General features: G+C 48.5%; 4 protein-coding genes across 9 annotated transcripts in view; 1 reads left to right on the top strand and 3 right to left on the bottom strand.

Moving 5' to 3' along the window:
* arhgef37 (Rho guanine nucleotide exchange factor (GEF) 37) overlaps window positions 1–20,903 on the bottom strand; it is a 53,574-nt gene extending 32,671 nt beyond the window's left edge. The window contains exons 1-15 of one of the 3 annotated variants that reach the window (XM_076048081.1): window positions 20,710–20,903; window positions 20,307–20,365; window positions 17,852–18,246; window positions 16,363–16,492; window positions 15,413–15,560; window positions 15,108–15,307; window positions 14,896–15,026; window positions 13,933–14,037; window positions 13,271–13,384; window positions 12,763–12,932; window positions 12,515–12,662; window positions 12,037–12,165; window positions 11,503–11,698; window positions 10,712–10,881; window positions 7,937–9,644 (exon numbers count right to left, since the gene is read on the bottom strand). In XM_076048081.1, coding sequence (XP_075904196.1) covers window positions 9,432–9,644; window positions 10,712–10,881; window positions 11,503–11,698; window positions 12,037–12,165; window positions 12,515–12,662; window positions 12,763–12,932; window positions 13,271–13,384; window positions 13,933–14,037; window positions 14,896–15,026; window positions 15,108–15,307; window positions 15,413–15,560; window positions 16,363–16,492; window positions 17,852–18,235 — 2,238 coding nt within the window. In that variant the 5' untranslated portion in view covers window positions 18,236–18,246; window positions 20,307–20,365; window positions 20,710–20,903 and the 3' untranslated portion in view covers window positions 7,937–9,431. The remainder of the gene's footprint in view (window positions 1–7,936; window positions 9,645–10,711; window positions 10,882–11,502; window positions 11,699–12,036; window positions 12,166–12,514; window positions 12,663–12,762; window positions 12,933–13,270; window positions 13,385–13,932; window positions 14,038–14,895; window positions 15,027–15,107; window positions 15,308–15,412; window positions 15,561–16,362; window positions 16,493–17,851; window positions 18,247–20,306; window positions 20,366–20,709) is intronic. The other 2 variants (XM_076048082.1, XM_076048083.1) reach the window with 2 other exon arrangements.
* A 3,916-nt stretch (window positions 20,904–24,819) lies between these two features.
* elp1 (elongator acetyltransferase complex subunit 1) lies at window positions 24,820–35,257 on the top strand. Of its 3 annotated transcripts, XM_076048051.1 has the most exons (37): window positions 24,820–24,945; window positions 25,316–25,510; window positions 25,881–26,033; window positions 26,111–26,192; window positions 26,273–26,353; window positions 26,672–26,757; window positions 26,853–27,043; window positions 27,163–27,286; window positions 27,418–27,511; window positions 27,713–27,943; window positions 28,066–28,236; window positions 28,332–28,410; window positions 28,514–28,669; window positions 28,837–28,943; window positions 29,052–29,155; window positions 29,350–29,403; window positions 29,524–29,629; window positions 29,855–29,970; window positions 30,140–30,213; window positions 30,381–30,459; window positions 30,690–30,769; window positions 30,871–31,011; window positions 31,421–31,506; window positions 31,588–31,736; window positions 32,081–32,204; window positions 32,286–32,380; window positions 32,542–32,571; window positions 32,608–32,743; window positions 32,836–32,897; window positions 32,990–33,052; window positions 33,398–33,458; window positions 33,556–33,669; window positions 33,940–34,039; window positions 34,133–34,260; window positions 34,537–34,688; window positions 34,775–34,856; window positions 35,118–35,257. In XM_076048051.1, exons 2-37 carry the CDS (start codon window positions 25,361–25,363, stop codon window positions 35,183–35,185), a joined length of 3,909 nt encoding a protein of 1,302 aa, XP_075904166.1. In that variant the 5' UTR covers window positions 24,820–24,945; window positions 25,316–25,360; the 3' UTR covers window positions 35,186–35,257. The 3 variants fall into 3 exon arrangements, with proteins under 3 accessions (XP_075904166.1, XP_075904164.1, XP_075904165.1); XM_076048049.1 differs by having other exon boundaries at window positions 32,542–32,743; XM_076048050.1 differs by having other exon boundaries at window positions 24,852–24,941; window positions 32,542–32,743.
* Window positions 35,085–44,731, bottom strand: LOC142902713 (putative carboxypeptidase X1). Of its 2 annotated transcripts, XR_012929134.1 has the most exons (15): window positions 44,433–44,731; window positions 41,244–41,353; window positions 41,029–41,168; window positions 40,595–40,679; window positions 40,360–40,519; window positions 40,172–40,260; window positions 39,263–39,386; window positions 37,747–37,943; window positions 37,472–37,651; window positions 37,142–37,339; window positions 36,806–36,902; window positions 36,559–36,698; window positions 36,355–36,457; window positions 35,412–35,880; window positions 35,085–35,379 (listed from the first exon to the last, which is right to left on the bottom strand). XR_012929134.1 is itself a non-coding variant. In XM_076048052.1 (14 exons), exons 1-14 carry the CDS (start codon window positions 44,710–44,712, stop codon window positions 35,561–35,563), a joined length of 2,223 nt encoding a protein of 740 aa, XP_075904167.1. In that variant the 5' UTR covers window positions 44,713–44,731; the 3' UTR covers window positions 35,407–35,560. The 2 variants fall into 2 exon arrangements, 1 of the variants encoding a protein (XP_075904167.1); XM_076048052.1 differs by lacking the exon at window positions 35,085–35,379 and having other exon boundaries at window positions 35,407–35,880.
* Window positions 44,732–46,161: 1,430 nt separating this feature from the next.
* Window positions 46,162–50,929, bottom strand: smu1a (SMU1 DNA replication regulator and spliceosomal factor a). The gene is made up of 12 exons (XM_076048151.1): window positions 50,790–50,929; window positions 49,884–50,094; window positions 49,590–49,742; window positions 49,147–49,257; window positions 48,941–49,069; window positions 48,369–48,488; window positions 48,168–48,284; window positions 47,794–47,921; window positions 47,558–47,684; window positions 47,077–47,244; window positions 46,838–46,990; window positions 46,162–46,298 (listed from the first exon to the last, which is right to left on the bottom strand). The coding sequence occupies exons 1-12, from the start codon at window positions 50,813–50,815 to the stop codon at window positions 46,200–46,202; spliced, it is 1,542 nt and encodes a 513-aa protein (XP_075904266.1). The 5' UTR covers window positions 50,816–50,929; the 3' UTR covers window positions 46,162–46,199.
* Between the last annotated feature and the right edge of the window lie 11,208 nt (window positions 50,930–62,137).

Below are 62,137 nucleotides of genomic sequence, written 5' to 3'. Positions count from 1 at the left end.
ACCCAGCGGTCTCTAAATGGTCGGGTAAAACCAACAGCTAAGGTCCAAACAGGAGCTTCCTACTTTGATTACCTGAAGTGAAACAAAAAAACTCCTTAAAAAGAAGTAAATTCTTCATTTTTAGTGTCCAAAGTGTTGAAACAACAGATCCACAAACTGACTTTTAAGCCCTATTTACACAAAGACAACATTTTTTTTTCTTTTTTTTTCAAACTGGAATTTTTTTGAAATGTTTTGAAAAGGAAAGCCGTCTCAAAAAATCTGCATGTTTATGTGAAAAGCAGCAAAATGTGAGAGAAAATGATTTAAAGATATCTTGCTGAAAGGAGACGTTGCCGTTCCATTCAGAAGCAAACTTGAATTTAAAAAAAGCTAACTGGTCAGTCTGTTCTTTTTTGTCGTTATTTTCCTACGATTTATAAAGTCTCGGTCCGGTTTCGATCTCGATGCTCTCCAGTCTCGATAAGGTCTTGGTCTCGGTTGGCGCCGTCTTGACGGCAACACTACTTGGCACTCGGTCAGGAATCTCCGATGTGTCGAAGCTCAGACTGTGTTTACCTTCCATCATATTGCGACCCGAATGCCGGTCGCCCTCGGGTGTCCGGTGTCAGTCAGCCGGACGGCTAATGAGGAGTGGCAGCCAGGGCTGGAAGACGAGCGAGATCAGTGAAGGCAGGGGGGCGTCCGAGGAGGGCGGAGCTACAGCGTCTGTGTGTCAGGCAGCCCAGGCCCCGCGACTCGCAGCAACAACCACCTGATACGGGTGGGAGCTCCAGAGTCTCAGGACTAATTATAAACCCAACGTCATCGTCTCCGTCATGTACGTCATCTCCATCATCTGGGCCTTACTGGTTTTCACTCCGAGTTATGCGCAAAGCCCCTCCGATCGTTTTGCCGGCTGGAAGCGTGTCAGCGTGCATGTTTGGGCTCAAACGATTTAAGTGCGGTGCGAATCCAACGTTTCCATCGAGGAAAGAACTCTTGAAACCGTCCAGACATCGTGATTGGATCAACTTTCTTCACTATCAGCCGAGCCTGTTGGTAGCAGCTGTTGACAGCGTCTCAAATGCACCTGGTATGCAGGTCCATCTCAGAGAAGCAGAATATCTTGTAGTGAGTTCAATATTTTTTGTCAGTCAACACCTCCTGAAATCACCATGTGGACCATCTGAGAAGCTGGTGTTGGTCCACATTGATGCCTGACACTTGTGTTTAAAAAAAATAATAATAACAGTAATAACAGTCTTATGTGATATTCTAATTTTCTGAGGCATTGAATTTGAGGTTTCCATTATCTGTGAGCCGTAATCCTCAAAATTAAACAAAATAAAAGCTTGAAAGATTTCTCTCTTTGTGACGAGAATTCTATATAAAACTTTCTGAGCTTTCTAAAAAAGCATTGAACTTTTCCACGGTATTCAATTTTCTTTTTTGAGATGCACCTGTATTGTGCATCCATCTGGTAAACGAGCCCCTAGAAAACATTTTCGAGACCAGAGGTGATGTTGGCCAGAGTGTAACGATGTCCAAAGCAGATTTTCTCTACTGATGAGGAAACCTTGCGCAGTTGTGCTCAAACTGCAGCATCCATGCTGACACAGACACTGGTCAAGTTAGTTTCAGTGAGCCACAGTCTGTGAAATCCAGGACTGTAGCTCCGCCTCTTTCTCTGTTTTTGTTCCACCGAGCTCAGACCAGCTGGACGCTGACACTGGCAATCCCTCGTTTACACTCATTGGTCGGACAACAAACCGAGTATTGACGACTATCGCCCTAAAAAAAAAAAAAAAACCTGCATTGTCCCTTTAACGTCCTCTGTTCTTCAGTTTCTTCACATTTTAAATGGATTCATCGAGGGAGGCGGGAACTCTTCTTTTTTCCTTCCTTATCTGTTTTTACAGCCAGTGGCCTGTTTTTACTTGTGCCTGCAGTGTTTTCCGAGCTCCTCCGACCCTCAGAGGTGAAACCCAAAGAGGGGGGGCGAAGGCGGATCGATGCGGACGCATTGATTTGCAGGTACCTGCTCCTCCGCAGGAAGACACCGCCCTGCACAGGAGGAGCGATCGATGGTCGGGGGATAAACCCACCCTGTGGCTCCGTCACCTGCTGCTCGTGATCTGCATCAGCCGGCGCTCGCACGTGGAAATCCTGCTGCGGGAAGCTTCCGCACAAACGCGACCGGCCGTCAGGAATGACTGGGGGGGGGGAACTTCCAGTTTTTGATTCTTCAGTGAACGCAACAGAATGAACAGCCATTGAAAAATATGTGTTTAATCCAATCTAAGATAATGTACAGAAGTTCCTGGACAAGACATATGGTTAATGAATCTGTATAAGAGTATTTGGGGGGGGGGGGGGCTGTTTTAAATGTGGCACCACAGACTCATTAATTCACTCTTTTCGGGAATGTAATAAAACTCATGAGATTTTGTGCGATATAGAACAGCGGTTATTAAAAGTATCAGGGGGCAAATTTTCATTTTAGTCCATCAATTTGCATATTTCAAGGCAACGTCACGAGATACAGCGAGGTACCAACAGGAACGGATGATTTCTTTTCTCATCCACGGCGTTGAAAACACTCACGGTAAGGTATGAGAACTGCTTGTAAATCTGTCCAGGCTGCTTCTTCTGTCCTTGCAATCAAACTCAACCTCCGACAGCGGCCGCGCTCAGAGGTGGGTCCGTTGCGGTGAGACTGCCTCGCAACAACTGCGCCAACTAGTGGTGAAAACACAGCAACGCGTGGAGGTCTGAGGCCCGTAAATGCCGCTTAAATAGCCACTTCCAGGAGCCCTGTGATCGTTAACACTCAACACTGCCCCTTCAGTTCCCGGCGGTATTGCAACATTTTTTTTTTTTTTTTTTTTTTTTTTTCTTCCATACCAACAAGATTCAAAGGAGGCTGACAGGAAATACAGACGTCGGTTCCAAAATCAAAGCGTCGCGACTGATTGTTCAGTCTGGAGCTTGAAGGCTTCTGAATTGGTAACTTGAATCAGAGCCAGGAGCACACGCGCTCGCACACACACACGCACACACACGCACACACACACACACACAACCTGGCTGATTTAAAAATAGCTGTGGTGTTGCTGCCAAATGTCAGAGATGGCGAGAGAGAAGAAGCTGAAGGCTGAGGAGATTTTTACTTAGAGATTCAGCTGAGCAGGAATAGTTTCTGGGTCTGGTTGTTTGCGCAAGTGCACACCCACATGCGCGCACAAACACGCACACACAGGATACATAAGAGGGCAACTGGCCTCGTTTAACTCACATATATGTTTTGGTGATGTCACCCTCCATCGTGACAGGAAGCCCAGCAGGCCAAAGCAGCAGCAGCAGCTGCAGCAGCTGCGGAGCCGCAATGGAAAGAAGTTTCAGCTTTTGAACCTGGATCAAATATTGTGTGAGCAACCAGCATGAGTCGGATTGCTGCAGAATTGCAGCCGGTTAATTAGTCGAGCGGCAATCAAGACGTCGATCTCAAAGTGAAGGCAGAGAGCCACTCATCGCCATCGCACCCTCTTTATCCCCGGAAGAAGCTGGCGACGGAATCCACAGACAGCTCAGACTGACAGAAAAATGCCGTCGACCGGAGTTCAACCAGACGGATGAGGCAGAGTTGAAATGTGACACGAGGTCGACAAAATGCGTCGCCTCGAAACCACGTGAACATCTTTGCGCCGCATGACAGTGTTTTGTATTTTCACAGTGACGTCGGCGCCGAAAGCGTTGGAACGTTTTCGCACAATCACACACACACACGCACACACACGCGCACGCACACACACACCAGTGTGAAGCGTTTATTTCCCCCTCTGGCTGATGGAGCAGCGAGTGTGACGCCATGATTAAAATGCTGCAAGATGCTGATGCACTTTTAATTCTCAGTGACAAGGATGTGTAAGGAAGGAGATTAGTGTGTGTGTGTGTGTGTGTGTGTGTGTGTGTGTGTGTGTGTGTGTGTGTGCGTGTGTGTGTGTGTGTGGTCTGCTCAGCCCGGCACCTCAGCGGCTCCTCAGGGAAGTTTGACTTTGACTGTCCCTAATTTCAGACATCAGCTGTCTCCTCCCACACACACACACACACACACACACACACACACACACACACACACACACACACACACACACACACTCCTGTGTTTGTGATCCTGGTTAGTGTGTGTGTGTGTGTTACTTTTAGCTAGAAATTAATGATGTTCCCCTGTAACTAAGACAGTGATGGCAGACACACACACGCACACACACACGGTTGTTGCATGCAGAGGCACAGATGGCCTGCTCTCAGCCTGCGGCTGCCATTAGCTACATGAAGGCAACGCTGAACACGCAACTTACACACACACACACACACACACACACACACACACAGGGTGAGAGAATCACCAGACCTCCTACAATATTATGATGATATTTATTAATGACACAGTATCATTGCGACATGCTGATGTTGTGCGACAGATGTTGGACACTTGCCGCCACCTGGTGGATGGTAAAAATAAAAAATAAAAAGTCTGTTCATTTTATCGTGTTAAAGCACAAAAAGCCGTGATTTATTTAGAACGAATAATTTAGATACAATAAAATATAAAAGTCTTGTTTTCCTTCATCTCTGTGCATAATAGTCCAAAAAAAATGTGCCAGTGTCGGGAGCTCCGGGCCGCTGCAACTCTGTGCCATCTTTTATTGAATAATTCTATATTATAATTATTTTTGAGGGATTGCAGAAGGATCACCGTTTACTAATCACGGTATGATTAGTTAGAACACAGCTTGTAATGACCCCGGTTTAAACCCACTGGGATCAGTTTATCTCTTATCATTATTATTATTATTATTATTATTATTATTATTATTATTATTATTATTATTATTATCATTATTATTATTATTACTATTATTATTATTACAATTATTATTATTATTCCTCAAAAGGCCGCCACAGACGCCTGTCCTCCTCCTTTCCTCCAGGGGGCAGTGTGAGCAGAGCGTCTATTTTTAGCTGCGCCTCGGTTATCGGGTAAACTATTTATAGCCTGAGATCTGCTCGCTGTCACGCTGCTGAAGCTCCACTAAACACACACACACACACACACACACACACACACACACACACACACACACCTTGCCTCTAACGTGCACCCAGGCAGAGAGTCTCTTGCACGCTGAGACTGATTTGAAGAGACACACACACACAGTCATGAGGTCAATCAGAGGGTATCAAGTGCCTAGAGGTTGTTACTCTGCATCAAACTGCAGCAGGAAGAGAAAAAAAACTGATGTAAGCATTAATGAGAAACACACACACACACACACACACACACACAGGCACTGACATCACAGACAGATGTTCAATGATGATGACGACAGCAGGAAATTCACAGAGGAAATCCACAAATATACAGAATCATTGAATATTGATGCATACATATGTCCCATTTTTAACCTCACACACACACACACACACACACACACACACACACACACACACACGACAGGCATTTGTAAGTGCATCTCTAAAAGCCCCCAGAACAGCTCCTCGCTTCACACTCCAGTGACCGCCGCAGTCGGCTAATGCTCCCTGCTGAGACACACACACACACACACAGAGAGGCTCATCTGCTCGTGATCATACAGACAAAACAGAGGCGAGCAGAGACGATGCTGCAGCTGCAGTCATTGTTGCTGCAGCTGCAGTCAGTGTTGCTGCAGCGCTCCCTGGGCGTGAGTGAGGAGGTCGCAGCTCTCCACCTTCACGCAGGTGGAGATGAGAGATGAGCCATGAGGAAATGTCTAAAGAACGGTCGATCTGCCAAGTTTAAAAATAATGGTTTATGGGCAAAGAGGAGATCAAACGAGGAGCAGCGACCGTGAAAATAAAACCTGAAAGCGGTCGGACGGCTGAGATTTCCAGGCCGCCTGGCCACACATCCATCTTGAAAAGCTCCAATTGGAATTTAATTTCATCAGGTTGGAACGTGACTGGTGGGAAACTGTGTTTTATGATGAGTGGACTTCTTTCACTTCTGGAGAGTTGACCGACAGCATGGAGGCACTGAGCAAATTCATGGTAAAAATCGGAGGAAGCAAATGAATTCGATGATGAATCAGGTTTAAAAAGCGTTGATTCTAAAATGTAGAATTTCTTGACTCGTCTTCGTTCTCAGCCGAGTTCCTTTCCTGTCTTTATTAGTTGTAACGTCCACGATGAAGTTGGCGGTGTCCTCATTGTGGCCCCGCCCCGTTCCTCTCAGAGGATGCTGATTGGTCAGGTCACGCTCTGACCTGCTGAAAACAACTCAGACTGGAGGGGTTTCACCGCGGCTCCGCGAGGTTCTTTGACCTTGGTACAGAAGTGACCCGGCGACACACAAAACAGCTTTTTCTGCTTCACTTTATTCAAGAGCCACACAGTCGAACCCTGACAGACACAAGCGATGCACTGCAGTGGGAATGTGTGTGTGTGTGTGTGTTTGTGTGTGTGCAACACAAAACTTTGGCAACGCTTCCGAGCGCCGGAGACTCGTGATGGATCTCAGGTCACGCAGGCCTGCAGCAGCAGCAGCAGCAGCAGCAGCGGCGGCTCAATAAGTTAAAAACAACATCCACGACAGCATCATGAGTCAAAGCTGCTGGAAAACAAATAAATACTGTACAGACAGTGACACCCCGCCATGCCATGCACAGTGTATGGATCACAAACACAGGAAGCAACATTTACAGTCGCGTGTAAACAAACGATAGCAAACGAATGTACAGAAAGTGGGTTCGGGAGCTCAGTCGAGCAGCAAATACTGACAAAAGTAACACGATAATAATACGCATGCTGTGAAATACACTTCCACAACGAGCACATCTTGTCCTCTTCCGCCCTCATGTGGCGACTCAAAGAATTACATGTTTCCTTCCAGGGATTTTTTTTTTTTCTCCCCCCCCCCCCCCCAGAAAATATTCAAGTCAATTTCATAGTCATACACTCCCAGTCAGAAGTCTATGGACTTAATGTCTTTTCTTTCATTCTCATGACGTATTGAAGTTTCCCACTGAAGGCATCAAAAGTACGCATGAACACACATGGAACTAAGTCGGAAACAATAACTGTAAAAAAAAAAACAAACTCAAAACAGAAATATTGAAATTATTCAAAATAGCTACCGTTAATAAAAAAATCATATGTTGAGTCATTGAGCGTGTTTTTCTTGCTCATGTATTTGATGTCTTCAGTATTTATCTGCAGTGTAGAAAGTTGAAAAGATCAAAAATAAATAAAAAAATAATTGCATGAGACCTTTGACTGGTAGTGCACATATTTTTGATGCATGAACTGGTCTGATTGTCTGGCAACTGGCCATATTATGAACTGCTTTAAGCAGCACGATTCAACAATAAACCAACTGGGGGGAGAATCCAGGGACCTTTGAAGAGGAGGAGGACGCAGTTGAGACGCCAGCTGTCGTCTTGTTCCCTCCTTCCTCCCGCTGACCTCTGGGACATTTTGGTATTTCGGTGTGTCAGTAACACCCCCCAACCTCTGTCTTCACACTCTCTCACTCTCTCACTCTCCCCCTGCTGCTCGGCTCAGGCAGAGCAGCTCCGCTTCTGTTCGAGGTTTCAGGTGTGCGGGGGGGTGGGGGGATAAAATTCTGCTCCGACGTGGGAACATCAGGGTCTGACGATGATGAACTTTTGCTGCTGTGAAAATTGAACATTTTCATTTTTGCTCGCACGAGCAGCGGTGAGACGCATTTGCAAAAATAAAGGCAGGTTTTAGTAGCAGACGGACGTCCTCGTCAGTCAAAGGCTCTTATTGCTTTGATACGTTTGCAAGGTTGAAATAGTTTTTAGGGATTTTTGCCACGAGTTGGAGCAGAACGAGAAGCCGTGATTCAACTGGGAATAAAATATATAATTTTTTTTTTTAAATCTCCCACCGCCGCCGCCGCCAAAGCGTTCTGTCAGGCGCCCGCTGAGCTTTCTGCGTTGATTTGAGCCGTTTCCACGGCAACGGGTGTCGTTTAGGTGAAGGCTATCAAGCGTGCCCCTTTACTTTTAGTCTCATCTTATCATCATCTTAACATTCACAATCAAAATCACAGAGAGGAATCACAATTCATTGGTTTTTATTTCTGGCCCCGCCCCCATTGTTCTTAATTTTGGTTGCTGCCGAGGACATTGCGATACGCATCGACGATCACATTTATTTCAATTCACACCCGCCGCCCTGAGGCTGCGTCAGATCTGGGGGCGGGAATCGCTAGGTACGCGACGACTCGCTTCGATTCCGATTCAGACGGCCACGATTCAATTCATCGCGATTAATCGAGAATCGCGATTAATCAGAATCCAGTACGCGATACGCAGATCCCTGGCAATAAAAGTCCCGATGGACTTCGCAATGAGATAGACTTTCTAAATGTGTGAATGAATTCATAATTGGAAATCTCATCAATCGTGATTAATCTAAGAATCAATTTTTTTTTTCCCAACCCCAACTTCAGATCTCAGTGCAATAAAAAGACTCCACGTCGGACCTCCTTCATGTTTTCCAGTTTTTTTTTCGCGGAGTGGAGAAAATTTTCCCGCCTACCGCCCAAGCAGGAAGCGAGCCGGGCCGACTGTCTCAGCTGTGGGAGCTTTCGCGAGACGCTCGCTGTAGAGATGTCCTTCTGCATCTCGAATACACTTCCTGTTTGTCGTCTTCTTTTATTAACCGCATCAATAAGACGGTAAATTGCGTGTCAGGATAAATTGCGTGTCAGGAAGGCGCGCCAACACGTCCGACATTCGGTTTGGTACATTTGGACGTGTTTCGGGAGCGGACGCAGTTCATTACTGCAGATTTGTCAGTGTCAACACGCAATCACGCACTCACAAATATGACGTGTTTCGTACCTCAGTGAGTCATTTCACTTCAGTGTCCGGTTGCATAAAGTGCCAAACACAGCAAGCCTGACGGAAAGAGGGATTCCATTCTTCCAACTTGAATTAGCTCACTTAGCTCCATTAGCTCGCCCACTTCATTCTGCGAGAGCGCGACAGACAACAGTCACTCTGATCACAGGGGGAACTGCAGTGAGTGGTGATGAGCTACTGAGCTCTAAAGAGCAGCGTTGCTTAGAAACCCCCCCCCGGCAGCCAGGGTCACTTTACAGGTTTGTCGTCCGTCATGACGACAAGATGAACAAACCCTGTCCTGTTTTTAAGCTTTTTGTTCTGCCCTCTAGCACCCCCTGGCTGCTGCAGGGTCCCGTGACTTTTTCACCGTTTCGAGCTACAATCACTCCCGGGTCGACGCTTCGTGCTGCCGGTTCGACGAGGAGCTCGACTCCTCTTCAGTCTCAAAGCACTTTTCAGGAAGCCGCAACTCTTATTCTGACACTCCAGGTCAAAATAACTCTTCATCATCCCTCCTTCCTTCCCTCCTGGTCAATAGGGCGGATATCCCGCTGGCCCCGCCCCCACCGGCACTAGAGTCAGGTAGTTGGAGGGCACGTAGCCCCTCTGCCCACCTCTGGCCTCCACCAGGCTCCACTCCGGGTTGCCTCGCTTGTCGTGGGGCTCCAGGACGCGGACCGGCTCGCCGGCCCGAACCGAGACCTCGTGGTTCCCTCTCGCCGTGAAGCCGTAGGCGGCAAACACCTGGAGGGGAGGAGAGAGGACGCAGAGTCAGCAGACAGCGGGAGAGTAGCCAGAGAGGCTAGCGGCTAAACTGGAATTCTGAAGACTGAATTAGGTCTGAAAAGTCTGAAACAAAAGTCTGAACATCTGAAAAGTTTAAGGAAATAGTTTTGGAAAAAAAAAAAATAAAAAAAAAAGTGAGTTTTTACCACAAGGTGCTGAAGCCTAAAGGAACAATTAGCCTTGTTGCTAATCCTGTTTTAGCAGTATGTTCAGCTTGTACTTATATAAAAAGCATCAATCAAGCCAGATATTACACACTGGACCTTTGAACAAGAACTCAGTGGTTTCCAAACCTCACCGGCTCTCATTCGCCCAAAATATTGACAGCACAAGAGAACTCGGAGCCGAGCAGAAACTTTAGCCGGCGCCTCCGCGGCAAACTGTCACACTGCTCAGCTCACGCCGGCTGCGCAGCCATTCGCGTGTCATTAGCACTGGGGGTGAGAGCAGCGACTGTTGGCTGCAGCCTGGTGCATCACAACACAGCAGCAGCAGCAGCAGCAGCAGCAGCAGCAGCAGCAGCAGCAGAGTGTGAGTATCTGAGCGAGGCCGAGCGGCGGCTCACTGCAGCACGAGCAAAGCGGATTTTAATTCAACGACTGTTTGTCCCTGAAGGCAATTCTAAATTACAGTTAAAAAGAAAAGACAGAAAAAAGGTCTCACTATTTATTCATAATTAATTTTAACAGGTCGCCTTTAGGCTGTGTATTATTAGAGTTTTTCAAGAATGACTGCTCGGCTGGCGAGGCCATTTGTAAAAGAAGTTTAAACATTAAAAAAAACTCACAGGTTATTAGACTGAACAGGCTGCTCAGCACTGGCCAGAAATACATACAACGCCACACACACTGAAAGACTGAAGGTCGATGAGGTCACACACACACACACACACGCACACACACACACGCACACACGCACGCACACACACGCACACACACACACGCACGCACACACGCACACGCACACACCTGGAAGCTTCAGTGCGATCAGTGTGTGTGGTGCATTGCCCTGCACCAGCGGCTCACCTGGAAGGTGGGCGGAGTCACCACCGCCATGGGCCGGACCTCGGGGGTGTAGGAGTGCCTCCTGAAGCCTGTCACGCTCTCGGTGGGCGTCAGCAGCGGCGAGGGGGGCGGATCCTCCATCGCCTGGCGGTAGCGCAGCAGCTTGGCGGCGGGAACGTAGCCCCGCCTACCTGCCAGCAGCAGCAGCAGCAGAAGAACAGAGAAACCAGGTAAAACCATACTGATGTCGGTTCAGTTCAGTCCCACTTCACTTCCTGCTCCACTCTCCAAAAAGTCTTATTATGGGATGTGTAGAAAACACATGCTTTAACGTCTATTGAAAATGACCAAAGCATTACAACAGAATCAGTGTCTGTGAAGCCCCACAGCATTTATCACTTTATTGAAATGACCCTTAAATACTGAATAAATGGATGAAATATAGCTAATTTATGACTTACTTACTATTAATCTAATTTCTTCAAGTCCGGCGGGCCGGATTAAAAAGCTTAACGGGCCGCATATGGGCCCCGGGCCGCAGTTTGCCCATGCCTGCATTAATCAAGGGCAACGCTAAACCAGCACGTGTTGGCTCTTTATTTTCATTCCTTCACCCGTGAGTTCAACATTATCGTGGCTGCTGGTTAACTGCAGAGAGCACAATCAGCCACTAGATGGCGCCAAAGTGCTTCTCTGCAGCTTCGTGCTTTTGAAAAATAATCAACCCATCACAATTGAAAGCCCTCTTGGCTCTGCGATCAGCTCCCTCCCATCAGCTCCCAGTTCCCCCAGTGAAGGTCGCTGGTTCTCACCCCCTGCGTCCACCAGCCAGCGGCGCCGGTCTCCGCGGCTGTCCGCCTCGCTGACCACCGCCACCAGCTCCCCCTTGAGGAGGCTCAGGTCCAGGTCTCTGCTGCCCACCACCTGCGACATCATCTGGTAGATCTTCCCCGAGCCGTGCTTGTCCGTCAGCTGCTTCAGGCGCCGCCGAGAGGTCGGACTCAGAGGCTGGCGGGGGGGAACGAGGCCAGATGAGACTCTTTTTTTTTTCATTGTTTATCTATTACCTACTAACTTATTGCAAACAAGAGACAATTTCTGGCTGTATTTAGCTCTACGAGTCGCTCCAGTCACTGTGGACTGAAGTGAACGGCACAAGACCCAAACATGGAGAAGTTATTTTCAGACGTCCTCCGTCTTCCCACCGACTGGACACCCGTCGCAACCACTTTAACCTTGATGTCGGAGGACCGCATGAGGCAGAACAAGGTGGTCCAGTTACGCAAACACACTCTTGACACACGCGAGGAGCGACCGACCGACAGCGACGCTCCGGCGGTACCGACCTGGACGACGGGTGCGTTGAGCGTGTCCTCTACGCACCGACACAGGCCCTGCAGGTTCTGAGCGCCTTCCAGCACGGCCGACTCCGCCCACCTCCAGAAGGCAGCGGGGTTGAGAGCGCTGTGAGGAAGCTGAGGGAGGGGAAGAAGACGTTTGGCTGTGATCTCTCTCGGGTTAAAGGTCCACTGTGTAATGTTTGGCCTGATTTATGATTTTTTAGATCGGTAACAGTTCTCTTGTATTTATAAGAATTATACATAGAGCAAAGGTCTTGCCCCCAGTTAGCCGCCATCTTATTTCTAAGGAAGCTTGGTGTGGACAATCCAGGTCGCCTGACAGCACATTTCATCATTAGGGTGATTGCACACGTCTTGAATCAACCAGCGAAGAAGAAGGTGGACGAGGTTTCCCGGGTTTGGCTTCCCAGAAACCCTTCCAAGCCCTTGAGAAACCTCAATCCTCTCCGTCTCTGTGGTTCACCTGCTGCGCGAAGCTCCGGAAGAGCTGCTCCATGTCGGCGGCGAGGTCTCTGTGCAGGCAGCTGAAGGTCCCCGACATGCCCCAGATCATCTGCAGGGCCAGGCCGTTGAACTGGGGCAGCTCGTTGAGGAGCAGCGTGTTCATGGTCCTGTTGAGGAGAGACGGGTCGGGGGGGCGGGAGATGGTCACGCTGCGTCTGCCTGCGCGACGAAGAAGAACCTCCGAGCGTCCGCGGCTCTGCCTTTCACCTGTACGTGTTGGCCACCGCCTGCTCCTCGTAGCTTAGACTCGACTTGTCGCAGATCTGCTCGTAGTCGAGCAGCTTGTCCAGCCTCTTCCTGATCAGGTTCCTCGGGCCCGCCAGGAGGTCTCGGAGGGAGCACAGCGGCTTGTGGACCAGCGTCCTCATCCTCTTCTCCTACGGTAAGAGGAGGGTAGTGTTGCAGTCAAGACCGCACCGAACGAGACCAAGACCTTATCAAGACTAGAGAGGACCAAGACCGAGACATTTGGAGGTCAGGAACAAGATGATACCAAGACTGTCCAGGATTCCGAGTCTGTCCGGTCCGAGACCGAGACAAGACAGAGTAAAAAATGCCTCAGAGGACCCTGAAAAAGAGGTCTTGAGACTGAGACCAATCTCCAGTGCTACAGCACCAGAGGACAGGGACCCCTGTCTGGTTTCCCACTCTGCTGTGAAGGTACTCGGTGGAGGACGTCTGCAGGAGTGTGGAGGGCAGAGTTGCTCGCACTCACGAATGCAGGAAGGACCCACTGCCTGAGCGCCGTGGCGATCTCCTTGTAGCAGATGGCGGCCTTCTCTCCGTCCATGTCCAGGTCAAAGTCCTCCGTTCTGCAGGCCAGGAAGCCCTGCAGACCAGCAGAAGACACACAGTCACACACACACACACATACACACACACGATGAGTCACTTTCCACTCTGGTCTCTCAACAAGGAGGTGGAACTCTGCCTCTATATTCTTCTACTTTGCACACCCTCTGATTTTACGAGGAAAAGCATAAAGAACGTTCTCATTTTAAAGTTGGAGATTTTCTAAAACATGCAGGAAAAATTCCAGGCCGACTGAGTTGGCACCAAGCAAAAGAAAATTTTCCATGGGGGATAATTTTAGAGCTGCGCCGTGAACAGAAACCTCCTGTGAGTGTTTTTGGGTTTGCAAAGTGTGACTCAGACGCGCGCGAGGATGAATCGCTCGTGGTTCCACTCCTCAAGCAGGAAGCAGAAGTCGCGGCTTCGGGTTTTCAGAATGACTTATTTCTGATTTGCCGGAGCAAATAAACAGCTGAGCTCTGCAGCTCTGCAGCTCTGCAGCTCTGCGTGTCACTTTCACAAAGCTTTGAGGGCTTTTTCTTTATAGTTTGCCCCAAAAAGTTTGGTTTGTCATGTGCGGCCGACCTGCAGGTGGTGCAGGTACGTCTCCACGTTCTCCAGCAGCGCCAGGATGCCCTGCTCCAGCACGTAGAAGAAACCTTCCAGGGCGTCAAACTCCTCGTCCACCAGCTGGAGGGCGACACACAGAAACACTCAATGGGCGAACGTCGCTTCAGAGTCACACTGAGGAATTAAGATGGTCGTGACTAAGGTGGATTAAGTCGGCAAGGCATTATTTGCCAAGAATAAAAGATACGCTGTAAATTCCAGACACTACAATTTGCTCAAGTTCAGGGTCACAATGTGGCAAATGATCATAATCTGCTGTGTTTTTTCACTCCTAGCGTCTCTCTACAACCCTGTCATTTTGATAGTTTATAGTGGGAGACATATACAAAGGGAGAAGTCCTATACAGACATGTTCATCCACGAGTAAACGCCACTTTATCTTCAGAGTAAATGTGAGGTAACTTGTTGCTTGTAAACTAACAGCGTATAAAAAGCAGAGTACAGCATGATGCAAACACGATGGGAGTAAACCCGGTGATGGATGTGAGACCTTTGACCTGAGAAACACAAGAGTGTGAGCAATAAACAGTAGAGTGTCTCAACAGCTGCTATCAGCAGAGGGAGTGTGACCTGAAGTTAACTTGGCAGCGATTCAGCCTTGGAATGCAGCTGTGATCCCAAGTTTGATATCTTGAACATCCATCTTTACCCAGCTCCGGTCTAAAGCATTTTTTTTAGTGCATTCTTGGTGTCCTGCAGCCAATCCGAACCATCGTGACAAAATCTCAACTTTATTCTCAGCGTATGAACTTTAATCTCAAAATTTCGACTTTATTCTCAACATTTCGACTTTAATCTCGAAATGGAAACTGGAATAGAAAAAAATCTATGCTAATCCTAATCCTTTTTCGTATGAATGGGACTCAACTTCCTGTCATGTGAGCCTCTGGCCTCGGCCCTCTCGGCAGTGGGCGTTACCTTTGGGGCGAATCCAGTCTCGTGTTTGATCTGCTGGCTCAGCCGGGCCGTCTTCTTGGCAATGCTGTGGGTGTTGAGGCGGTTGATCTTGTCCTTGATGGTCAGCGTCTCCGTCTTCTTGTACTTGTCGGCTAAATGCGAGGGAACAGGGGCGATTAAAAACCGACCGGCAGCGGAAGCTCTCTGTGCGGCGGCGGCGGCGGTAGACTCACCCACTTCCCGGAAGCGCTTGTACTCGTTGATGCGGCAGTTGAGGGCGATGGAGGTGTGAGCCGTCCGCTCCAGCAGTGCGTACGCAGGGTGGCTCCGCTCGGTGTGCTTCTGGATGGTCTGCAGGAGCAGCGGGTAGCGAGCGATCCGCTGCACCGGCATCACCAGGAAGAAGCTGAGCGAGGTGGCGTTGACCTCGGGCCTGGAGGAGGAGGAGGAGCAGAGCGCAGGGCTTCGCCGTCACAGACACACTGCGACAGATTGATGACGAGAGAAATCGACAAAGACAAACGAGGGAGCAACGCACGCCGAGGTCTTCACCACGCGGACGATGTCGTTCCACAGCGCCTCCTTCTGCTTGTACTCGTCCTCCCACAGCGTGACGTTGCTGTAGTTGGCCAGGTACTCCCTGTAGGCCGCCTCGATGTCTGCAGACAGGCTGAGGAAGGAGTCGCCTGCCGGGGGGCGGGGGGGGGGGGGGGGGGCGGCACCACGCCAGAGGAAGCAAAGTTTAGCAACCATTGGCACAGGGTTACATTTATTTCGAAACATGAACAAAATATGCAACTATTTGAACGTACAAAAGAACGAAATAAAGAAAAGCAAAAACATAACAAAACACCGCACATAGTTCGAAAAGGGAGTCGCGAGGTGTTAAAAACTTTTTAGCGGTTCTTCAGTTTGTAGGAAAATATTGACAACAAAATATTGACAACTGTGACAGCGTCGAGCACCGGAGGTTGTTGACAGGAGGCAAAGTCAACAAGCGAATCGATTCTCTGGAGGGAAAACCTCAGTCGCGCCACTTCCTGTCAGTTGACTCCGAGCCTCAGAACCGCAAGAGTGAAAAGGTGAGACTGACTTCAACCTGGAGAGCAGCTGCAGTGATCACCGTCTGATTTGCAAGAGGCAACACAATTTACCGCGGTGTGATTCAATGTTGCACCGCGCTGTTCTTCAGTGTCGTGCGTCATTTATTCCAGTTGTACCTTTCGGGAGCTTGACACATCGTTCCCCACAATGCTTTGTGCAAATTGCGCTTCAAAGCGGCAACAAAGCACTATCGCATCATATCAAACGCTTTGTTATCGTCGCACTCAATACCAGTGTGAACTTTGCACTTTGCAACGGGCCGGCGCCTCGCAACACGGGACTTAAATTCCACAAAGACGACGCAAACGTCGTCATGCGTCTACACGGCGACGAGATGAGTTTTGGGGGAGAAATAAAAGGGATGAAGAGGGTTGCGTGGCTTACACAGCGTCTGCAGGAAGTCGGGGTGTCCGGGCTGAAGCCGCTTCTGGTCCAGCAGGCTGAGGAGACGGCCGGACACGTCGATCACGTCCTCGATGTAGAGAAACAGGCTGTCCAGGTTGGCTGGAGGCGGCTGAGGAAGAGGAAGAGGAAGACACACAATTCCACACCAGCGCTTTTACTTTGAAACACGCCTCAAACACACTGCTGCTGGACTTCAACAGGGAAGCAGGAGCATCTTCATACACCTGTTGGCTGTCTCACAGCAGAATTAAACATGATTTGACAAGATGCACTTGGTGTGCTTTTCCTTTCCGTCAAATCCTACACGAATGTTAAGTAAAAAGATTTCTCATTATTTTTAACACTTAGAATAAAATGTTATATTTATTTCTTTTTCATTTTTCTCTTTGCACTGTATATGCTGCTGTAACTGCAAATATTCTCAATGTGGGATTCTGCTCCTCCTCCTCCTCCTCCTCCTCCTCCTCCTCCTTCTTTTTCTTCAAATTGAATGAATTTGGCTTTTGGGAGAGGAGGAGTCCAAACTGCTAACAAACAAACCAACAGGCCGACATTGTGTTCAGCTCCTCTTCTGACGGGAGGCAGCGAGCCGCAGGAAGGCAGAACAATCGGCACATTGCAGGCAAGACAAAACAGCAGTTCTGCCTCGTCACAATGGCACCATTCAGTCTCACATGCGTCAACTCTTCCCTCCGCGGCCGTCCTCCACTTTCTCCTCCTCTCCTCCCTGCATATATCACTGCAGTCCAGCTAACTTGCTGTCTGCGGAGGTCAATGCCTCGCAACACAATCTCTCTTCTCTCTCTCCCTCCCTCCCTCTCTCTCTCCCTCCCCCCCCACTAACCACCTCACCGGGTCGCCAGGCCATAAATTCACTTTTCCTTGTCTAGTTTCACTTTATTTTTACCTTCTCCTCGTCTACTGTTGCCCAGCGGTGTGCTATCGCTTCTGTGCACAGCCTCGGCCCGGCGGCCTCCATTAGGCCTTTATGAGTCGGCACTTCACTGCCGTGATGATAATAAATGACCATTTGGCAGCGATGCCTCGGCTCTAATGAAAAGCTGGCGGGCGTAAACACAGGAAGTGGCCGCCGTATCAGTGCAGGTGCATTCCAAGACGCAGCAAAGTAGGACGGCGCGAGGACAAAGTGGAAATGGAGGAAAAACATTCCTAATCTCAAACTGGTTGCAAGAACTAATTAAAGTTTTCTTGCAAACAAATTGAATGTGAACGTGAATAATGATGTAAAATGTCTGGACAAAAAAATCAGTTCCAGTAAACTGAATATTAATGAGAAAAGTCCATCCTTCAATTCCTTAAAAAAAACTCCACCACTTGTGACATCACAATGGGTTGACGACCCCACTCAGAGACAGGAGTTGGCCTTGTTGGGCGTCTCAGGGGTTGTTTTTGGATAGCAGTGACTCACACACTGGCTGTTCCACTGGCCTCTCCGCTGTGTCAGTACCTGTAGCTTCTGCAGGTTGCTCCTGATGGTGACGGTGGTCAGCTGCAGGTGTCGGAGGAAGTTCCTCTCCGACTGGACCAGCTCCTCCACGGCCAGCTGCTGCCTCTGGGCCGCCCGCTCTCTGGCCGCCTCCTCCTCCTCCTCCGACCTCCTCCTGTCCTCCAGACTCACGCCAGCCATGGCGTCCGTCACCTCCAGCTCAGGCGGCTCCACGATCACCGGCACCGGCCGCTCCGAGGCGGGATCCCTCTCCTCCTCCTCCTCGTCTTCCTCCTCGTCCTGGGGCTCGGACCTCCTGGGGTCGACCTCCTCCAGGTGGGATGAGGCCGTTGAGTGGAGCGGCAGGGTGAAGGTGGAGGGCTGAGGTCTCCTCGGGACCTCCATGGTGGACGTCACTGTGGTCACAGAGCGGGAAGAAGCTGTTCAGACAGACGGTCCATCATGTTTGCTGCTCAGCTTTATCACCACCAGTAGAAAACTCGATCCAAGCTCTGCAGTCTCCCGCCCTCTCTCCCCCATCTCACTCTCACCCCCTTTCTCCTGTACAAATCACTTTCCACCATAAGTGTAATATTTCATATGTATTTATATATACTTTAATACATTTTTTTGTTTTGTTTTTTCATTGTATACATACTGTTCCTATCTGGTCTGTTTACACTGTATTGTTGTTCTGTATTGCTGTTCATACTGTTTATATCTATACATATACATACACTTACTTGTGTGAATATTTACTTCTTCTTTTTTTTTTTACTCTACTTTGTTTTTGTTGTTTTTAGCATCTTTATTGCTTTGACATTTTTATTTACTCAGGCTTAGACCGGGACCTGAGCCCTAATTTCATACCACTAACGTGCTACTGTGAACTGGTACGACAATAAAGTTCCAAGCCAAGCCAAGAGTCACACTGGCTTGTTTGCAGGTCAAACTGAAGCGTCTGCTCAATGTGTTATAAATGTTTCAGAACAGTGTTTCTCAACTGGTGGGTCACGACCCGACAGTGGGTCACGGCTTGGTTCACGACCGGTTGAATTTATGGCTTGAAAAAGCAAAGCGAGCTGTGAGGAGGCCCGTCGGCCGAGCTGCAGACGCCAGGTGCAGAGCTGCACTTAAGATCCTCCTGTTTACATTGCTGACTTCACGCTGAACTGCAGGAGAGGAGGGGGGTGGCCGGGGGTGCTCGGCCAGGCCCATCGCCATGTGGCGGCCTGCTGGCGGTGGGCGGGGCCAACGACGCCGTTGCTGCAGCAGCGACGGCACCTGTGGCGTGGCGCAGTCCAGAGGCGGAGGCGGCTGAAGGAGGCGGCAGCATCGCTACGCTGTCACAGTTTGTTTTGTTTGTTCTTTTAAAATAAAGATAAAATATTGGAGATCGTTTATTCCATTGTCTTTGGTAGTTTTATGAAAAATCTAAATCAAAAATAGAGTTTTCAGAGACAGAGAAGCCAGGGCCAGATTTACAATTTTAATTCATTAGATAGTCACGTGTTTTCTTATGTGTAGTCGTGTGCCCAGAGTCGGCTGTGCTTTAATAAATCCTGCCACCACTAGTGCGCCAGTCAAGATTCATCGGGTGCAAATTACTATTTGCGCATCACATCGAGTCCATAACGTCGCTCGACAATCAACCCATCAACCCGACCCCGATCCTCTCCAAACTCCGCCTCAGTAGCTCACTTAAAAAGAAAAAGCAAGAGGCTCAGTAATCGCCACACAAATCACCTCAACACCAAAAGTCACAAAGCTTTACAGCAAACGTTGTCACACCGAAGTTGTTTGCGTCCCGTCACCGTCGCTGTTCAGCCTCAGCGCGGCCGCAGTGCAGAAACAGAGTTCACTTGCAGCAGGCAGACCTAAACGTCTCGCTAGCACCCACTAAAACCCGCAAACTGCTGCTTAAAGTTATTTTGGTTTTTATGAAGTCTCTCTTTTTTTTTTCCGCGGCTGCGCCTGACTGCGCTCCACTTCGCAAGCATCCGTCGCCTTCCGCGCGCTTCTCCGCTCAACCTTGTTGTTGTGGTCGTCCTGTGATCGACACAACCAGCCGCTCTTTTTGTTTTAATCCCACCACGCAGATTTATCTCTTCCCCCGCAAGCAAGAAAAAAAAAAAAGAGGCTCGGAGGGGCACCGCAGCATATGGTGACCTGGAGCAGGAGATTATCAGAGGGGTCTTGCTCAAATTAAATCACATCCACGAACCTTCAGCCACCGATCAGAGATCTGTTCAACCGACTGGAAGAAAACGCTGCAAAGCAACCTGACAAGTTTCCAACATCTTGGAAGCAAAACTCTCGAAGCTTGTCATGAAGCAGACTGGAGTCACAACTCCACTGACGCCGCCTCTGCATCCCAGCAGCGCAAGCCAGTCAGGGCTCCGCAGGGAGACGTCTGCAAACCTGAGCCAGGAGGGGGGGGTTAAAAATTTCATCAGGATGTTTTTGGGTTTTTTACCTTGCGGTGCCGTTCAGCTGCGGAGAACCTCGGCGTCCCGAGAGAAGCAAGACAATCTGCTGCAGTCGCACACAAGCAGACACACACACACACACACACACACACACGCCGGTGTAACTTTCTCCAATGACTCACACACATCAGGCTGCAGCAGAGCCTCATGCGTCGGGAGTGTGTGAGTGTTTATTCGCGAAGGTGTGTGTGTGTGTGTGTGTGAGCATGTGAGGGGAAGTGGGAGGGGGATGGGAGTGGAAAGAAGGGAGGGCTGTTTTGTAAAGGGGAGAGGAGAGGAGGGGAAGGTGACCCCCCCTCCCTCTTCTCTCTCACACACACACACACACACACACACACTGCTGAATAAGCTGAGTGACTGCAGCAGCCGGTGGGAGGGGCCGGCACTCACCACAGCCGAGAGCCGATTGGCGGAAAAAAAGTCTGGGCAGTGAATCCAGGGGGCCAATCACACGACATCTACGGACGGTCAGCAGACCAATGAGAGCGGAGCATCCCGGTGCTGGCTGTGAAGTTTTCCTCCGGCCGGGAACAAAAGCCCGGCAGGACGGCCCATCCTCTGCCGGGGGGGAGGCCGGAGGGGGCGGGGGAGGTGGGAGACAAAACCTGAGATTTAGGGCCCACGTCTGGAGCCCAATCAGGCGGAAAGACAGAGAGAGATTTGCGCGGGTGGTTACAGGCAAGCTGACAATGGCCCGCCGTCAGACTCACTCATTAAGGACAAAGGAGCGGAGTTAAAAGTTAAGAGGACCTCACACACATTCCAGAAGGGTTTGCATGAATGCAGCGTCGGTTCGTGTTTGCGACAGCGAGCTTCCCGAGCCTTCGATCTAAAGCGTTTGTCACCGGGTTGCAAAAGGTTCTAGTATTGACGAGCCAATCAATTGCAAAAAAAACCAAACAAACAAAAAAAAAAAACAGTAAGCAAGTGCTGCAAAGGAAGACAAAGAAGAAGGGAATGAAGAAGAAGCGACAGGGTCGCTAGTGCTAGGAGGACTAAACCACCAGCACGCTGCGGCGGCGGCTGCTTCATCAGCGCTGGTTGAGGTTTTCACACTGAGACGAGTAAAAAAAAAAAAAAAAACAGCACAAAGATATTTTCGTCCCGCTCCAGTCTCGCTTTGCTGGCTTTGGAAAACCGTCCACTACTGTAGAGCAACTGCAACTGCTTTAACTGCTCCCTTTTCTCATTGAAGGTACAGTGTTGAAAACTCTGCTATCTAGTGGTCTGATTTTAGATTGCAGCGCTCATTCACTCACCCGCCCTCCCTCTCCCAGGCTTGCCAGTAAACTACGGTGGCCTGCACACACAAACCAGGAAATATTAAATCATAAATCAGGCCAAATTTTACAGACTGGACCCCAAATAGCTTCTACGTCATGTGACTCAGCGACCTTACACAAGGGATGTACAACGGAACCGGAAAGACAGGACGTAGTGGCGTCATCAAGAGCCAGAGGTAACAAATCCCTCTCAGGATGTGGCCTAAAAATAATAACTAATGAAAGGAGTTTTCACGAACTCTGACACGGCGAAGGAATCCCTGGAACGAGGCTCTAATCCGGCTCATCGGGTCGGAATGCCGCGGAACAACATTCCTCCAGCCACAGCTGGCTTATTGTTGATCGGACGGCAAATTAAGGTGTGTTAGCGGCGGGCGACCCAAAATGCCTGACGTGATGCCGGTCATTTCTGGAGAGGCACCATAACATGAGGGAAAAATCGGCCTCCGACTCTGAATCTCCGTCAGGGCTCCGGCCGGCAGATAAGAGCGAGCAGATGACGTGAGATAACTTCAAAAAGGCTCAGCAAAACATTCCGGCCAGCCGGGTGTCGGAATTCCCGATGAAATTATCGCGGCATTTCGTTTATCGATGTTGTCGCTTACAATGCAGCAAAGAGAGCTTTGTAATGAATGGCTGACCGTAAGACAACAACATTCTTTGCACGAGCGGCGTCAGCCGCGACAGGACGAGGCTCCGTCGCTGCAGCAACAAGGAGCAAAGCGAAAGAAGCGACTTAGCAGGTTTGACTTGGCGCCGTGTTTGCAGCCGGTGACACGGCGGCCCAGTTTCACCCTCCTGCGCACATGCGACGTTACCTTCACAGTGTGTGAAGCCATGACGAGGCAGTTTTGTTTTGTTTTTTTTTACACCTGGAACTCGTGCAACCAGCTTCCTGACATAAGAGGGGATCTCCTGAGGGCAGGAGGGCTGTCGAGTCGGTGAACAGTTTGACGTTTGACAGGGAGCAATCCAAGAAAGACGAGGGTGCAAATGACAGACGGCGATGACGGCGACGTGTCTTCAGTCAGCGTTAAAAACCCTTGTTGACATTTTTTTTTTTTTTGCCACCGGCCCTAAAAAAAAAAAGAGCAACTGCAGGTCAGTGATTGCAACGCAGGGACGAAGTGACACCTCTGGCTTCTGCTTGTCTTTCGATTCCGACTCACGAGGGCAAGTTTGCTTTGCTCGATCTTACTTGGTTTATTTGTTTTGCGAGCCAAAATGCAATGACGTCCGTGCCAGCTACCGACCGGTATGGTGTTCAGCTACTGACTAATAATGACTGTTGCCGTCCCACCACTTCTGATTTCAGAAGGTGGATTTTACAAGAAGGAAGCTAAAATTGATTTGCTGGCATTTGGACTGCATACCCGGACGACACCTCATCAAAACCCAACCAGCGATGACAAACAAATTTGTCAGTCATGGCAGTGCAAGCACACAAGAAAGGGTGTGAGGAAAAAAAAAGTTTGTTTGGTATGAATGAGCACGAGTTTCCTGGTGCCTATGCATCATATTAATACAAATCACAACAATAAACTGTAAAAAAAATAAAAATAAAAAAAAAATAAAATAAATAAATAATTAAATACTCACATTTCTTCTCTGGTTTCTTCTATTGGTGTTGTTTCTCTCAGGACACCAAACACTGCAGAATGTGAGCAGAAAGCCTCTCTGCCGTCCAGTCACTGGAATAATTCACACAAACAGATTTCAAACATTTTAGAAATCAATTGTTTTTGTGTACAGTTAACTGTCCTATGGAAATCACAACAGTGATGCATTTGTTTATTTGGGGCAAAGGATGTGTGACACACAAAAATAGGAACTGTGTGGCCTCATCACACAGGATGCAACAGGTGAAAATATCACAGTAGGAGCCCTGTTCGCATCACACACGCTCCCCTATTGTGCCTTTAATCAACACGAGGAAAATGCCATTCCATCGTTAATCCACCTAAACATAAAAGGCAACGGTGCTAATTCTGCCTGTCATGTGGTTACATATCAAAATGTTTTATCATATATATGAGCATTTAAGTAGCTACGTATCCTCACATTTATGGAACGTGGGCTGGGCGTTACATCAAAATAAACGCACCGCTTTAATGTTTTCCTTTTCCTCTCCATGCCCCTTCCGGTGCTCCGTAGTTTCGCCTCACCGTTAAATTAAGCCACCCGAATGTCGTTAGCCGAGCGCCGCAGAGCGACATCAAAAGAACGTTTATCATGAAGGAACGCGGTTTGTCTGCCGGCTCGTGTATGGGTGGGGGGGAAATGTGACAGATAAACCTTAGGTGCGCAATAAATGTGGCTGACCGGTTACCTCTCAGCTGCCGTCCTCTCCGCGCAATATTTACTCCCGCTGTGATGTCCTGCCGTCGGCGTGTATGACGTTCAACTCACCGTTCACCTGTTGTCAGACGGCGACCATTGAAAGTAGCCGCAGTAAGAGGCGAATGTATCTTCCGGTCAATGTGTGATCAAAATAAAGGTCTATGGAGGCATCCGGGCTAACTTCAACATAAAAGCACTACACTTCTTTTAACATTTTTTTTTTCTTAGAAAAAGGAATGGTTTCAGTAGCACATTGTGTTGTAATACATAAAAAATCAATCAAAAAGAACAAACAAAAAAACAATTCCTTTCACAATGAAGTTAAACATTACAGTTAAATATTACAAGTAATAAAATCTATCAAAGTACTACGAAAAACACTATTAAGAAAATAAATCACAAAATGACTTGTAAATCAAATGGAGCTATTGATTGATTAGCATACGTATTGTTTTAAATACACATTCATATATGTATATTTAAACGCCTTTATTCAACAAATGATTGAATGTTAATAAAGTTCAAATTACACTGACTGAAATTTGATGAAACAATGGGCATTAACTCTGACTGCACTCAGACATTTTAACGAGGTACGGCTAAACAAAAAGGTTTGGTCTTTGTTCTTTATATATTTTGTCAATAAAAAGGATGCAGCTCAGATAGGTTTTGGTAAGACAGGTTTTGTTCACTGTGGAAAGCAGCCACAAAAACTGAGCACAGCTGAAAAAAGGAGCAATGCAACAAAGGCAACAATAGCAACATACAACCCGTAAAAAAAAAAAAAAAGAAAGAAAGAAAAATTGAAAGGGAAGAAAGAAAAACATACAGGGGAGTAGATTCCCCACTTCAAATTTCACTCCATGACACCAGAGGGCGATACTCCCGTGGTCCGCTGGAATGACGTCAGAGGTGAAAGGTTACGAGTCTGACAGCGCCACATGCATGATGTTGTTGTGGTGTTAAAGCTGCACTTTTAAAGCTCCCACATTCAAGGCTGTAAGTACTCTGAGTCACTTGTGGGATTTTCCCCCCCCTTTCCTTTCCTTTTCTTTTACCTCGAACATAAACGGCGGCGGCGAGTCCTGTTAAATCGTTTTGCCTCGATCCTCGGAGTTTCTGCTCAGGTTAAGCTAAAGTTTCTTGTTCAGCCAATTTAACCGCATGAATATCAAGTATCGTGTTTGTGTTTTAATTGCATAATGTGTTTTCTGCGCCTGTGTGACCGCCTTCCGAATGATACGACGTCACTAGAACAATGTTATAAACGAACACAAATTGCATTAAAACTATCGACCATCCCTCAGCGACAGCCAAGTTCTGGTCCTGGTCAGTAACACCTCTCCCACCGTTTGTCTTCTCATTTGTCGTAGGTTTGTGTGTGTTTGTGTGTGCTCTGCGCATACATTTAGGCGACCATGCGGAATCTGAAGCTGCTGCAGAGCCTCCGCAGCACCGAGCTGCAGGCTCCGGGCCGGCCGCAGTGTGTGGCGGTGCGGACAGATGTCGGCTCTCTGCTGGTCGCCTCTCACTGCTCCGTCACCGAGTTCGACCCGCGAACAGGCCAGGTGAGGTGAGCCGAGCCGAGCGGTGAAGCGCGTCTTTAACCCCGATGATCCTTCTTCTACCGGGGTGGCAGTCTAGGGTCAGAGGAGCTCGAGACCCTTAAAAAGTCTTCGCAAACTACATCACTACATCCTCCTTTCAGATGAAAAGACATGTACCAAAATTACGTAATTACAGCAACTGTATAGTGCAAAAAATATGGGAATTTATATTGATGAAATTGTATTTATTGTGTTTGAACTACAAAGTGGCCTCGTTATTATCTGAGCTTGTCAAAGACAAAAAGTGTAAAACAATAACTTGTTGCTGAGTTTGACTTTCTACCCTTTGCTGCTGCTGCTGCTGCTGCTGCTGCTGTTGTCGTTGCTGCAGGTGGGGAGCGAGGCGTCGCTCACGGCCGAGGGCTTCCTACCCGAGGACGGCAGCGGCCTGCTGGTTGGGCTGCAGGACCTGGCCGAGCTGCAGGCGGCCTGCGTTGCCACGGCTGCCGGCGACGTCGTCCTCTTCAACTACAGCACCTGCCAGGTGAGAAGGACATTTGTCTTAGTTTTCGGTGTGTAAAAAAAAAAAAAGGAGCTCGTTGTTGACTGGTGTCTCTGCAGTTGGAGTGCGTGGGCAGCGTGGAGAGCGGCCTGACGTCCATGAGTTGGAGTCCAGACGAAGAGCTTGTTGTTCTCACTACCGGTCTGTCGCTTGGCCACGTTTCTAAATGCATGTTTGAGGTCTTTACGTTCGGCTAAACGATCGTCGTCTTGTGCTCTCAGGTCAGGAAACAATCATCATGATGACCAAAGACTTTGAACCAATCACTGAGGTTGGAATCCATCAGGATGACTTTGGTGAAGGTATGGCAGCTTCAGATTGAGACCTGTTCAGTTAAGATAAATTATGATTAAATTGGATTAAGTTATGTTAAATTTAGTCGATGATATGCGCACATACACATCACATACACAAAAAAAACACACAATGTTAGATGTAAAATGAGTCGGCGAAGGCTACAAACTTTATATTGCTCATACATTTGATGTCTTCAGTGTAGAAAGTTGCAAAGATAAAAAAAAAAAATGCATGAGAAGTTGTGTCCAAACCTTTGACTGGTGGTAGTTGAAGGGAAATGCCGGAGTTCTTTTAGCATCTGCTGCGTGTCGTCCGTCTCCCAGGGAAGTTCATCACAGTCGGCTGGGGGAAGAAGGAGACTCAGTTTCACGGCTCCGAGGGGAAGCAGGCGGCACAGAAGAAGCTCCAGGTTGTGCATCAGTACCAGCAGCTGCCCGAGATGCAGAACTTCACCAACTGGGGTTTCCTCACTAACGCAAATGTTTTCGCTGCTTTCACCTGCAGGAGGTGCAGCCGACCGCAGCCTGGGACGACCGCAGGCCGCGGGTGACCTGGCGGGGCGACGGCCAGCTGTTTGCCGTCAGCGCCGTCTGCCCCGAGACGGGAGCCCGGAAGGTGCGGGTGTGGAGCAGGGAGGGCGTCCTGCAGACCACCAGCGAGCCGGTGGACGGCCTGGAGCCGGCGCTGTGCTGGAAGTAGGAGCTCCCACGTCTTCGCTTTAGACTCCTTGTTTTCTATTATTTCAATAAAAAAAAAAAATCCACACCGAGGTGTTAGAACATAGAACAATGAGATTTCGTCCCCGATGTTTCAGACCCTCCGGCAGTCTGATTGCCAGCACCCAGCGTCAGCCCAACAAACACAGCGTGGTGTTCATGGAGAAGAACGGACTGCTGCACGGCGACTTCACGCTGCCGTTCAGCAAGGACCAGGTCAAGGTGCGTTCACTGACCCCGGGCGGATGTTGAGGCAGGGAGAGATGAAACATTGTAATCTGAGCAGCCGGATGGAAAGTTGTCCGGGTCCTTCAAAACATTCTGCCTTTCTTTTTTACATGCGTGCGTTTCAGGTGAAGGACCTGCTGTGGAACAACGACTCCACTGTTCTGGCTGTGTGGTTGGAGGACCTGACAGCTGCGGAGGACAAACCAGTTCACACCTACAGTGAGCCTGACCAGCCAAATAATGTCAATATCGTCTCTGCATTTATTTATACTCACTCAGTGTGAAATGAAATGACTGAAATAAACACTTTACTCCTAACTCCCCTTAATTATATCATAATCATGCGCCACATAAACACTTTCAAAATCAAAATTTCTGGACGATCTGTCCTCATCCGTCCTCACTGCCTGTCCTCCGCAGTCCAGCTGTGGGTGGTGGGGAACTACCACTGGTACCTGAAGCAGAGTCTGGATTTTGGCGCCGACCCCCAGAGGGCGCCGGTCTGCGTGTGCTGGGACCCTGAACGCCCCCTGCGGTTCCACGTGGTCACCCGCGGCTGGAGCACCGTCACCTACGACTGGGGCTGGACGACGGAGAGGAGCCCCGGGCTGGACGCCGCCGACGGTGCCGGCGTGGCGGTGATCGATGGAGGTGAGAGTCGACCAGAGGAGAGAGAGCGGTTCTGGGTTCTGGGTTCTGGGCCGCCAGTGTTTTGGATCTTCCCCAACGCCCGACGAGTCATTTCTCTCTTTTCCTTTGGAACCGACCCGCAGGTAAAGTCCTGGTGACGACCTTCAGGCAGTGCGTGGTGCCTCCGCCCATGTGTTCGTTCGAGCTGCAGCTGCCGTCGCCGGTCAACCAGGTGACCTTCCTCTGCCGACCTCAGCGGACCAATCAGCTGGCAGCGTTGACCTCTGATGGACAGATCTCCATCTACAGCCAAGGTGGTTCTTGATTGTAATGTTATGTAATATTTATGGGAGAATGTTCATCCCGGTACCAAACAATGCTCAAAGCCCAACCTTGTTTCTCTGTGCAGATTCAACAGCCCAGCCTGACAAATGTGTGAACGGGTTCCGCTCCGTCTCTCCTCCTCTGGTCCTCAAGAAAACATTCCGGTATTGCAACATCCTGCTGCCACCACAAGGTGGCGCTCACACTCCAGGCTGAAGACAACTTGATTTTGCCTCATTTTCCTGTGTAAAACCTGCTGCCTTGCAGAGTGGAGTGTGTCCAGGAGGAGCCGCTGGCCCTGCGGCAGCTGCTGTGGCTGGACGAGCAGCTGTTTGTGGTGGTGAGCTCAGGCCCGCTGCCCGGCTCCTCCACCCTGCTGACGCTGCACCCGGCTCCTGACGCTGACGACGCGCTCGCCGTCAAGTGAGTAGGACGCGTCGCTGGCTCATTTCATCAAAAAGGTTGACATGTTGTTAATGGGCTTGCTCACAGCCAACCTCAGGTCTTCCACGGAGGGGTTTCATCATAGTGGTGTTAGGGTTCGCAGTTGTAACCTCTCCCCTCTGTGACATCACGTGCTGGTCGTTCAGGTCAGAGACGGAGGTGGACGGCGTGGTGGTGGGTTTGGTCCACTGCTCCCAGAGCGGCACCGTGGCTCTGCAGCTGGAGGACGGTCAGCTGAGGAAGCTGATCTGGGGTCAGTTCGCAGGAGTTGCTTTCTTTTCCCTGAACTTTTACGCTCACAATGTTTTTCGCTGTCTTTGTTTTAATTTTGTTTTTCCAAATGTCCAATATTCCCGCGCAGACTCCCCCGAGCCGTCGGTGGAGGTTTGGCGCGACTCCAGCGGCTGTGCCGTCAACTTCCCCGTTCCCTGCACCCAGGTCTCCCTCTGCAGCATCAGCGGCGAGGTGAGGAGGTGGAAACATTCAGCCAGTGAGCGTTATGTTGTGTGTTCATACGTCGCTTTGATGCCTTCAGTAAGAAACTGCAATGTCAATAGTCATGAAATCCATAGGGTTTGTCCAGACTTTTGACTGCTAATGTACTTAATGTTGTGATGTTGGAGGCCTAAATGCTTTTTTCCCCTCCTCAACATCTTCAGGAATGTGTGCTGGGACTAACGGACAGATCCCACCTGTACGCTGGAGACACAGAGGTATCAAATCATCAGTGTGCTTCCTCAGTCAGGTTTAGCAGTACAGCAAAGTATCGTCTTATCATAATCCTCTCTCTCTCTCTCCCACCCACCCCCAAACCCCCCCCCCCCCTCTCTCAGCTGGCCTCCAACATCTCCTCCTTCGCCGTTTGCAACGACTTCCTCCTTATCACCACACACTCGCACACCTGCCGCTGCCTCCAGCTCAACACGCTCGGCGTCCAAGGTAGGAAGGAGGCAGAGGACGTGACAACTTCTTTAGTGATAAGCACGGGTTTGCCTTATAAAGTCTCTGTATTATATAAGATTTTGCTGCAATAATGTTTTGCAGTAATCAGTGTCTTTGCCCTGTCAATTCATTCCCAAGAAATTGGAAGAGAAAAAAGACTTTTGAGTCATGATGTGACTCCTGTGTGCTCCAAGCTAAGTTCACTGACCTTTGACCTCAAAGGCCTGCAGGCAGCACTGGCCTCGGACGGGGGTCAGAACGACGAGACCCTGCGGCGAGTGGAGCGGGGGTCCAGGATCGTCACGGTGGTCCCACAGGACACCAGAGTGATCCTGCAGGTTAGTCTCTCTCTCTCTCTCTCTCTCTCTCTCTCCCTCTCTCTCTCTCTCTCACACTCTCACACACACACACACACACACACACACACACACACACACACACACACACACACACAGTGAGTACACAGGCATTGACTGGTGTGGGTTGTTGTTGGTTGTGTTTGTCCAGATGCCTCGTGGGAACTTGGAGACAGTTCATCACCGAGCTCTGGTCCTGGCTCAGCTGAGGAGGTGGCTTGACGGGTGCGTCTGACCTTTCTACCATCAAACAGTCCTGGGACCTGTTCCAAACTCTCATCCTCTGCACTCACAGTCATCACTCACACCAACATCTGGCCTGGGGTGTCTGACACTCAGCTCTGACTCTGATAAACTCCTGACGTCCTGCTTTATGTTCTGTTTGATTCCAGTCTGAGGTTCCGCGATGCTTTTGAGTGCATGAGGAAACTGAGGATCAACCTCAACTTTATTTACGACCACAACCCAAAGGTACAGTAAAGACAAAGCCTCTTGGTTTCCCTCTAGTGGCAGGAGGCCTGTTTGAGTGAGCGCAGGCTCTTTCTGGGAAGCTGTGGACCAGGAGCGACGATATACTTCCTGTCAGTGCATTGTCTTTCAGTGGCAACTGCAGCTCTTTCTCTCTTTGGCCTGCGCTTGCATAATAAAATCCTGGATATATTTGCGATAGCTCAGGTTACGTCAGTCGTCTCCTCCTGCAGGTTTTCCTGGACAACATCGAGACCTTCATCACACAGCTGGACTCCACCAACCACATCAACCTCTTCCTCACGGAGCTCAGGTCAGACTCGCTCATTGGGCAGAGCAGCCGCAGACCACATCCCGATAAGGGGAAGCGCTTCCTGGGTTGTTCTCTCTCTCAAGCCTGTTTGTGATTGCCAGGGAGGAGGACACGACCGGCAGCATGTACCCTCGCCCTGACGGGAGCCCCACCCAGAACCAGCCGCTTTCAACCGGTCGGAAGAAGGTGGACGCGGTCTGCGACAGTTTACGGAGCGCCATGCAAGCGATGAGCGTCAACAAGTCAGTGACGCAGCGTCGTCTCTGGGAAAACTTCTTCCAAATCCAGTGGAATTTTCTTTCAGGACTTTTTCTTCTCCTTCTTCTTCTTCTTCTTCTTCTTCTTTTTAATATTGCAGTGAATATCGCATCATTGGCCATTGAAAATAGAGCCAAAGAGCATGAAAACAAATTCAATATTTAGCTGCTGGAATGAAAAAAAATCAAACAGATCAGTTATTATTTTAAGTACTCTATATTTTCCTTTGTATTTTCTGCCAAACTTGTTGATGTGTTTAATCCATGGCCACTTTTGTTTATTCTTCACATGCAGCGATGTTCTCACTCTGCTTTGACTCCATCAGACCTCAAACATTCAACCCAGTGAAGGCAGTGGGATGTGATTCTGACCTAAAACTGCTTCTTCCCGCAGGTTCTTCTTGTCCATACTGACGACTCACGTGAAGAAGACGGCTCCAGAGCTGGAGGTCGCTCTGCAGAAAGTCCACGAGCTCCGAGGTTTGAAGCCTCTCCGTACGCACTCACAGCAGTCGGTGTGGGTCGACCCGTGACGTGCGACGTGTTTGTGCGTCTGTGCAGAGAATCCTCCTCAAGGCAGCGACGCCGTGAGCGCTGAGGAGGCGCTGAAGTACCTCCTCTTCCTGGTCAACGTCAACGACCTGTACGAGCACTCTCTGGGAACGTACGACTTCGACCTGGTGCTGATGGTGGCGGAGAAATCCCAGAAGGTAGGAAGGACACAGCAGGTCCCCTGTTGGTTAGAAGTCAGTGGCGACGTTGGTTGTACAGATAATCACAGGGTTCCCGCTCATTTTCTCTGAAGACGTTTCAAAACCTTTCCATGACCTCACCACAACCTATAAATACAGAATTTTCACACTTCAAGACACGTGAACCTTTGACAAGTACATTATGGTACAACATTACTGAAAACATTCAAAATACGGTCACAGTATTCTAGAAAATAGCACTTGCAAATTCCACGACCTTTCCAGGTTTTCCATGACCTGCGGAGCCCTGGAATGATTTCACACTGAGAAGTTCTAATCCGTAAATCTGTTTTCATTTGCAGGACCCCAAAGAGTACCTGCCGTTCCTCAACATGCTGAAGAGCCTGGAGCCAAACTACCAGCGCTACACCATCGACAAGCACCTCAAGCGCTACAGGAAGGCGCTGACGCACCTCAGCAAGTGCGGTCAGTCCAAACCGGCTCAATCCGGAACCACGCGGCACAAACCAAAGAACACCTCGGCTCACGTTGCTCCTCTGTGTTCAGGAGACGATCGTTTCCCTGAAGCCCTGCAGCTGGTGAAGGAGCAGAAGCTCTACAGCGAAGCTCTGCGGCTCTACCCAGACAGTCCTCACTACAGGGTACACACACACACACACACACACACACACACACACACACACACACAGAAAACTGATTGACAAATGGATTTCAACTGAATTCCGTAAAAAAAATATTGCGCTTTTAAATCCGTTGTACACTGACAGTAAAGCCGTTCTAATTCCAACTCTGTGGCCTCCAGGCCCTGAGCTGCGCCTACGCCGAGCACCTGGCGGAGCAGCAGCAGGCGGAGCAGGCCGGCCTGCTGCTGTGGCGCTGCGGGGAGCTGCCGGCCGCCCTGCAGGCCTTCACCAGCTGCAGCAGCTGGAGGAACTCCATCTGCGTAGCGCAGCAGATCCCGCTGCCGGACGACCACGTGGCCCTGCTGGCCCGGGACCTGGCAGGTGAGCGACGCTGAAGGTGGCGGCCGTGACCGGTTGAGCCGAGAGTGAGAGAGAGTGAGAGAGACGTCTGAACCTTCATCTTCTTCTCACAGGGAAGCTGATGGAGCAGCGTCGCTACTCGGAAGCTGCTCTGCTGCTGGACCAGTACGCTAAAGTAGGACCACTGCAGTTCACGTTGACGAGGTAAAACCCCCCACCCCCCCTTCCTGTTGGTGTGTGACGTCTGTGTGTGTTTGCCGCTCACAGGACTGCGAGGAGGCCATCGCGGCTCTGATCACTGGGTCGGTCTGGGAGGAGGCGCTGCGATTGGTCAGTAGAATGAATGATCAAGTGGCTGTGATGAAGATGAGCGTTCATTAACGCATTCATTTTTTTTAACTCTTACACAGATATGTAAATAATTTGTGTATACATATGTTTGTACTGTGTATGTATGTATAATATAAAGTGTTTCATTGCTCATGTTGTGAGATTAAACTGTTTTGTAAAGTGAGAAAATCCTGTCCTGACCTGCTGAGGCTAAACAGGAAGTGTGTGTGTGTGTGTGTGTGTGTGTGTGTGTGTGTGTGTGTGTGTGTGTGTGTGTGTGTGTGTGTGTGTGTGTGTGTGTGTGTGTGTGTGTGTGTGTGTGTGTGTGTGTGTGTGTGTGTTTAGATCTACATGCACGGCCGACAGGACATCACTGAGACCAACCTGAAGCCTGCCCTGCTGGAAGGTAGAGACGCCGCAGCTCTTCTCTGTTTTGTTGTTGTTGTTTTTTCACCAGCATCGTCCGTCCAACCAACCAACCAACCTCTGCGCTCTCACCTCAGCCGTCACCAGCCAGACCACCTTCCTGGAGACGCAGGTGGCCACGTTCAAGAGGCACCGCAGCCGACTGGCCGTGGTCAGGGAGCAGAAGGCCAAGGCCAGGCTGGACATGCTGGGTCAGTTTCTTCTTCTGCTTCTCCTCCCCTGTGGAAGCAATGAATAAACCTCGAAAGCAGCGGCATTCCTTTAGACACACATACACACACACTCACATAGGCACACACACACTTGTTAGTATGGCCAGACAGGACAAGGAAGAAAGGAAGGAGCAGCATTGAAAAAAAAAAAAAATGTGACTGGGCCAATCTGCATGCTTGGAGGAGATTTTGGGGGGGCGGAGCTAGACTGCACATGATGATGATGATGATGATGAGTGTGCCTTCCAGACGAAGACGGGCCGGACTGCGCCGACGCCGAGCTCTACTCGGAGGCCAGCAGCGCCGCCAGCGGCTCCAAATACTCCCACAGCAACTCCCGCATCTCCTCGTAAGTCCCGCCCACTACAACAAGTCCAAACACGCCCTCGGGGCCAAACCGGCGCCTGACTGGTCGGCTGGCCGGCCGACCTTGCGTTCGCAGGAGGTCGTCCAAGAACCGCCGCAAAGCCGAGCGGAAGAAGCTGAGCCTGAAGGAGGGAAGTCCGCTGGAGGACCGAGCGCTGATGTTCGCGCTGGGCGACGCCATCGCCACCGTGGACAAGATGAGAGGTGCGGTGACCCGCTTTGTGTTCAGGTCGGGTTTGAAGAGCAGTTTCACATTGTGAACTCTTGCTGGTTCGTATTTATGGGTGAAATGTGAACTGAGCGCGCTGCATTTCGTTGTCGTTGAGAACGGCGCCCTCTAGTGTTGCAGTACCTGAGATCGGTCTCAGTCTCCAGACCACTTTTTAGAGGTTCTTTAGAGGTAGAATTTTGTGAACTGAACTTTGAACTAATTGGTGTAACACCATCACATTGTCCCGGTGCTCCCTGGCTGCGCTGCAGAGGAGGTCCACGGCCTGCTGAAGGCTCTGGCGCTCTTCCAGTTGGAGAGGCAGGCCGAGAAGCTGCAGCAGGCCTACGAGGAGGCCCTGCAGACGATGGAGGCGGCCGTCCCGGAGGTGTGGCCCGAAGGCCAGCAGAACAGCCAGACGCCGGTACGACGCCATCGGATGGGTTGAGAGGGGGGTTGATTTTAGGTTTTTGGAGCTTTTGAACCTTGATTTTTGTTGTTTTGTTTCAGCTCACTGGGCCGAACACGACTGCCAACAGCATCATGGCGTCTTTTCAGCAGCAGCAGCAGAGTCCTGCAGCTTCACCGCAAGGTCAGCCGCAGACAGTAGCTGCGTGTCCATCACGTTTAGAACTGCACAAAACCTGAATATTGCAATAGAAAACTGGTCATGGAAACACCTAAACTTTGAAAAACCTCGCTTTTATTTTGCGAAAAAAAACTGGTCATGGAAACACAGCGACAGCCTCCTCTTTAAAACCTCGCTGCGCTTCGTTGAAAGTCATTGAATAAAAGTCAGACATCATTTCAGGCGCCGGCAGATTTAAAGGTCAGACTTTTATTTTCTTTGCAGGCGCCGACGTCCCGACGCCTCCGAAGATGAGGAACGGCGTCAAGTGGAAACTCACCATTCTGACATGATTTAGGGTCGTTTGCAACTCTCTTTCTTGTTCTTTTTTATTTTTTAAGTGGCGTAATTAAACAATATTAAAAAAAAATACATTTTCGGTCGACGTCTGTCTCATTCCAAATGTGTGAAACTGGACAACGGAGTTGAAAACTAAACATCAACAACAGACTCGGGGACGACAACCACGATTTTAGTTTTTTTCTGGCTGGAAAAAAATATATAAACGCTGCTCTTCACTGCAGCCTCATGGCTGCTGGAGATGCAGGTGATTAGATGTAAAACCGGCTCATTGCTGAACAGCAGGAGAGTCTCTGTTTCAATTCCAGAGGAGGAGGAGGAGCCCCGCCCTGCTCTCACCTGTCACCTGTCACCTGTCTCCCAGCCAATCAGTCCTTCTTCGCCAGTTTCTTCTTCTTGGCAGCAGCGGTTGGGTTGCGCTGCCTGTTGAGGGCCTTGGTGGTGACGCGGAGCTTGCGCAGACGCAGCTGCCGCAGTCGCAGCTGCAGGTCCTTGGGGAGCTTCCCGCCCTTGGCCAGGATCTCCTTCAGCCGGTGGCGGGGCGTCTTGGCCAGGCGGAAGTCGCAGATGGTGGGGTAGTGGTCGTACATGACGTGGCAGGTGCGCGAGGAGGGCAGGTAGCCCTCGGCGACGGCCGTCACCCGGTACTCGCCGGGGTTGAGCAGCCGCCAGTAGTCGCCGTCGGCCACTGGGGGAGAAGAGAAGAGGAGGGCGGCCAATAAAAGATTTATGAAACATTCCACCTGCTACGTCGGTTAAAAACCAAACGTATTTTAATTTCAGAAATTTCAAAGTCATTATATATATAAATATTAATAGTTGGATCTTATTAAAGTAGCTAAATCCATCCATCTTCTACACCTGCTTCCTCGTGCACTCAAGGGTGTCCTGTTGCATTCAGTCCCAGCTGCCACAGGATGAGTTCCTAATTCACCTCGCATGCACGTTCCTGGACTGTGGGAGGAAGCCGGAGAACCCGGACAGAACCCACGCAGACACAGGGACAACATGCAAACCCCACACAGAAAGACCCCGGGTCTGGAATCGAACCCGCGACGTTCTGGCTGTGAGGCGACAGCACGAACCACTGCACCACCGTGTGGCCCCTCATGTCGTTACATTTTAAATAGAATAATAATAAAAGCAAAGCGCAGATTTATACCTGATCTAATGTGATGATCAATATCATCCACTTTGATGACGGCGTCTACGATCCCAGCCTCGGTGTCTTTGTCGCGGACCACGCCCTTGATGCCACGGTGGACCTGGAAGAAAGAGTTTTAAAGGCACACGTTTCACCTCCTTGTTTCCAGGAAGAGATTTTTCAGGGAGGGGTTTTATTGAAGCTAAGACGAGGCTGGTGGACCTGCTCCATGTACACCAGCAGAGACTCCCTGTTGTTCTGCCACTCCACGGGAAGCTCGCTGGCGTGCGGGAACTTGTCGCAGGAGAGCTCCACCGTCACCTCGAAGCAGTTGGTGTGCAGGTAGCTGAAGTCGTTCATGCCTGCGGGAAGGAGTTGCAAAACACACAGAGTTTCTCCTCTGCGGTGGCTGCATGTTTTTTTTTGTCTGTTTGTTTGTTTGGATTTTTACAAACACACACTTTCTTACTTCCTGGTACGTTGTGCCAGTCGGCTCCGTTGATGATGTTGTTGTATCGCAGGAAGTCCTTGTTGTGGCAGGGCCGCCGGTCCGGGTTGGCCATCACCTGCTCGGCACAGGTGGAAATAACAAAGTACAAATACTTCACGACTGTACTTAAGTAGATTTTTCAGGTATCCGAGTATTTCTTTTCATGACGACTTTTATTTTTACTCTCAACATTTGTATTTTCCACTTATTTTTGTGTTTATAAGATACAAATTCTGTTCAAAGTAATTCACTTCTTCATTAAAGTTGTTGCCGGAGGAAGGGGTTGGGGGTGTCGACTGAGGGCTGAGCTGCCACCTGATTGGTGCTGGCGTACGCTGTGGCCAACCAGCGGAAGAAGCTCTCGTCAGCGGTGGGCGTGTGCTCACGCGGCGCCCAGTCCCGCGTCATGTCGTAGGGGTAAGTGACCACCAGCTCGCCGCCGTGCAGGTTGGCGCCCAGCACGAACGGGACGTTCTGCATCCAGTTGATGACGGCCCGGGTCTCCGACGCCACCTGGAGGACGAGAGGCAGACACGGTGAATACAAAGCAAGAGTTCACCGCAGCTGACCAGCAGAGGGCGGCGTGACTGGGACAACTTGCAGGTGCAATGTTCTATTTTTACGCAATATTTACGCGACTCTTACGAAGGCCTCTTCGGACGTGTACTGCTCGGGGATGGGGAAGTAGTGGTTGATGAGTTTGGACCGGTCCATCTCCAGCTCGATGGCGGTCCACATCACCGAGTTGAGGTCAGCAAAGTTGTGGTTCATGTCGATGCCCTCGTAGCTGTAACGACCCAGCGCCCAGCCTGACAACTCTGAACCCTGCGGATGGACACCGAGGGCGGGGAATAAACCTGAGGGAGGAACGCCTGCGAGGTGATTGAAACTGAAGACGGGCCCGGAACGTCTGCGCGCACCTTCTTGAAGGCCATCTCGTACCCATCGGGGTTCATGGAGGGCAGCAGGTGGATGCGGGTCTCCGTGACCAGGCGCACCACCCGCTGGTTGCTGCGTTTGTACTCCTGGCACATGAACTGCATCAGGTTGAGCAGCAGCTCGCGGCCCAGCACCTCGTTCCCGTGCATCCCGGCAACGTAGCGGAACTCCGGCTCTCCTGTAGGGGGCGGCGAAAGCCAGACACGAGATCAGTCACGGTCGAGCGGGCGAGTTACATAATGAGGCTGCGTCTGAAGTTCAGCCAGGATGAAGATGTTCAGAGGCAAACAAGGTAGCGAGCTCCAGGCGAAGGAAGCTTTTGTGCTCCGCTTTGAAAAACAAGCGCCTATCACTTCTTTTCTCAGCAGTAATCAGCTTCCTGCGGCTCTTATTCCTTCACTTCAGTGCTTTCAGTCATCCAACCCCTCCTTCCTGTTTGTTTGCTCTGTATGTGCCGCACTGACGGGCAGCCCTGAAATCTCACACATCCTTCTCACCGCCGCTCACGAACTGCTTTAGCAGGTCCCTCACTCACTGGCTGGAGGCTACAGACAGCTGGGGAAGACAGACAGTCAGTGGTGCGTCAACGTTAAAAGTACTGAGGAGTCAAAATTTCTATTTGCTTGTCTTTATTTTGCTGTGAGGAGACAGAAACAAGTGTTCTTGAATATTCCCTCATGAATGAACAAAAGGTGTGAATAAAACATATAAGTAGTTTCCTATACGTAATGTTTGCCGGATCTTTTTTAAGGATCAAATATTGGATTAATGGTTTTTAAAATCTTGAATATCTTTGCCTCTGCACAACTGACTGCCTTGTGCACATCTTGTTCTTCTTCTCAATTCACTTGAATATTCCTTCTAATGACTTTTGTAAAGTTTGTATTGTTTGGTTATTGGTCTTTAGTGCTATCCATCTATCTATATATCTATCTGTATATCTATCTATCTATCTATCCATCCATCCATCTATGTATCTATCTATCTATCTATCTATCCATATATCTATCTATCTATCAAGTGGCTATAACATGTACATTTTCCAGCATTTACCGAGCTTCTGAGCTTCAAAGAGTTCTGCCGATGCAGCCACGTGAGCAGCACCACGCCGGGGAGAGAAATAACCAACGCAGTCGACTAAACCGCGAGGAGGAAAACAGTCAGAGTTACGTAACGGGAATAATGGTGCTCTAACCACAACTAGGAAGAACCTCGTCCCACAGTCTCGTCCCAACACGTGGAACCCAGGCTCGCACCACAGAGGGGGAATAAGAAGCTTCCCCTCAGCTATCGCTTCTATCTGGCGGGAAAAAAACCTCCGCCGCCGAGCCCGAGGAGGCCAAAGAAAACATTTGTCCTCCTCTAACCCACAGAAGCGTGGCTGTGTGTCGGCGCTGGTGCACAGTAGTGATCAGTGTCGGCGCACCCCCACACCCCTACACCCCCACCGTCCCCTGCATCTGCTCCTCGTTCAGGCCGAGCATCAGCGCCTCTCACCCAGCTCGTGTTTTCCAGGGTTGTCGGAAATCTCCATGACGTAGAGCTTCAGGCCCTTGTAGCTCTTGCCGATGCTGTAGATGCGGGTGATGTCGGGACATGCCTCGTGCACGGACCTCATCAGCTGGGGGGTGTCAGAGCAAAGAGAAGAGAGGACCGGCACGTTCATTCAGGGGAAAAACACACGCAAAAAAAAACCCTTCATCTCCTCGAAGCTGCTGCTGCTGCTGCTCTGGAATAAAACTCTTCAAGTTTCCTTTCCTGCAGGTTTAATGAAAGTATCTGCATTTCAGATGCAGAGATGAAGGCATGTGTTCGCCTATTAGGAATGAGCAAACTACGGCCCGGGGGCCATATGTGGCCCGTTTAGCCTTTTAACACGGCCCACCGAATCTGATGAAATTCTATTAATAGTAAATAAGTCATAAAAAAGCTGTCTTTCATCCATTATTTTTAGTGTTTCAAGAGTCGTTTCAAGGAAGAGCTGCACTACCAGTCAGAGGTTTGGACACATGCTGCTGATTTAATGCTTATTCTGTCATTTTCATGACTATTTACACTGTAGATTGTCACTCAAGGCAGGCGTGTCCTGCAATGCAGCTGGTAGTGGCAGCGCAGTGAGGAGGCTGCCACCAGGGAGTGAAAGGGCCTGTGGTGTTTGTTTTCTGGTCAGACCGCACACACACACACACACACACACACACACACACACACAGACACACAGACACACACACACTTTGGAAGCCCCCACCCCACCCCCGCCTCCAAAAAATGCACATGTTACAGTTGAATTTGATCTTTAAGAAAAACAGATCGAACAAAAAAATAATTTAAACAGAAAAAAAGCATGATTGTGAGCATGCTGTTCATTTCAAAAGTGGTTGATTTGGATCCACTGAGGTGTCTCACCTTCCTCATCTCGTTGTAGTTGTGGTGCCTGAAGTCCAGCTTGTCTGTGAGCTCCGGTTCGCTCTGCCATGGATACGGGTTGTTTGGATCTGAGGGGATAATTGAAGGAGTCAACACCCAGAGTTCAAGCCTCTGCAAGTGTCAATGTTGAGCTCCAGCAGCAGCAGCAGCAGCAGCAGCAGCAGCACCTGGCAGCGTGCAGCCCAACACCTCGGCTCTCAGGCAGATGTCGCCCTGCGTCCCGTTCTCGTACCACGTCTGAGGGTTGATGCGGATGTAACGAGCCACCGTCGGAGCGTCGAAGAGGGCGAGCACGGGCGTCTCCTGGTCCTGGGTCCCTTCCAACACCTGCAGCGCGGGGACAGGTGTTCTAGAAGCGACATTTTTAAAGGACGACACGAGTTGGAAGAGCTGTCGACTCACCGCCTCCTCCGTCCCGTTCGTACAAGGCTTCCACACCAAGGAGTCGTTACTGAACTGCACCTTGTAGGTGTGCACGACGTCCCAGCTGAGAGAGGACGAGAGACACGCAGGTTAGGACGGAAACGTATCGCTGCCGTCCTGTCAGCTCTCAGTTAACCATGGAAACACACTTTAGGCTGAGCTTTGGATGAGTCAGAGGGAAATGCTGTGAGCAGACATGATGGAGTTGTGGGTTTGTGTGATTCCCTTAAGAGTCCTGGATACCTCGGACCCTGAACTTGGCATGAACTTTTCTTTCTATCTCCAAATCTCACCGGGGCTCAGACCAAAAACTCACCCCTGGTGCTTGCCGAGAGACAGTCGTTACAAATGTAAATCATGTAAATCTATTTGTTGGTTTTCTGCTGGATTTCTTCACCAAACACGTCACCGACCTCCAGATGGAGCTGCGCCCCTGCAGGATGACGCCGGTGAAGCGGGTCAGTCGCAGTGCGTCCACCTCCAGCCACTGGTTCTGGTCTCTGTGCTGGGCGCACCAGGCGCCATCGTAGATGTCCCCGTCCTCTATCCCTGACTGGCACACACACACACACACACACTGGTAACACCGCTCCATGTATTGCACAGTCGGTCTGCCGCTCGGGCTTACCTGGATGTTGAGTCTCCCGCGGTGGGGCCCCAGACCTCTGCGCTTGAAGGACGACGCCCTCAGCTGCCTGTCTTTGACTTTCAGAGATTCCAGACCCAGTGGAGGACATTCTGGCAGAGGCAACACACAGGTAGAGTCACTTTCTGGTGGCGTGAGTGAGTGTCAACACAATAGAAGGAGGAGGAGGAGCTGAAAGAAGAAGAAGAAGAAGGTGGTGGTGGAGGTGGAGTCAGTTTTATAGTTTTGAAAGCAAACAGGAGAGGTCCTGTTTAATGAAGCTCTATCTGCTGCTACTGAAGCATCCTCGCTACCCTCATACCTCAGTAATATATTGTTCTTCTCGATGGGTTTATCTCTACATTGCACTCTGCGTAAGGAGAAGAAAAAAAAGCGGCATCACGATCTTGACCTTCTAAGTGAAATAAAATGAGTGGAAAACAGTGGAGGTCTGACCGCTGCTGTATTGAATGAACCCTCAGACAGACTTCCACTGTTCAGTCGGGCTAAAGTGCCTCTTCCTGTCAGGAAGCTTCACTGGGAGCTGAAAATATCTGGAATTATCCCCCAAATCCCTGGAGGCCAGATGGATGTCAGCAGAAAATCCCTCGACTCAAAAATGGTATTGCCTGCAAGTTAGGTAGATTACGGTTTTGAACGCAAACTCTATGGAAACGAACGTGAGTTTGCATCTTAAATAAATTCACGTTCAAGACAATTCAGAAATACGGGACAAATCCCTTCCTGTAACTGAACGATTCAAAACGGGAGGCACCATTTCATTGTCGAATACGGATCAATTCTGTATGTTAAGGGACGGTTGGCAACTTTAGTTCTGGTCTAAATGACTGCAACACTGCAACATCCTCAGCTTAATAACGAAACCCGTGTCTCACAAAAGCATCAGTTTGGTCGGTGGAAAGGCTTTTTCGAGGCGGATGCCTGAGACCTCGGCGCCGGAGCTTCAGTGATGATGGACTCTTCTGGACCGCGAGTCCTGTTTTTCAGGAGTGACACGTAAAACTTTCCGGCCACTTCCTGTCTCGAGCAGCGGCTACTAACTCGGCGTGACACTGCAATTTGCTGGCTCAGCGTTTCCTCCTATGTGACCTCGGCGGACTAATACCTCCGCTTCCCTCTACTGTACACACACGTGCGCATCAAACAGACTCTCTCTATACACACGCGCGCGCGCTCTGTCCCTTCAGCTTATGGGCTAAAAAAACAAAAAAAAAATGGAGTCAGATTCTCTGAGGTTCAGGTGGCGATGCGAGCATTGGAAATAAAACGTTCACAACCGCAGTGACTGAACATTCGCCTGTATAAGTGTTTTCTTTATATTTTCACTTTGGTTAGTAAAAGTGTGAAAATGTATTTGACAATTAAGGTATTGTTTCAATAAATGCTATATTTTCAAAATCTACAGATCAGAAACTGTTTTTGGTTTTTTTGTTTGTTTTTTTCTTGAGTAAAGGAGTTAAATCAGTATTGCTACTTTTACCAGAGTTTTAAAAAGTTATTACCACAAGTATCCACACTTTTACTCAAGTACAAAATGTGAATACTTTTGCCAACGCTGCGACTTGTCAGCTCGGTCCAGACTCGATGGATCGGTTTCCCAACTAGGGCCGAATTTCTCATCAGGAGAAAATTCCGATGAGAAGCAAAGAGTGAACGAAAGGCGGAAGCAAAGAGACTGGTGAAGATGATGAAGAGTTGCAGAGAATCCTATTGGTGTTTCAAGCAGGTGGGAAGAACAGAGGGTTCTTCTTCTATCAAAGCAGTTGATCCTCTGTCACTGCGTCGTCCACATGAGCAGGACGTCGCTCTGATGAAGCAGATAGTTGTCGTTTTCGAGGCCCCCGTTGGTTTTTCCCAGCTTGGAGAAACCACCTCCAACTATTTGCCAGTGAACTCCGACCGTGTGCGACGGACACGCAGAGTTCCTCAGGGATCAAACCCGTACATACGTGCGACCGTCTCCGTAGCGACTGAGGGTTTCGCGCTCGCTTTGGTTGGACGTTTGGCTCTCAGCGCCACCTTTGGCTTCCGAGCGACGACTTTGAGCTTCTTCTGGATGGCGTTGGGCTTTTTAGTCGCCGTAACGCTCCTGGGGACCCTCGTTTCTATTCGAGAACCAATCAGTGCTTAGAAGGAGACATGCAAATGTCACGGGGACTGGTTGATTTTTCTTTTGTTGGATGTTTTGGGGTGGATTAGGGTTCACAGGTGGGGAACAGACAAGAAGAAAAAACAGATCATTGAGCTCCTGTAAATATTTTTATTGCAATCTATTAAGTTTGCTGTCTATGAAGGTTTATGCAGGGAGTTCCTGCTCTTTCTGGGCTGAATGCTTAACTTAAATATTAGTTCCTGGCTAATGCATCGTCCTAATGGCAGCATATGGTATGAAGACAAACATAGCAATGTTTCAATCCCAGTGGATGTTTTTTCAGATGTTAACGTTGGTTGGAATTTGTGAAGTGTAGCACAGAAAGCAGCTTTTTCAGTGCCGAGTCAGTCCATTAAATGTATGTGTACGTGTGTGTGTGTGTGTGTGTGTGTGTGTGTGTGTGTGTGTGTGTGTGTGTGTTCGTCAGTGGCTTCTGTAAGCATGCGGCTGAATTAATGCCTCAGTCCCTCAAATTAATCTTTTGAGGAATGCGAGTGGTCTTGTCAATCTTTTTTCTTGGTCAGTTTGGTTGGCCTGGGGCATCACACACACACACACACACACACACACACACACACACACACACACACACGGCATCTGGGTTTAATTAGGGGAAACACACACATACAGACTGCAGAATGTGGTCCGTCCTCCCCCACAAGCTTCGGGACACTGACCACAAGTTGTTGTTGTTGTTGTTGTTTTTTTTTTTTTTTTTTAATTGTCGACATTCTTAGACCTGTTGTCAATAACTCAAATGTATTAATCACTCAGCTGTAGAAATGTCAGACTGACTGACTGGGGTTACAGTCTGAGTGGTTTCTGAGTGGTCAAATTACCACAACTGCAAACACTGGATAATAACTGTTTCCAGCAAGAAAAATAAACTAAAAACACATTTCACGCAGCTGCAAAAAATATGAATTAAAACCAACAGAACGTCTAAAATCTAGTCAATTATCATTATTAGGCATCCACTGCATCATACAAGGAAAACACATTAATGTAAATCCACCTACCTAATTCCAGAGGACCTTCTTCTTCTGCTGCTGCTGGCGTCGTCTGTTTCCTGGCTGCTGCAGTGTCTCCAGTGGTCGTGCTGCTTTGGGGTGGTTTGGTGGTTGCCAGTGTGGCTCCTGCACTGGGAAACTGGCTTCTCCCTGTTGCAGAGGAAGACTCCACGGCGGCTGAGGTGAGGAGAGATGATCCGGAGTGGAGAAGCAGCAGCAGCAGCGGGAAGAAGAAGAAGCGTGAGACCCCGGCCATGTTCGCTCTCCCCCTCTGGCACCAAACAGTCATTCAACCTCCCTGACCTGCAGCTCCGTCTCACCAGCCACAGTGCAGCAGCCACTTCCCATCACAGGCTTAGAAAATAAAAGTTGTGTTTGTTTGCAGGAAGTGCACTTTAGTTAAACAAGTACTTTTTTTTGTGAGTTTAAGTAGCTCTTGACTTTTTAAAAATCTAATTTGGATTAAATTCACAGGTTTTTTTTTGTCAAATCATTTTTGGCTGTTTGAAAGTATTAATATGTTTGGTAGTTTGGTACATTAGCAAAACAAATAATGAGTCTAAACACTACACTCTATAGGCATCGTCCTTGCCTGTATTAACTTATGTGACACAAATCAGTAAAATACAGTCAAAAGCAATTTAATGTCATAGAAATACTCAAAGAAACTATTTTAAAACATTTATTAATTAATGGACTAGCAAAAAAAATGATAAGCCAATTCATTGCACTTAGTCATGTGCAAATATGGTTTGGTTGTTTGTTGTACATAGTACACATAGTACACATAGTACACATTAGTGTTTTTGTGACTATTGTAGTTTATTTTTTGTACTTTTTTTTTTATAGTGATGCAACAGTGTAGTTTCCCATTTTGGGATCAACATAGTACATCTATCTATCTAAACAAGTGTAATAATAATACTTTTACCTTGAAGAACCCACATCCTGCTTGTGACGTGCAGGCCCGACAGCCTGCACCGGAGTCTCTGGTCCGGGCCGTAATCAGAGATGACACTCGGGCTGCTGAGCGAGTCTGTCGAGGAATTCCTCAATCTCAAATAAATAGACGGTAAATTCAGCTCCACACTGACATCTAGTGGTCCGGACATTTATACCACACCAAATGTCAGCACAAAATGCAGATAATAACGTGAAGAACAAACAACTTTACTGGTCAAACAGTTTTAATGGCACAACAAACAAACAAAAACAAACAGCACCTCCAGTCCCAGTCAAACATATTGGGAAAACGTTCTGTCATTAAAAAAAGAAATTTTTCAAATAAGACGAAATAAACACAAACTGTCTGACCAGATCTTTTTGGAAAAAAATACATCAAAACTGCAAATAAAAAATATATTTACAAAAAATGTGGAATTTTCAAAACTACGGTCTTGTCACCGACCAAAACACGTGAAGGCTCCTCTCCGCGTCCTGCGTCTCACACCAGGCGTGAACGTGTGTGAAGCTCCGGCGCTTTCATTGATTTCATTCTCATTATCAATGACAGCAAGTGAAAAAAGGTCCAGGACTTCATTACTGTGAAACAGTGAAGAAACGTGACGTCCCTTCGATACGTTCCTCAACACCAACCAGCGTGTGGTTGGTGCGAGGGTGGAGGCTGCAGGACGCAGCTGCAAGTGAAAACACAAGCAGCTCTTTTTTGCAAGGAAAAAAAAAGAAAAAAAAAAAAAAGAAGACTGGAGTGGAGCAGAAGCTGTCCCGGAGCGAGCAGAGTGAGCCATCAGGTGAGCAGGTGGCAGCTTGGGGGCCTCAGGGCTTCCAGAGCTTCAGCAGGCCGTCCTCGCTGTAGGTGCCGATCAGGTTCTGGTGGGGGTGGTGGGCGATGCCGATCACGTCCTTCTCATGGACCTGCAGCAGGGGGCGGCGGAGAGACGTTAAGAGGGGGGGCAAAGCTGCTTGTAAAATTCAGTTTTATATGCAAACTGGTTCCTCTTGTTTACAGACTTGTTTTATATTTTTGTTGTGGGTGTATTTAATGTGCAAAATTGTTTTTGGAAGTTCTTCATTTTTGTCAGTTGACTGCACAAGATTACATCGTTTTACACAGTAAACGAAAAATAAACTATTCATTCATTCATACATCATCTATATAATGTATTCTATTCTGCATAAGTGAAGGCTCACTGAGAAAATGTGATATTTCAGGCTTGTGTAGCAAACTGCTTGCCCTTCATGTGACTCAGTACCAATGAAGCAGCTCTCAGATTCAAAAAGGTTGGTGACCGCTGCATTAGAGAATGAAGCCGAGTGTTTGTTTTTTTTTCAATAAATAGATATAAAAGAAGGATCCCTGGTGACGCCGGCAGAAAGCGAGCGTTCCAGGGTCGGGGTCGTGCAGAGGCGGCGATGCGTTGCGATATTTTTTTGGGGGGGGGGGCCCGACGTACCGTGAGCGTTCTCTCCAGCTTGCCGGTGACGGTGCTGAAGCAGTAGAGCACAAAGTCCTCGCCCACGCAGTAGATCCACTCGCCTCGGGGCGACAGAGTGCAGCACACAAAGTCACCGCCTTCCCTCTTACCGGAGCTGAAGCTCCTCACGATCTGCACGCAGGGAGAAGCAGGTGGGATGAAGCAACAGCTGCAACAGCAAGAGGAGGAAACCCACGCGGCTCCGTCTGCAGCCTTACCTGGCCCTGCATGTTCATGATGACCACCGTGTTGGAGCGGTTGCACACCACAAAGTGCTCGGGGTTTTTGGGCAGCAGGATGACGTTGTTGACCGTGATGTCGGTGCCGGCTGACGTTCCCAGAGGCTTGAAGGTGCTGCTGCACTCGGTGGTCTTCATGTTCCACACCTGGACAAGAGAAGAAAAAAAAGGTTGAGAAACTGGAGAGGGAAAAGGTTTAAAAAAAAAATAAATAAAAAAAAAAGCAGGAAAAATTTCTGGGTGGTGTGATTCGTTTCTGCAGGCAACGCTGTTTATTGAACAAAAGAAGGAATGTTTGAGTTGGTTTGGGTCTGCAGGACAGTTTCTGTGATATGACTGACTAATAAAAACTGTCATGGAAACGCAGCTGCTGATGGTTTTCCTCTGCTGCCGAGTGGTGCTGGGAACGCTGTAGTTCAACTCTGACGGACTCACGACGCAGCTCAGCAGACCGTCTCACCTTGACCGTCCCGTCCGAGGAGGCGCTGATGATGTGGTGGCCGTCTGGCGTGAAGGTGGCTTCGTTGACGAAGGAGGCGTGGCCGCGGAACTCCTTCAGCGTTTTACCAGATTTGAGGCCGTGGATTCTAAAACGGAAAGAAGAATTTTATTTGGGGGAGTTTAACTACCCTCAAAGAGGATGAAGAGGGCGACGACACGGAGGCGATGCGTTGGTTTGCGCTTGGTTTTCGTCACCTGATGGTCTGGTCGAAGGAGGCGCTGAGGAGCTGGCTGCTGTCTTTACAGAAAGTGACGCACGTGACTCCTTTACTGTGGGCGCGTTCGAACCTGCGCAGACACTGGCCGCTCTGGATCTTCCACACCTGCACACACAAACACACCATTAGCCTGTAGAGTGAGAGCTGTTACTGTCTGATGCTTGGAATCTGTGAGTGAGGGAGGAACCTCCCAGGAAACTGATCTCTGACCATTAGAAGAGCACCCATTGTGGCCATTCTGAGATTTCTTTTTTTATTATTATTATTTATTTATTTTTTTTAATAGGACCCCTTTAAAATAATACCAGAGGAGAGGAGCGACGAGATAAAGAGTTGTGTTTCATGCTGAACCTTAATCTTTCCATCCTGAGCGCCGGTGGCCAACATCTCCGTGTCTCTGCTGAAGCACATGCACAACACGGCGTCGTCCATCATCATGAAGTTGTCCTGCGCCTGGTACTTCAGATCCTGCAGGGACACAGGACGCACACACAGTCAGTCGGCGAAGAGGAAGTCCGGAACACGAGTGACGGCGGTCTGCCCTGAAGGTACCTTTCGGATCTTGCCGGTGGTGAAGTTCCAAACCTCGATGAAGCCGTCGACTGATCCGGTCACCAGGTACTGACCGTCGGGGGAGAAGCGGGAACACTCCACGTGAGATTTCTGTCCAAACTGCATGGAAGGAAAAGAGGAAGACAGAAACACAGAGTTCATTCATCGATTAAATGGGATTTGAGAGAATGAATATCAAGGGTGCAGATATGCAATACACAGCAAGTATGTGCATTAAACCATAAAAGAGTAATACACGCATCATGGTTTATATTATTTTAGTGTGTTCACACAGAACTTTGCACACTTGGAATTCTCTTAATTGACATTGGAAATTATTTTCAGAAAACACTAAAATGTTCCCACACTTGTTCGGCACAACCCTGACTGATTTTTGTGCGCTCATAATGATCACAGCCCATTCAAGATCATTATTCCATAAACCCGGTTATAATGGGAGTTCAATGCAGCAATGAGTCAGTGACCCCAAACTGTTGAACTGCAGTGTAGCTGTCAAGAAAATAGTACACGAGCGTCACTCAGTGATTCACTGTTAGTTTCTATGATCCAACCTTGATTTGCCTGGTGAGCAGGGTGGGGAACCGCTCCTCCTCCACGTCCTTCACCGCAGCTTTGCCCCTGAACAAGTCGATGGTCATGCCGGGAGGCAGGAGACCCTGATGCTGCTGCCACTTCAGGGACTGAAGGAGACGACAATCCTCATTTGAAGGCTTTACTTCGTCGTGCGCTGCTTTCTCGCAGTGGTCACGTGACTTACCTGTCCCAGCAGCGCCATGAGACGAGAGGGGGGCACGACGCTCACCTCCCCCGCCAGGGCCTGAGCGATGGCCGCACGCCGCTTCTCCTTACTGCTGCCGTCAGGGTACGCCTGGGTATCAAGGAGCACAAACGTCTTCAGCGCTGCGCAAGTTTCATTCAAGACTCTGACGCTTTTTATGTAAATAAAAGAGAAACTATGGAAGAGCATTGCTGCCACCCGAGAAAAAAAAACCAAACAGGGCTCAGTATCAGGGTATTCAGTGAAAATGTGACAGTCGAACGTTATAACGTGATACTGAGCCCTTTTTATTCTAGCGTGGCAGCGATGCGCTTCCGTAAGAAACATGGGGTATATTTCTCCAGCTGGGAAATCTTTCACAATTTCTTTATCAGACCGACACGTCGATAAACACGGGCGGCCGTAGTTTGCACTGAACGCACCTCCCTGGGATCGAAGTAGGAGCGGGCCAGCAGGTTCTCCAGGTGGATGTATCTCTCCGGCTGCGTCTGCTTCAACATGATCATGGGGTCGGTCTGCCTGAGGAGGGAGCGGGCGGCGCCCAACTCTCTCAGCTCGATCAGCTCCAACACCACCTTTGTCAAAGAGAAAATAGTGGACACGTTTACAGTCTGAAGAAACTTAAAGCAACAACAACGACAATGTCCCCTGGTGTGAGTGAAAGAAGCCCTGCATTCAAACAATGTACAGATGCCGCAGTGAATCTGGGACCTCACCTGCTCATACAGGTCAATCAGGGTCTTGTCGGGCAGCTTGAGGGACTGGATGGCCTGCAGGACGGTGTCCCAGTGGCCGCTGTTTATGTCGGCCACGAAGCTCTCGATGCTGTCCACCGTGTTGAGAGACACCGTGGTCTCCTCCTGCAGACTGAGCAGGGTCCGCTGCAGGTTGTTCTCCTTGAGGTACTGCATGATCAGACGGATCACGCTAAAGAGGAAACAGGAGATCACAACAACAACGCTCAGGTCTATTTGTTTGAATAAACACGCAGTGACGTTGAGTTATTGTGCTCCTGATCCGTGGAACAAACTTCCTGAAGACCTGAAGTCTGCTCAAACTGCCAGTACCTTCAAATCGGGGCTAAAAATATTGTGCATTGTAGCGTACTTGTAGATTAAAATTCTGCTGACTCGCTTTTCGAGACTAACTCTTTTGCCTTTTTATCTCCCAATTTTATTTTATTGTATTTTATCAATGTTTTGCTGCCTATAATGTTAATGTTTATGCAAAGCACTTTGAATTACCTTGAATTTGAAATGGGCTATACGAATAAACTTGCCTTGCCATAATATTTACAGTAAAAGCTGGGGTTCCAGCACGTCGGTCACATTAACTTTGACTACTTCGCCAATGCAAACATTTCCCACCACTTTTACAATTCCTCAAACATAACTAACTCGTGCAAAGTCATTAAATAGCACGACCGGTGCTTCATTTCAAATGTACACGCAATTCCTTACGACAAGGAGGCAGGATGCTAGTTAGCTCATTAGCTTAGCACGCTAACACCAGAGGTCCCGATAGGCCTCGCTGATAACAAACCGGTTTAAACGTGGAAAAATCGAGTCTGTAAAAACTTAAAAAACAACTTTGATTCATCGGACGTAAAGCGGAGTACTCACTCTGCCGATTCCACCTCCAGAGACATGATTATTACTGTGAAAACAGCGGTGAAGTTAGCACACTCTGCAGCAGAAGCTAGCAACACGCAAGCCGCAAGGAGGACCAACTACGCAAACACGGAAGCAGCGCCGGAAAATCCAAACCTTCACAATAAAAGGCGCCTTTATTGTGAGGGAATGAAAAATAAAATAACCTTGGTTATGCAGAGACTCCGCCGTATGGGTGTATTTATAGATGAACAACGTGTTAAACGAACAATATACAGGGATATTCATGTGAATATAATATTTTAGTGCATTTTTGATGACTTCATCGCTGTGAAGCGGGAAATTGATTATTTTCATTTTTGAGATCCATCTAAACGATAGACTACACTGGTAAGATACTGTATCTAATGTAAATAAGCATTTCAGTCTTTTGTATTATGGTAGATTATCATGAATAGTTTCCACACCACTAATGATAACTGTAGGGTATTATGTTGAATTGATCAAATAAACTTCAATGCAATCAGCCATAATGATGATTGTTCTAATGACTTTGTCGAAGTTCCTGCATACAATTCATCCTCTGTGATGCATGAACTGGAAAAACTCATTATTGTTTCACACACATCCTCACACCCACACACACACTACTACGTAATACTGTTTGCTCTGAATCTGTGTTTGTTCTTCAGCGCAATCAATAGAGGGCACTATTTGGCCAACTATAACACAGAGGCCCTGCTGCCTCTCATCGCTCTGCCATTGAAGGTCTTTCAAGGTTATAATGATGATTTCAGTGTAGGACCACTTTTGTCTGCGTTCCCAATTGTTCCTGGCAATCATGAGATAATTCCACCCTGAACCCAATCCACACTGGAAATGAATTTGGCAGCGGAAAACACAGCGGGGCCTCGTTTGCTTTCATTTGTCCATGCGGACGGAGACTCACATTGGAGGAGAAGCGCAGATGATGGGGATGGAGGAGCGAAGGGGGGGGCGGGAGAGGGGTGCCTCTTTTCACAGCCTCCCCCAAAATAACACACCAGTAATTTGGAATTCATTGAGAGCAGAAGAGAGACGTCACTGTAAATTTGGCGTCTTCTGGCGATGACAAAGCAGCAGCGGCGTGGAGAATCCTCACCAATGAGCTCGATGCCGGCACGGCGGGAGAGTGACAGCGACACAAAAGGCTGTAATGTAATCACTTCATCCTTCTGTGGAGACAAAGACAAATCGCAAATGTATGTGAGGTTTTCCTCTTAGCGCTCGGTCTGTCCCCATCCAAACAAAGGCATTCCAACACTTTGGGAGAACAACAACGACAACAACGACAACAACGACGACGACGACGACGACAACAACAACCCAAATCCACCTGGAGGATTTTTTTTTTAGGTGCCATACTTTCATACATTTTTCATCCTGGACTTCAGAGTAGCGTCTTTGTGCCCAGAGAGACCTCTGCACCGCAGATGTCCAGAAACTAGCACATTTAGCCCTCTGTTTGCACCCTCCTACTAAAACTGTTGCTTGTTGGCCCTTCCACATGTTCGTAGGGGGACAAACACAAAGTGGTCTCAGAGAACGGACCTGACACCCAGCTGGGTGAATGGTTACTAACTCCGGAAGGGTGTCAGTGCCCTTTGTGACATCACAAATGGCACTGTTGTAGCAAACGCAAAAGATGAAAGATGGAGTTTTGTCATTTCTGTGGAGCTCACAGACAGCATGGAGATAAAGATTATTGTTGGAAAACACGTGTAAAGTGAATTTTGTGTATTATGGGAGCTTTACGTTGAAGGAAGTTTGCTTTTGCCTAAAATTTCTGACACAGTTGCAAAATACCAATGCACTACAAGTGTTTTTGGTGGATTTTCAGTGCAAGTAAACACTGCAATTCGCTGCCTCTGAATCTGGTGTTTTGCCGTAACGTTGCCGAGACTCTTCTACATTCCAGGCACGATGCTCACTATCATCTTGTGTTCTCATGGAAACCAGTGAAAATGCTGAAGTGAACTGACCACTCGGGACATGCCGAATCCTGGCAGCTCTGACAATCATAACAAATCAGGGCCAAGGGCAACTTGTTTGGTGGATGAATAGACGAACGAGCGGCGCAGCCGAGTGTGAAGATGACAGCGGAGGAGGCAGGAACATCCTTTTTAACTGCTGTTTTGCAACCTTATTGTGGTGAATGGTTACAGATTGTGAGTCAAGGCAACATGAATAACTGCTATTTCCTCCATTGCTGAATACCCAATTTCTTCCAAGTGTGTGCTGTCAGTCTCCCGTGTACTTATGCCTGCACGGTAATGGCCATGATGAGTAACAAACTGAAATGAACAAACTACTGTTTGTTCATTTCTTTTTTTCCAAAATTGTTTTATCCAAGTCCACTGGTTATTCAGGATCAAAGGGAACATCACTGCAACTTTGCGACCTTTAACCAGTAACATTTTGTGACGTAGTTTCACTTTTTTTATTTTTGTTCAGTTTTCATCTTTGGCCCTCAGAGAAGCAAAGAGGATCTCAAAGTGGGTGAAACCACTTCATCCAACGTAAGACAGTGGATTCACTTTGTTTAGAGATAATAACGTCTGTTTCAGAGCTTCTTTTATTGTTGTTACCATTTTGGTGATGTTGAACTCAACGAGTGTCATTCATCTTGTTCAGCGCAGATGGTTTTTCCCGCCAGTCCGTCAGCTCTTGAGACCTGAAAGTGGCAGTGGTGGTAGAGGAGGGTGGCGACTGGAAAAGAAAAAGAAATTCACGCAGCCAAGAAGATATACTGAAATAGAGGGAAGAAACGCAGCTTTTTCATTTGGGGGAGTTGGTTAGGATCTTGCGTGTTCTTGGGTATTGTTTTGTTTTTGTTATAAATATTTTAATGCACGTCACTTGGACTCGGCACACACGGTTTCAAAGCCCAAGAGACATTACTGAAGTTCTCAATCGCCCTGCATGCATGAAAACAAGAAAAACAACTTGGCCTCCAATCTGTATTGATGGCTGAAGGAGGTTGAAAACACACTCACCCACACACACACACACCCACACACTGAATAAGGTTTGCTCATGCAAGGGCACCTCTTATTGCGACGCAATGAATGAGTGTCATCAAGATGACAAAAGCACAGAGCCCCAAACACAATTGTGCTGGTAAGTAGCGCGCGCAAACTGATAGACGCTCGTCCCTGTGCAGTGGAGATAAGAGAGATGCGGCACCACGGGCGATGTTTTCCACCCGTGACAATGTAAATGGCGGCTGTTAAAGTACCGGGTGAATGCGACTGAATAGCTCCCGGGGACGGTTGTATTTACAGATGACGCATAGGAAAGTGATGACACAAGTGGATGGGCAAGAGAGAAAGAGAAAGGGGGGAGAGAGAGAGAGACCGAGAGAGGGGGTAAGCCTCATCTTTTCAATTACTGCTTTATCGCGTCCGTTCCAGCACCTGCGTTTGTGTGACATGTGCAACTCCAGGCGGCCTTTTCGTCACGTCGTCGAGGAGGAATTTACGGACATTTGTGCGACGCCGCGGAATCGTTTCTTGTGAGAGGGGGTCGTAAATATCAATGCTGAGCTCTGACATTTGAATTGGAAGCAGAGACTAAGGCGTCGAGGGCACGTCAGTTGTCTGGTGTGATTGTGTGAGCGTGTGGCAGCAGCTCGACTCTTCCAGACTGAATGTTTCATCTCAAAGACCCTTCCGAGTGCAAGGGCCTTTCTTGAAAATGTTTTTAACCTCATTGCTATTAATGCGTTAATGCTAACACCCTAAATTTTAATTGCAGCCCTATGGGCCCTTGAGAAATGCAATGTCAATCCCATGTATGTGTTACACGTACTGCAGTATTGACAATAAAGCTACCCTGAACTAAAGGTTAGATGTGTAATAATTTGAGATTTTGAAGAAGAAACAGCGACTTCAAGTGGTTACCTTTTACACTGCAGTGTCTTCCACTTTCCCTCCCCCTCCCGAACTTGCCAGTGAGCTACGGTGGCCTGCAAACCCAAAATGTACAAGATACCTCGTTCACCTTCTTCGTCATTGGTTATTAGAAGATGTGAGTGTTCAACCTTAATACAAAACATGTATATGTTACATATAGGTAACAAACATTGTTACCTATATGCAAGTTCCCTCACCTTTCACTCAAGCAGCTGGCAAGACAAGGAGCGGTTTAAAAAAAGCCGGTCACAGTTTCGGAAAAACATTCCAAGCTCTTCCAAAAGCAATGCGAGCGGCAGTCTGTCCTTCAACCTGACATCCTTCAGCAACCTCTGGGGCGACATATTCTTCAAAATGACACTGTAAAATTCACACACGAACACATGCAAAAAAGGGCTTTGATCCTCCTATTGTGGCACACAATTAAAGCTGAACGGTATTGAGGAAAAGCCATTCAACACAGCGCACTGTGGGCAGGTTGAAATGAGGTTATTATGCAAAACAGAGAAGACAAAGGGAGGCTATTTGCACTTAATTAACACGGCAATTTTCTTAGCGGCAGCCTAATAATTTGTAAAGCCAAAAGATGTTAAAAAAAAAAAAAAAAAAAGCTGGCCTCTCTCGCTTACATCTGCCTGGTGAGTAACCCGGCTTGACCGTGTCATTTGTATGGGCCGCACACTCTTCCCCAGGAGTTATTGATTCGCAGGCGCCTCGCTCATCGGCATGCACAGCCACGATAATAAGTAAATCCATCTTCTGTCAGCCGGCGCTGAAGGCAGCGCCGTCCTGAGGGGACCGGGGCTGCACATTCAGCTCCAATTCTCCTGCCTTTTGTTAAGGATTACCGTCGTATTGTTTTTGGCCTGCACACACCAAATGTGGCGTGCCAGAGCTCCGTCAGTGCACAAAGCGCAAGAGAGGAGGATTGGTGGGGGGGAACTCGGGCACGCTGACGATGGTCACGAGTGAAGGGAGCCTGATAATAGAATCAATTTGACCTTGCTGGTGTAATTAATGGGCGTCGGCAGAGAGGAGCGAAGGCCTTAAGTGGTGTGTAAACACTAACGCAGTCGCAGTCCTTCACTTTTTAAACCAGGGGTGTCAAACTCCAATAGACAGTGGGTCCAAAATATAAAACTTGGACAAAGTCGTGAGCCGACGTTGATATTTTTTGAAAAAAAAAAAAAAAACTTCCCCCAAACAGAACAATAAACCTTTTTGTATCAACCCAAACAAGATTAGTATCAAAACTGAATATGGAACATGGAATTGAGTCAAAATGTCAACAAAATGCTGTTTTTCTTTCATCCATCCACGTCATGTGATTCAAAATGAAGCATCAGAATTTGCATCTCCTCATATTTCTGGGAATTGGAACGTGAGCCATATCAGGTCAAATGCCACTTTGAGCATGAGTGGGATTAGAGGGTGGTGGCACTGCAGAAACAAGATGAATGTACTAAATGTAGAGGAAAGTGGTCGTCTTTAAATAGTTAAGTAATGCATTACGAAAACAAACAATTTCAACTTAACTTCTTCAAGGTGCGGAATTGTTAAACATGTTGAGTTATATAAAAGCAATGCACTGATTTTTACATTGATTTAACTTAAGTAATGAGTAATGTTTTACGTATTTCAACTACAAAAGGGGGGGGGGGGGCAAGCCCCAGAGCGGCCACCATACACAGATCCACCACTTGCTTCGAGGCCAATAAATGTGAGTGTGGTGAGTGTGGTTCCTGTGTTCACACGGTTCCAAAATGTATCTGAGTTGGAAGTTTGCATGAACGAACCGAAAGAAGGCGCGTTGAAAACTTCCTCCACGTCCCTCCGTCCTCTCACCTCCCTCCCTCAGATACTTCTTTCTGTCGGCACACGTCAGGCCTCCATTTAGCCTCCCGTACCCCACCGCTTTTGAAAAGAGGCCGTCCAGAAGTGAGACTATTTTCACCGTTCCGCCGTAGACGAGCCAGCAAGGATCCGCTCCATGACAGAAATAATGGGCCTGGGGCTGTCACCTGCTCCCCCTCGGCTCTTGTCATCTACGCGGAGAGGGCCGGCACGCATGGCTCCCCCTTTCTCAAATATTGCATCGGGCTGAAAATCAGCGGCTAGGTCTTGAGAGAGTGGGCAGGGTAGCTGAGGGTTGGATGGCTGCGGCGTGGGAAACAAGAATTCTGAAATGTCAGCGCCGCTCCTCATCTGCGCCGGGGCAGCTCTCTGCTATATTACTTTTTCGACAGTGCGGCGGAAGGCCCACCGAGTGAAAGTGAGATGAAAAAAAAAAAAAAAAAACATTTGCAAAAGGTCACATCCTGCCTGATGAATGACCTTCTTTTTATGTCAGGATTTTAAAACTCATGCATTTAGATGGAGATGCCGAGGATATAATTACTGTCCATCAAGGTGGAATGACCAAAGGGCCAAAACATTCAATTCTGCTTTAGTGAAATATGAGCACCTCTCCAGAACCTCCCAACCAATTCTACTCATTCCAAAGTCCTAATACTACTTCAGAGTCAAGAGTAGTAATGACCAAAGTCATGGATTATTTGTAGCATGTGGATTGAATCAGGAGGGCTGTGAATCAGTTTCTAAGACAGCAACCTTATAGAGGCAACACGGCACTTTTACATTCCTCCTTTTGCTGAGCAACTTTGTCACAAACAGGATTAAGTTTTATTGTTGCAGATGGTAAAACGCAAACACGCTGTTCCATTATGGAACTGATGGTGCAGTTGCTTCATTTACCGGCCTGCTACGATAGAATGTAACCGTTTTTGTTTTTTATCATCTACATTGGGTAATAAGTCCTGGGCTTCTCTGTATGAGGAGGAAACTCCTGCTGTCCTCCTCCAGCTGAGAAGCCTAATTTCCATGCTAATGTGGATTTACATCCTAACGGCGGTTCCTGACATTTTTGGTTTGTGCTGAGCCAATCATTTGGGGAGGCTGTTTGCAGGTTGTATACAGAAAATCTATGAGTTGCATTTTCCTGACTGGCATAAAACCCACCTATTAGTGAGACCCAGAGGCCTGAGTTACTGCAGTGCCAAGAAATAGAAAATTAAAAGGGAAAGTCGATATATCTATGTTACTAAGTCTATTTTTTTCAGGGAGTTTGGCCTCTTGTTCACATGGAAACAGTGTTTCAGGCCAAAAGAGTGATATTGTGTGTATTAGCTTCCAGAGGGAAGACTTCCTTTCAAACTGTTGCTGCTGCATTTCCATATCGACACGTAAAACGTTCACAAAGAAGCTCTCTAGCGTCTGCCGCTGTGGTTATCACCGTCAGAGCAGCTGGACGAGTGCAGAGGTAAGACACCCACATCCACACTTGTGGACGTGGCCTGTCTGCAGGCTGAAGAAGAGCAGAGGAAAAAGAGGAAAATAGCGTCCCTAAAGTGTATTCTCCAGGATAAATGCTCAGCCAAGCAGAGAAAACTCTCGCAAAGGCACCGGTGCAAGAGCTCCCGGACGCGCAGAGACTCATAAACACACACACTCTGGTGGAGTGCGCAGCAGTGAGGCGGAGTGGGAAGCATCCGTCTTCCTAGCCCACCGCCAGGCTTCACGGATGGGGTGCGTGGGGAGGGTGGGCCGGACGTGAGGAGAAAGACAAGCAGGCGGCTGCAGCTTCATCTTGAGTCGTCCTGCACGGACGCCTCACGCAGCTGCAGACGGATTGAATCCCAGAGGCGTCTGCAGGGCCAGGACCATATATATATATAGTATGTATATATATATATATATATATGAAAACACACGTCAAATATGCTGTTTTCTAGATATCTATATGCTGTTTTCTAGATATCTGGGGTGTTTTTGGTGTCATTCTCAATGACTGAAAAAGGCCAGAAATTGAGGCCTTTAAGGATCATAAACCATGGTCCAATGGGGTTACTTTGTCACAGGAGTGTTAAGAAGAGCACAACCACCTCCCACACTCCATAAACTGTCTGTAAATGGATCTAAACCATATGAAGTCAGTGCATCACCTGAGAAACGTTGTTGCAGACAAAGTTATATTTCCCGTGTGACTTGGTCATGGGCACTCACTCCAGTCTGTCTTTCTTCTCCTCAGTGTCACCAGCTGTCCTTTTCTACACCTTCTGGAAGTCCACAGACAGTAACCGTTCCCATGTGCAGCGGACGGCCGTGTGCATGCGCAAAAAACAGACTTCAATTACTGTCATTTTTTTCTTTTTTTTTGTCTCTTGAACTGTCTGTGGAGTGTTCGGATGTGAGTGTGTCATCTCTCTGCCTCCCTGCAGTGGAATATAATTAGTTTACTAGAAGTGGAGGGGATCCCCACATCCACTGGTCCAATCAGCTCTGACTTTGCTCTCTCACAGCCGCTGATGGACTCCTAAAGTCCATCTGCTTGAAAGGCTCCACAGGATGATGCGTTTGACTGGGGAATATATATATATATATATATATATATATATATATATATATATGCACATCGCACACTCTGCAGGAATCGATGAGAGTTAGAGGAGTCTCTCAAACAAAAATCAATAGCAACTTAAAGGCCATGCGCCACTTTGTGGCAAATTATGGTACATTTGATAGCTTCGAAGACGTAGAGGATGAAGAGTTTGACCCTGTCATGGGTTCAAAGACGAACACCTTCGAGGTCTATCAGGAAAAGTTTGACATCTGGAACAATTCAAGGCTCAGAGAGGAAACAGTTTCAAATGGATTCCAGTGGGCATCGGCGAAGACTTGGTTTAGCAGAACATGAAGCTCTCATGCTTCAGCAAGGACCAAACACCACACGAGGCAGCTGCATTGTTGACATTTCCAGCTTGAATCCTTGTTGATCGACCCTCAAACCACACAAAGCTTTGTACTGACCAACGAGGATTCTGATTTGGACGTTTTAAACGAGACAAACGGGATACCCGGTCCCATGCAGTTTTGAAGGGGGTGCTTTCTGCGAGATCCTTCAAAGACGGGCGTGTAAAATCAAGCTTTTGGTTATATGAAGCTATTAAGACAAAGATAAAGTCCGATCTCACTTGGTGCTTTTCCCCCTTTTTTCCTAACTACATGGTCTCACATTGATGCCTCATACTCTGACTGTACAACTGGAGCAAAGACCTCTGGCTGCAGTGATTAGGTGATGCAGTCTGAGGCAATGAAACCGTCGGATTGTTTTACATCATTACATGCCACTTATTGACTTCTTTCAACCTCTTTTCTTCATCTCTCTGTCTCTCTCTCTCTCTCTCTCTCTCTCTCCGTGAATTCATTCTCATGCTACATCCGGTGAGTGAAAACCTAGTGGCAGGCTGAGGAAATGCCCCCATCTGTCTGAAGAGGATAGGACTTATTTCCTGCACTCTAATGTGTCCATTATATCATTAAAGGATTCTTTATCACTGTGTGTGTGTGTGTGTGTGTGTGTGTGTGTGTGTGTGTATTGTGAGTGTCTGCGTGTGGATGCTGCTCCTCCCCCACAGCATCGCCGCTCCGGCTTGCCCGCGTCCTCCCCGCGTCCTTCCTGACAATAAAATAAAGGCTGTTGAATAAGCGAGCTGATAGCGCAATCACATGTTGCCGTGGGCCGCTGCACAGGCGCCGGGTCTCCGGCGGCCACATCGCGGCGGCAGATAAGTGAGCGCGCTCTCTGCTCGGATGCAGATTGCTCTCGCCGCTGAAGAGCCACTTTATCTCGCCGCGCGGCGAAGAGTCGAGCCGTGAAACCCACTCGGCCTTTTTAGCCGAGATACGGCACATTTGGGTTTTTTTTTCTTTCTCTCGCGATCCGATGGAGTGAGTTTGTGAAAATATAATATAGACCGAGGCAGCGGTTTTCAGTGTCAGAGTAATTCTGTTATTACCGGAAAAAGTTAATTTGCAAAGTATCTCATTAATTTCATTCAAGAGTGATCTTTGGTTGACTCTTGGAAATGACAGCAATCCCATCGCTATGAGCTATTTGGTCCATCGCATTACGTATTTTTTTTTAAGAATTTCACAAGTTCAAAAAACCTCCAATTGGTGGAACTTTGTGACTCGTCAATACGTGAACTGAAAGTGTTGTTTCTGGAACGTTTCGTGACACTTGGGTTCTTGCAGAGCTGCCTTGAGAAGCCGTGGTCAGCTCAGTGAAAAAAAAAGTGTCTTTTTCACTGATTGGAGTTTATGAGCAGACCAACAAGCTGCCTTTTCTCTGCCTATCCCAATTACTGGGTTTCCAAACGGCCTTTTGAAGAACATCATACAACACTGGTGACTCCGTCTCTGTGAAATAAACCAGCTTCTTGACCTTCTCCCTCACCGTCGCTGCACAAGGTTGATAAAGTCTTTGGTTTTGCGGGGGGGGGGGGGGGAGGTGAGGGAAGGCGGGGAGGCGGGGGGGTGGGGGGTGTGCTCAGGATGAGCTGTTGGATGGGAGATGGAGCGATCTGCCTCATCAGTGTTGTCAGGCCAATCTTCCTCCGTCAGAGACCTGCCGAGGCCGTCAGCCACCATTAGCGTGTCATCTCCTGTCGTGACCCCGAACCTGCGGGACAATATTACCTGGCCCACATGTCTCAGCTTTAGATCTAAAAACAGCAGCTTTCAGGCCGCTGCTCATTGCTTCTATGTCACCACTGGTCTGGTCCCAATGTCTAAACGTCGGGAGCTTTTACAATCAAGGTCAAAGTCAAGGTCACATACATTCCCACACATATTCTCCGTGGTTTTTATGTTATGTACACACGCATCAGAAACAAACGAGATTGATCAAAGTGCTTTACAGAAAACAGAGATACCATCGTTAAAACAATGGATACTAGCACAAACAGAGATAAAAGTGGTACAAGTACACATCACACCAAGAAAGGTAAGGCAGACAGACAGAAAGGCTTTGGTCTGTCTCTGGGTTGTGACTGACACACAGACAGACAGACAGACAGACAGACAGACAGACGGGCAGCCCGCCAAACCGGCTCACTCATGAGTTCTGAGCTTGATGGGTTCTGTCACATTTTGCTGTTGTAGATTTTGCACCGAGAGTCTGTTTTCTCTTGTAGCCCACAGAGGCGGAAAGGAGGGAAAAGGGGATGTCATGTTCGGGCACAATCACAACCCAGAAACTTGTCTGTGAAAAGACAAAAAAAAAGTAAAAAGAAAAAAAAGAAAGGAGGACACCACCACCACCACCAGAATATAAAAAAACCTGTCAGGCTGAACAGAACCGCGAAACCCGCATCCGGTGTCAAAGAGGACACGCTGGCATTTCCCAGTGTTACCGCCCGCCAGCCCGCCAGCCAGCCAGCGCCGTGCCAAGGTGGGTGGAACAAATGTCGGGTTTTTATAAACCTTTATTTAGCCGGGGAAAGGTGACTCATCTCCAATAACACACCGTCGAGTCCGAACTCGACCTTCGCGGCACTCGGGGGATTA

This window comes from Nelusetta ayraudi, unplaced genomic scaffold (genome assembly GCF_046127955.1).
Source record: "Nelusetta ayraudi isolate G7.1 ecotype Tasmania unplaced genomic scaffold, CSIRO-AGI_Nayr_v1 ptg000097l, whole genome shotgun sequence".
Taxonomy (NCBI): Eukaryota; Metazoa; Chordata; class Actinopteri; order Tetraodontiformes; family Monacanthidae; genus Nelusetta; species Nelusetta ayraudi.
The sequence above is the reverse complement of the archived record's forward strand: the minus strand, read 5'-3'. Positions and strand labels throughout refer to the sequence as shown.

What these genes read in the sequence shown, in the direction of transcription:
- elp1 (XM_076048049.1), top strand. Translation starts at nt 25,361, where the DNA reads ATGCGGAATCTGAAGCTGCTGCAGAGCCTCCGCAGCACCGAGCTGCAG. An exon ending in TCGACCCGCGAACAGGCCAG is followed by an intron (nt 25,511 to 25,880) that starts GTGAGGTGAGCC and finishes TCGTTGCTGCAG; the next exon opens with GTGGGGAGCGAGGCGTCGCT. An exon ending in GCTTGTTGTTCTCACTACCG is followed by an intron (nt 26,193 to 26,272) that starts GTCTGTCGCTTG and finishes TTGTGCTCTCAG; the next exon opens with GTCAGGAAACAATCATCATG.
- smu1a (XM_076048151.1), bottom strand. Translation starts at nt 50,815, where the DNA reads ATGTCTCTGGAGGTGGAATCGGCAGA. An exon ending in CCTACTTCGATCCCAGGGAG is followed by an intron (nt 49,258 to 49,589) that starts GTGCGTTCAGTG and finishes CTTGATACCCAG; the next exon opens with GCGTACCCTGACGGCAGCAG. An exon ending in TCATGAACATGCAGGGCCAG is followed by an intron (nt 46,991 to 47,076) that starts GTAAGGCTGCAG and finishes CCCTGCGTGCAG; the next exon opens with ATCGTGAGGAGCTTCAGCTC.
- LOC142902713 (XM_076048052.1), bottom strand. Translation starts at nt 44,712, where the DNA reads ATGACTGTTTGGTGCCAGAGGGGGAGAGCGAACATGGCCGGGGTCTCA. An exon ending in CCCTGGAAAACACGAGCTGG is followed by an intron (nt 37,944 to 39,262) that starts GTGAGAGGCGCT and finishes CGCCCCCTACAG; the next exon opens with GAGAGCCGGAGTTCCGCTAC. An exon ending in CGTACGCCAGCACCAATCAG is followed by an intron (nt 36,903 to 37,141) that starts GTGGCAGCTCAG and finishes TGTGCCGAGCAG; the next exon opens with GTGATGGCCAACCCGGACCG.